The sequence below is a fragment of the Miscanthus floridulus genome, chromosome 4, assembly GCF_019320115.1.
Source record: "Miscanthus floridulus cultivar M001 chromosome 4, ASM1932011v1, whole genome shotgun sequence".
Classification (NCBI taxonomy): domain Eukaryota; kingdom Viridiplantae; phylum Streptophyta; class Magnoliopsida; order Poales; family Poaceae; genus Miscanthus; species Miscanthus floridulus.
In genome coordinates, this window is record NC_089583.1 from 75,532,952 (window position 1) to 75,605,040 (window position 72,089).

Sequence of the window (72,089 nt, forward strand, 5' to 3'; positions counted from 1 at the left end):
AGCAACCACTTTTGAGATATGGTAGGTGATGTTTGATCGCTTATATTGCATTCTCCTCCTCATGATCACTTAAATTTAATCCTGCCTTTTGGGTACACGCATGTACTATGTGATAAACAGAGTAATAAGCACTTAAATTTAAACTTTAGCCAACTAAAAAGTTCTCCCAGCTAAATTTTAGCTGAGGTGTTCGTGGATCCTCTAGCTAATAGTCTAAGCTAAACCTTAGCTATGTTTAGTTGAAGTAGTTAAACTCAGCTAAACCTTAGCTGATCTTTTAGATGTGTTGTTTGGATCCCTGACAGCTAAATTTAGACAACTTAAGTTTAGTTTGCGGATCCAAAGAGACCGCATATACGTCATGTTACGAGTGCCGTGCCCGTGCAATGCAGACGTGGTGGAGAGGCTGATACCGGATCGGTATAGACTCGAGTTGCTCTCACATGTGGCGATAATTTGTATTTCATCGAGAAAGAACACCCAAACTGGTTGCAACTACTCGTACGTGGCACCTGCCAGCTCTGTTAAAGAAAAATAATACTACGTGGCACCATGGTTAAACTGAAGATATATGAAGACGGCGGGCCTATGGTCAACGAGTGTCAGTGATGCTGACTACTGAAGATGTGAATGCTCATGCTAGTAGTGCGAGTCGATTCTAATGACCTCAATCAAACCTTATTTTCTCTGTGTAGTGTTGCTGCTCTTGTAATTTTGAGTAGTCGTGTGTGTTAACGTATTATTAAGATGCTGGAATACAATTCTTTTTTTTTCAAACAAAAAGAAGAGAATAAAAAATATGGTACACGATGGTCTGTGGTGCAAAAACAAATCAGTCTTTTTTGTAAGCAGACTTAATCTCCTTTCAGAAAGGGTTCACATTTTCCATAAAATAGAAAAAAAATCACGAAACAAAGACTAAAGGAACTTTTTTTTTTGAGAAGCGTTGGACTGAAAAACTTTACATTTGGGCTGGATTCTTGCGCAACAAGTAATGGCCCGTTCCTCAAAGGAAGAAGAAAAGGCCACCAGCCTATTAGAAACAGCTTCAAGACCAGCAACATCTAACTAGGCCTGAAACAACGGGTCGGAGCGGTGATGGGTTGAATCGGTTCCCCTTGGCAGGGTGGGCTGACTAACAACAGGCCTCTTTCCGTTTTATTTTTCTTTTCATAAAAAAGGCCTCCTCGAAGCAGCCCAGCAGGACGACGAAGGTCGTGCGGATCTGGAGGTGGGCCGATTCGTCGCAGCACCAGGCTCGAAGACGAAAAAGGCCGTGCGTGCAAGCACGGCGGCAGCGCAAAAGCAGTGAGGCAGGGACCCATCATCTCCTTATTATCTCCAACAGACACAACGACGGCCGATGCATACGGCAAGAGCAACTAAGCAAAGCACATGTACAAAGCAGAAGCCTCAGGTGTTGCCGGCCGCCCGGCCCTAATCCCCTCCGTCCCTCAGATCACATTTAGACAAGTATAGCCAGTCAATCACATATCATCTACGTTCTAGTTTCGATTATCTCAAGTCACAATTGTTCACGAAGAGCGTTGTGGCTTCTTGAATCTTGGTACATGTATTTTATTTGTGAAATTGTTCGAGTTGTTATATGGAAGTTTCAAACTTAATTTTAATTTAAACCTTATCACATTATGTAGTGTTTAAACGTTGAATCAGAGTGCAAACATATCCTTAAGTAAAATCCTAGGTCCAGCACGGATGATGGAACTTACTACGTACAACAACGAACTCAGGGCCTTATGACAAGGCTGCAACCAACTGGCCGCTCGTGGCTCTGTTCGGTAGGACTTATTGCTGCTGCGGCTGATTTGTATGGCTTATTTGTTGTGAGAGAAAAACATTGTTCTATGGCTGAAAAAGTAGGGCTGATTCTGGCTTATAAGCTCAAGCGAACAGAGCCCGCGTCTATGCGTGCCCTCGATCGATCGCTTCATCAAATTAGTAAAGCGCGACTTGGTGAAGGCTAGGTATTTTCTTTTCTATTCTTATCCAATCTTTGTAATATTGCTAACTGGTTAGGGTTCTTTACTCATGTATGTACACATATTTGTATCATAATTAAGCTCCTGGACACTATTGATCTCATTGTCGTCTTAACTGATATATGCTTTAAGAAGTAAGGAATAGATATTCATGGAGTTTGAATAAGCTAATGATTTAGTCTTTCTGCGTAATATTTATTGTGCAAAGATGTTTTTGATAAACACGTACGTGTCACACATACATATTTGCTATATATATATATATATATATATATATATATATATAGACACACACATATAGATGTTGACAGTAGAATTCAATTTTCGCGGCAACAAGAGACAGCCCTGAACATGCATGGTGCCACCAACATGAGTTATACTCCCTCCGTTCCTAAATAATTATCGCCGTTTGTGTATATGCCGTAAGTTTGACTTGATTTGTAGAAAATACGTGCAATATTTATATCTCCAAATAAATTTATTAAAAAACTAAATTAAAGATTTTTTTCAATAATACTAGTTATGTACTATAAATATTAATATACATTTAGTCAAAGTTGTTTTTTTGAGAAGCAACAAATATTTAGGGACAAAGCGAGTGTCATGGATTTTGTGTCACACGAACTGCGGTCGCGTCCGTCGTAGCTAGCTGTAGTCGACGTCGTGAGCAGCGTCGGTCTCGAGGACAAACCTGCCGCTGCGCGCACATTCGTACGTCGTCAGGGCCGGGTACAACACACGTACCTGACCTCTGTGGCCTTGCACAGCTGCCTGTCTGCCTTTCGACGGCTTTTCTTTTGCGCTGTCTAGCGCCCATTCACCTGCTGGTAGTTGCTGGCCGCTCCACTCGCCAATTTGCAGAGATTTGCCGGGGCTAGAGTACACTTTCACTGTACTCGACACTCGACCGATCAAATCGTACGAGGATTCAGCAGGTAACGTTTCTGGGGTCGCATGGGACGTTATACGAGGTATCTAAAGTTTCGGTAGTCACATGACATGTTACATGAGATGTCATACGAGGTTTTCGTATACTAATAAAAAAATAAATTATAGAATTTATAAGTAAACACGACATAAGTTTATTAAGTCTAATTAATCTGTCATTAGCATATGTGTATTGTAGCATTTTATTGTCAAATTATGGTCTAATTAGGCTTAAAAGATTCATCTCTCAAATTAGTCGTAAACTGTGTAATTAGTTGTTTTTTAGTCTATATTTAATACTTCATGCATGTGTCCAAATATTCGATGTGACAGGATGTAAAGTTTTGAGTGGAAACTAAGGGCTCAATGATCTATACATGTTTTTTTTTTCTTTTTTTTTTTTTTTTTTTTGCTTCAGCTGCTTGTACTCGAGATTTCATGCACGCACGCATGCATTATTGTCACTAGCTGGATATCTCTATCTAGTGAATAGTGATCGATCGACCTTGAGGCTTGCAATATGCATCCACCTTTGCCTGGGTACGGGGGAGAAGTCAATGCATTAACGGCTTGTTCTAGTCAAGAGCTAATCATGTAGGAGGTGATTAGTTGAAACCAAATCGATCTTGGATAGATCTGGAAACTTGGATCATGCTAGCTCACTATAATGATCCACATAATTAGTAACTTAGAAACCACAAATGCGGCTCAAAAGCATTGTAGAGGGTATCTAAATACGTGTATGTAAGCATCTATGTACCTTACATACGTAAATCACACTAGCCCTTCTATCTCAACATGCAAGCAATTCACATCATCTCTCACTAAATGCCAAGCCGTCACCACTAACTTTCAACCTCTTAATACATGCTATCAATTTCACCTTCACTATAAGTCAAATTACTATTTTCAATGTCGATGTCGTAAACAATTGTGGCTAGTGGTGGAGGGCGACGATGTTGTTGATGATGGTAGCGAAGACAGGTCGAAGCAGCTGACGATGGAGACAACGGTACACAACACTGTATGACTTAGATGGAAGATGAGCTTGTGGAGGTAGCGAGGTGTCACGCGAAAGCGATTCTCAAAAATCTTATTCGCCCTATCCCAATGCAGGATCACAAGAATAAATTGTTCCGGAGACGTGCTGAACCGATCATCGTTACGGTGCACATAGACGCTCGGAACGGAGAAGCTATGAAATGGCGCTGTAGCAGCGGAAGGAGACAAAATCTTAGTTTCAATATATGTGTTTCTGGCGTTGACCAATAGATTGTTTATATATAGGAAAGTCGCACACGATCTCAGTGTCACTTTGGAGTGCAAAACTAAATCTCACATCTATACTAAACTTTAAATTTGAGGGGTGTCACATCGCATCACTGTTTATCCAGGGCGCCCACAGACCCATTCCCTGTAGATGAACAGTAACGGATCGCGCTGAACAGCACTCGATCCGATAAGGAACAGTACCGACCTTCTTCCTTTTTTTTCTCTCCCTCTCCACCGTTCACCGTTGCCCGCGCGAAGCGCAGGGTTACCTACTAGTAATAAATTAAATGTGAGCTGCAAAATTCTTATTCAAATTCTGTAGGCAGGACTCAGGCTCGAGACTCTCTAGCACCTAGTCTCTCCGCTTGAGAGAATACAAGAGAGGCATTTTATTTTAGCCCATCTTCAATAAAACTATTGTATCTTTAGGGTCGGCTAATACACCTCCCAACTTCATGATATATTTGAAATTTGTTAGCTAAAAAAGTGGTTTCGACTCTTCCAAACATGCATGTCTCCAAAGGCGGACATCTGCCAAACATGTCCTATTAGCAACAAAAACCAATATAGTATGATAGCGTTTTCAAATATGTTCTGATGTTTATACATTCATCCAAAGATACTTAATTATATTTAACTAAATATTGGTCATGGACTCATAGTACTGTAGTATGTAAAGTTTGAATTTTGGAAAATATAAAGCATGCGGTGTCTTGTATTTTTAAACGGAACTTTATGCACCAACCAACATATACGGTCCGCGCCCCACTAATTTATGCCAGCTAATTAATTATTGTAATAGGGAAAGCAAGGATATATGCACTCATGATTAGATTTTACCTTTTCGTTTTGCACTATATGTACTACAATATTTTTTTGTAGGGTAAAACATACAACCAAAGTAACGTACAAATCCAAATGAACTAGCGATAGATAGGGTGTGATTATTATTGTGCTGTGCGTAGTACTCATTCCATTCATTTTTTATGGACGTAGTTTAATTTGACTGTGTGCAAATCAATCTTTAATGGTCACTTTTTAATATTTAACTAACATTTACACATCATAATGATTAGCAAGTGCTTCCAAATATGAATCTAACCGCGATAATTTTATTGCACAACACATATATACATGTTATCGGACTAACTGTTGGTGAAGCGTAAACGTGGGCACTCAAATTACGTCTTGTAAAAAATGGAGGGAGTAGCAATAGATTTACTTACAGATACCAAGGGATTTTGTTTAGTAAGACAGCTAGCAACGTTGAAAGATTGCAACAATTGCATTGTGGAAATATAGCTAGGTTGAGAGGGGGTATTGGGGACCCTCAAGAATAAAGTCAACTTGCAAGCTCATATGAACTTAAACTAGTATATACTAGCACAAAAATGATTTTAGGAGACATTGTAGTTTTAATTTTAGAGGCGACACTTTTCTTGTCTATCTCCGTAAATGATTTTAGGAGACCGGAGATAGGAGGCGCCAAAAAAAAGCCCATCTTTGAAAATTCATTTTTGGAGGCGGCCCACTTAAGAGAGGCCTGCCTCCGAAAATCAATTTTCAGAGATGGGCTTCTTATATGAGCCGTGGAAATGAAAAGACCAATAAAAAACCCTAAACATCCATGCCTTAATTTGGCCTCAACCCTAAGTCCCTCATCCGCCTCCTGTGCTAGTGATAGAAAATATGTAAGTATAGATACATAAATCATAGTGAAGTGTGTGAGCTTAGTTCTTCATGAAGAAGTACCTTATCATTCTCTCTCCTTATTAAATAAAATATTCAATGAGCTAGTTGTTTTAACACTTTGGAGTTGTCCATAGGAGAATTCACGCGTTTACATTTTGTTGCCTGCTAGGATAATAATAATAATAACATATTTGCAGTGCTACTATATACATTTTGTTGCCTGCTAGGAATACAATGCAGCTAGTTCCAATCCCTTAGAGTTAGTTGTTAAGACAGCAGCTCTATCGCTGTGAAAAAATATCAACTATATATATCTCAAATCACAACTTTGACTCGCACTAAGCTGTGGGGGTGACATGCTTTTTATCTTAAAGCGCTAGTGTCCTGTTAGTTAGTCCCATAACACGTACCAAGTTACGCCTAATAAAATGCGCATGTAGATCAGTGACCTGTTCACTAAACCGGAACTCCTGTCCGGCGCTTTTGCCTAACTCCTATCGATCTAATACCTGTACCCCTCTCTACGTGCATCTATCTGCATGGACAAGCCGTGTACATGGCCTGATGCTACTAATGTTTATAGGTACATATATGTATCATATAGGGTAGTGAAGCTACACATATCATCATATACAGCACATCGTAGAACCAGCAGACACTGATTTATTTGCTTGTTGTAAAAAAGCAAGTTCGCTCCTGAATTCTAGCCAGAGCCATTCAGGACTTGGATCTCGTTATTAATTTTTTTGCTCTCCTTTTCGGTCTTGCCATTTCTCTTTTCTTTTGAACCGCCTCTAAATGTTACATTTCGGAGAATCCTTTCAAAACTAGCTGTCTTCCTCTTGGGTGAAGCTAACTAGCTAGGGAGCTTTCTTATAAGCTTTGGAGCACATATTCATGGCCAGAGATCACTGAACAATGTAATCCATGTACTATCTCTCCCTCTCTCTGTAGCCTGCTGTGGACGACAAAAGATCATGTGCAAATTCTAGAGCTGAGTAGTGACTTTGAGCAGTACTCTATCTTTTTCTTTCGTCTATGCCTAGACAAACACAAGTCGCAAAATACAAAGCTAGTTTCTTTGCCCATCTAGTCATGGGGCATGATCAGGCAATTCGTCGATCAAGTAGTTACTATGAGTTTCAAGTGCTGGCCATATTCTCTGTGCTTGATTCTACAATTGGCATGCACGACCGCGCGCGTGGTGCTCCTGGACTCGGACAAGACAATTGCGGCTGATAGATTTGATGCTGATCCAGCGCATAGCTAGCAGTGTAGCTATAGATTGTGTTCCTCGGATCAAATATAAGCTAGGGCAGCCTCACTTTTGTGCCTTGACCCTTCTTGGGAGAGAAACCAAACTCCATGATTAATGTAATCATGCAAGTTAGAGCAATTCCAAGAAACTCTCTAAATCCTTTCTAAATGTTAGGAATAGAGATTTTGATGGAAAACTGCCATCCAACAACTTATCTATATGGTTATCTAAATATAACCATCTTCTATTTCGGATTTCTCGATAGCCAAAAATAGAAGACGAGAATGACTCTCTAGAGTGCGCACGAGATATAGAAAATCTGTTGGAGAGTGAAAAGATATAGAAAATGAATTTTATGCAAATAACTCTCTAAATAATGATTTGGAGAGTGAGATTTGGAAAGTCTCTTGAAAATGCTTGTGTTCTGTATAGTGTCCTTTTTTTCTTCTTCTTTTTTGCGAATCCAATGGTGTCTTTTTTCCATCCTGTTATGTCTCTTTGTGAGAGAAAAATAGGGAGTTTTACAATATTTTAGTTGTCTAAACACTCTTAGGCAACCAACTAGTATAATTAAAAGGACAACTCATAAAAGATAATTTATATTTTTCCATAGTCAAACAGTGACAGAATCGCATGTTGTTTGAACAACAAAGCAAAAAAATCGTGCACTTGAAATATAGAAGTAAAAAAACATATTTAGAGTCGCGTACTTGTTTCTTTCGTTGTTTCATAGTTTTTTTCTAGCCCGCATACCTTGGCAACATATATCTTTTTATTGATTCGTAATAGATTCTCTAAAATTCTAAAATAATTGATTCGTTGTTGGATGGATAAAAAGCTCCTCTATCTGATATGACCCATAATAATAATAATCTAATTGTGTAAAAGTTACTTTACAGCCTTCTAGGCATTGCGAAGTCTCCTACTTGTGTGTTCTGGAAAAACAAATTTTGAAATGGTTTGTAACAGTATATCGAGTGAAGTGCTTATACTGGTCGTTCCTAAACTTAAACTAAGAGCATTCTGTTATTTCCTACAGTTATTTACCATCATTGACCGACAATTTATATCTTTACAGTTGTTATCTTTACCGTTCGCCTCCAATTGCAGCCGGAGGTTGAAGATAAAATCTTTTGGAAATGGACAGTAGATGGACAATATAGCTCCAAAACAGTTTATACAACACAGTTTTTGGGAATCTACGGACGATACAAAACAAACTCTATTTGTAGGGCGCATGCGGAAAATAGGTGCAAACTATTCGTATGGATCCTCACTCAACAAGACCCTCACGGCAGATAATCTCAAGCTTGAGGCTGGCCACATCACCGCTCTTGTGCATTGTGCAATGGCCCATGGAGACCAGTTACCACCACTGGTAGAGAACAGACCTTTGATCCTCGGCTAAAATGGGCTCTAGTCCCAGAATTTTTTGCCCCCGGACTAGAAATACCTTTAGTCCCGGTTGGTGGCTCCAACCGGGACTAAAGGTCCCTGCCCAACGGCTACTGCGCCAGACAGAGGTGGCAGGGACCTTTAGTCCCGGTTGGAGCCACCAACCGGGACTAAAGGTATACTTTTACTCCCGGTTGGTGGCTCCAACCGGGAGTAAAGGTCTACTCCTGGGCCATGGCTGCGCCCGGGGTTGGAAAGTTACCTTTAGTCCCGGTTGGAGCCACCAACCGGGACTAAATGTTCTCCCTTTATATATCGGCCGTCTCCTTCTTCCTCCCCGAGCCCGAGCTCAGCACATTTTGAAGCTCACTGCACTAGTGTTCTTGCTTCCTCCCTCCCTCCATTGTTCCTCCATCCATTTTTCGATTCCTCCGTCGATTTCTTCGATTCCACCGTCGATTCTTCAGTTGTAAAGGTTATCAATCCCATACTCTCATTTTTTACCATTGTCTTATGCCATTTTGTTCACTATATATATATGGTTCTTTATTGCGTTTTTTTTCATTTGTAAGCAATTTGAGCTCAAAATCACTTCAAGCTTGCATATTTACATGAAAGAAGGTTAAAGTATATATAAATATAAACTTAGAAAATAGTTAGAAAATTATAGCAAATCCGTACTAGTTGAACTTGCGGACCGTGTTCAGCTCGGCGAGCATGTTCTCTGCCGAGCGGTAACGGACGTCAAGGAGGAGCTTTGATTCTACGAGGGAGAGCGGCAACGGTCGTGGAAGACCGTGTTCCCTTCCTCATAGAATCGGAGCTCTTCCGTGGCCAAGTACGGTGCCGTCCGGTGGAAAAATGCTCGCCGAGATGATCACGTAAGCAAGTTCAACTAGTACGGATGATTATTTATTCACATGTCCCGATATCATCACAGTAGTCTGTCAATCACCGTACCCAAACGTAGTATATATATAAATATAAACTTAGAAAATAGTTAGAAAATTATAGAAAATCCGTACTAGTTGAACTTGCGGACCGTGTTCATCTCGGCGAGCATGTTCTCTGCCGAACGGTAATGGATGTCAAGGAGGAGCTTTGATTCTACGAGGGAGAGCGACAACGGTCGTGGAAGATTGTGTTCCCTTCCTCGTAGAATCGGAGCTCTTCCTTGACGAAGTACGGTGCCGTCCGGTGGAGAAATGCTCGCCGAGATGATCACGTAAGCAAGGTCAACTAGTACGGATGGTTATTTATTCACATGTCCTGATATCGTCGCAGTAGTCTGTCAATCACCGTACCTAAACGTAGTATATATAAATATAAACTTAGAAAATAGTTAGAAAATTATAGAAAATCCGTACTAGTTGAACTTGCGGACCGTGTTTATCTCGGCGAGCATGTTCTCTGTCGAGCGGTAACGGATATCAAGGAGGAGCTTTAATTCTACGAGGGAGAGCGACAACGGTCGTGGAAGACCGTGTTCCCTTCCTCGTAGAATCGGAGCTCTTCCTTGACCAAGTACGGTGCCGTCCGGTGGAGAAATGCTCGCCGAGATGATCACGTAAGCAAGGTCAACTAGTACGGATGGTTATTTATTAAAACATGTTTTTGAGCTATAATGTATTAAAAAATGAGTATAGAGATCTAGATAATTTTATAGTTTCTTAATTTTATTTGTTTATAAAAAGAGAAATTTATAGTGTATTAAAAAATGAGTATAGAGAGTAGATGGCAACTGCTTCCGGGTCCTCGGCCTCTCATGGGTTTCCAAAGCGACTTAGGCCGGGCCTCCCTCTCATTCCATGCAGCAAGTGTCGTGATGAGACGAAGATTGTGATGGAGTACCGAGTGAAGAAGGAGGGTCCCAACAAGGATCGTATCTTCTACAAGTGTCCGGATCGCAATGTGAGTTATTTTATCGTATTTAATGATTATGGTTAGTTTATACCTATTTTCATGATGGTTGTGATTAAAGTTCTAATTTTTTGTTTTAATTTCAGTGGGATGGCAGTGGACGATGTCCAGGCTTCTACTGGGAGGAAGAGTATGTTGAACTCATGCAAAAATATCTTGCACAACAGGCAGATACGGCGGCTAATGAGGCAGTGATCCAGCCGAAGAAGCCTAAAGATGTTGCACAATCGGGAGATCTGTCTGTTTTAGTTGAGATTGGTCGCGAAATCCTTGTGCTCCTAAAATGTATTTTAGCTTTAGTTCTTTTAGTGGTAGTTGGGATTGTCTACATTATAGCGATGCTTTCATAAATTTGTATCTTTTGTGGTGGCACGCATGTTGTATAAATAATTAATTATGATCTAGGTTTTAATATGGTATTTATGTTATGTAATGCAGATGAGCCGTCATTGGATGTATAATGCTGATCGCTGCTCCCAAGAGTTCATTGACGGCGTGCATTCTTTGTTACGTGCGGCCGAGGCAAACAAACGCGACGGTTTCATGTGCTGCCCATGTGCTATATGTAAGAATACGGTAGAATATCCTTGCTCAAGGACTCTTCATTCACACTTGTTCAAGTCGGGTTTCATGTCAAACTATATTTGTTGGACAAAGCACGGAGAAACCGGTATTGTAATGGAAGAAGGTGAAGAAGAACAATGGGACAACAATGATATTATTCCCGATGGTGCGTGCTTCAATGATACTGCAATGGGAGAAGCTGAAGAAGAGGTAGCCGCAGAAGATGAGCCGGCTGATGATCTTTCTCAGGTCATTCGTGACGCACAAAGAGAATGTGAAAGTGAAAAGGAGAAGATCAAGTTCGAGCGGATGCTAGAAGATCATAAGAAATTGTTGTACCCAACTTGTGATGCAGGGCAGAAAAAGTTGGGAACCACACTAGAATTGCTGCAATGGAAGGCAAAGAATGGTGTATCTGACAAGGGATTTGGAGAGTTACTAAAAATCCAAAAGAAGATGCTTCCAAAGGACAATGAATTGCCCGCCACTACCTACGAAGCAAAACAAGTTGTCTGTCCTATAGGGCTAGAAATAGAGAAGATACATGCATGTCCTAATGACTGCATCCTATACCGTGGCAAAGAGTACGAGAAATTGGATGCATGCCCGGTATGCCATGCGTCGCGGTATAAGATCAGGCGAGATGACCCTGGTGATGTTGAGGGCGAATATCCATAGAAGAAAATCCCTACCAAGGTTATGTGGTATGCTCCTATAATACCACGCTTGAAACGTCTGTTCAGAAACAAAGAACATGCAAAATTGTTGCGATGGCACAAAGAAGACCATAAGGTAGACAATATGTTGAGACACCCTGCTGATGGGTCCCAGTGGAGAGCAATCGACAGAGAATTCCTAGAGTTTGCAAATGACGCAAGAAACTTAAGGTTTGCTTTAAGTACAGATGGTATCAATCCTTTTGGAGAGCAGAACAGTAGTCATAGCACTTGGCCTATTACTCTAAGTATCTACAACATTCCTCCTTGGTTATGCATGAAGTGGAAGTTCATTATGATGCCTGTGCTCATCCAAGGCCCGAAGCAACCTGGCAATGACATCGATGTGTACCTAAGACCACTTATTGACGAACTTCTCATTTTATGGAATAAAGAAAGTGTACGTGTGTGGGATGAGTACAAACAGGAACACTTTGATCTGCGAGCATTGTTGTTCGTAACAATCAATGATTGGCCTGCTCTAAGTAATCTTTCAGGACAGTCAAACAAGGGATATAATGCATGCACACACTACTTCGGTGATATTAGAGGTGTATTCTTGAAAAAATATCGAAAGGTCGTGTACCTTGGCCATCGTCGATTTCTTCCTGCAAATCACCCCGTAAGAAAGAAAGGCAAGCATTTTAAAGGGAAGGCAGACCACCTGACCAAGCCTCGCAACCGAACCGGTGAGAATGTACTCGATATGGTCAATGATGTGAAAGTCGTCTTTGGAAAAGGACATGGAAGCCAACCTGTTCCGAACGACGTAACGGTCACGCACCCATGTGGAAGAAGAAGTCCATATTTTGGGACCTACCCTATTGGCAAGTCCTAGAGGTCCGCAGCTCGATCGACGTGATGCACCTGACAAAGAATCTTTGTGTGAACCTGCTAGGCTTTATGGGTGTGTATGGAAAGCCTAAGGACACATTTGAAGCACGACAGGACCTGCGTTGTTTGAGAGAAAGAGACAACCTGCATCGAGAGAAGACAGATGATGGACGCCATTACTTATGTCCTGCTAGCTACACTCTAAGCAAAGAGGAGAAGGAAATCATGTTTGAATGCTTAAACAACATCAAGGTACCATCTGGATTCTCCTCGAATATAAAAGGTATTATAAATGTGCCAGAAAAGAAATTCTGTAACTTAAAGTCTCATGATTGTCACGTTCTCATGACGCAATTACTTCCAGTTGCATTAAGAGGAATTCTACCTCCAAATATACGTCTAGCCACCATAAAGCTATGTGCATTCCTCAATGCAATTTCTCAGAAGGCAATTGATCCAACTGATCTAGCTAAACTATAGAATGATGTGGTTCAATGTCTCGTCAGCTTTGAGTTGGTGTTCCCTCCTTCCTTCTTTGATATTATGACACACCTCCTAGTTCACCTAGTTAAGGAGATTTTCACTCTCGGTCCTGTGTTCCTACACAACATGTTCCCCTTAGAGAGATTTATGGGAGTCTTGAAGAAATATGTTCACAACCATGTTCGCCCAGAAGGAAGCATCGCCAAGGGCTATGGAATAGAAGAGGTCATTGAGTTCTGTGTTGACTTTATTCCCGACCTTGACTCGATTGGTGTTCCTAAATCGAGACATGAGGGGAGACTAAGCGGAAAGGGGACACTAGGGAGGAAAACATATATTGGTACGGATGATGATTATTTCAATAAAGCGCACTACACACTTCTACAGAACTCCTCTTTAGTAGATCCATATATTGAGACACACAAGGATCTCTTACGATCCAAGTTTCCAGAGAAGACTGAAGCTTGGATTACGCGTAAGCACATGGAAACTTTTGGAGGTTGGTTGCAAAAAAATGTCAAGGTGATGAGAGCATCCATGAGCAACTGTATTTATTGGCTATGCAACCATCATGGCATATCATCACATACAAAGGGTACGAGATAAATGAGAACATATTCTACACAGTAGCCCAAGATAAAAGGAGTACCAACCAAAATAGTGGTGTCCGCATAGATGCCACAGACCCGAATGGGAATAAGCAGACATATTATGGACGCATAGATGAAATATGGGAACTAGAATATGCACCTACTTTGAAGATCCCATTGTTCAAGTGCCAATGGGTCAAGGTGACCGGAGGCGGGGTAACAGTAGATAATGAGTATGGAATGACAACAGTAAACCTTAGTAATATTGGGTACAAAGACGAACCATTCGTCCTTGCCAAGGATGTGAATCAGGTGTTCTATGTCAATGATATGTCTACCAAACCAAAAAGAGGGAAAAACGATAATGACTCAACCAAAGAGCCAAAGCGCCACATAGTTCTTTCAGGGAAAAGAGTCATCGTGGGAATTGAGGACAAGTCGGACATGTCAGAAGATTATGAAAAGGATGACCGAATTCCGCCCTTCAAAGTGAACAAAGACCCTAGCATCTTGGTAAATGATGAGGACACTCCATGGTTACGACGCAATCATAACCAAGGGACATACGTAAAGAAGAAGTACACTACATTTTTGCATTAACGAAATAATAAATATTAGTTACATTATGTTTTATAATTGTAACAAAAAATAAAAAAAGTTAGGTTATAGATTTTTCCTATGTGCAATAAAGAAAAAGAAAATCCATATTTTTAACAAAATAATTTTATGCCTTTTATTTAATTTACTATGTATTTAACAAAAACTATTGCATTCTATTGTATTTAACAAGACTATTGCTGAAAACAGGCGGAAAACGAAACTGCAGGCCACCTTTACTTCTGGGTGGGAAGCCCACCCGGGAGTAAAGGTGGGCTGCAGTTTTGTGGCCCGCCAAAAAAAACCCTTTACTCCCGGTGCGTGTTACCAACCGGGAGTAAAGGTATACCTTTACTCCCGGTTGGTAACTCTCACCGGGAGTAAATACTCTTTACTCCCGGTTGGTGGCTGGCACCGGGAGTAATTCTCTCTGGTATATAGCCGCCAGCGTCTGGCGCAGATCGATCTGCTCGTCTTCTTCCTCGTTGAACACCGCCGCCCTCTTCTTCCTCGCGCCGCCGTCCGTTCGCCTTCCGTGACACCGCCGCCCTCTTCTTCCTTGTGCGGCCTCTACCGCGCGCGCCCGTGCCCTTCCTCCGCGCGCGCCCATGGCCCTCCACCACACCCTCCTCCACGCGCGTCCGAGGCCCTCCACTGCCGAGCTCAAGGTGATCAGTTCGTCTCTTCGTACATTCTCAGACGGTGGCCGAAAAACTTCAAAAAATGTTATATTTTGCTGTGATACCGAATAGATCTGAAACGTAGAAATTTGTTCTCCTGAACTGAAAACATTTCTCTTTTGAAAGTAGAACATTGTTTCATAAATCTAGAACATTGCCTTTGCTCAATAGAAGAATTTTTTCTATCTTCATAGATCAATGTTTGTTAACAAAATTTTATCCAAATATATTCATGTAGGGTCTTTTTTTTGAAGGATTTGTTGTAGGATATATAATGGTCAAATAGGAACTCAATTTGGATACACAGTTTGTAAACTAAGCGTTTTTTAGTTTATAAAAAATATCACATGTGATGATGTAAGCAGTTTTGGTTGGACTTGCATGCATGGCTACACACAATTTGGGCCACAAGAAAGAAAAGTCCAAAAAGAAGATTACTCAAGCCGAGATGATGGGGTCAGCACAATACTCTAGTTCGATCGGTCGTCTATTTAGCCATCCTTCGCTTTAGAGACTACAATGAATAATGTCTTTCTGCAATAGAGGGACCTTTTCAACATTGTTTCTAATTTTCCCCTAAATAATTGCACTAGTTTTTGTTCCTTATATCACTATTACATCGAGCCTTTTAGAGGCGCATGTAGATGCTCTATATAGGCGGAACTTAGACCATCTTCTAGAGTTTTTGTAAAGCTCACTCTTTATATCATCATTAGAGGGCTATTTGGATAAAAATATTTTCTATATCTTTTTGCTGCCTAAAATTTTTTTATAGATGTTCTAAAGTAAATTACAAATGTCCTAGATTTATATACGCAAATATCATATAAAAATGAAGGAAAACTTCAACGTTTCTTCATTTGTGAACTTTGAATATACAGATATAATATATTAATGTTGCTAAAGTAATATGAGCATTACATATTTTTTCCAGGAAGACTATCTTCAAACTTTATATCATAGCATCAGAGACGAAGTACTGTGCCTGTAGAAGAAAAAAATAAATTCTTATCATTTTAGAAATAGTAATGGTTATATTAGCAATAAGACACATATACTTACATTTCATAATGACTTATACTTACATTATCAGCATAGAATTTTCTCATATGATGAATGACTACATAGTTCACATGGTACATAGGATCACAACATCACGCACCGACACCGCCCCGGCCCGCCTCACGTCGTCGTCGTCAGCACGCCGGCCAGCCTCACGTCGTCATCATCAGCACACCGGCCACCGCGCCGACACGTATATATACGTCATTTGTATTCATATGCATGTATATATACGTCGCGGAGCACCGCCACCCTCGTTCGCCCATGTGTTTCTATGTATACGGCAGAGCACCGCCGCCCTCGTTCACCCATGTGTACAGACATATATACGGTGGAGTGGAGCACCGCCACTCTTGTCACACCGCCCTCTCTCGTGGCCTAGTTGATCAACATTCGTATTATCGTTATCGTTAATGCTAAACAATCACACCAGGGCGAACCGCGCTGTTGATGTCACCGACGTGGTTCGCCCTAGTCACCGACACAATTTGCCCTCGGCCGTTTATGTATAGCCCTAATTCGCCCTAGTACCGACGTAGTTCGCCCTAGTGTGGCGAATTGCGTCCATGACTGAGGGGCAAGATTTAATAATGCATATTGTTCATAGATTTTACGCATGTAAGCAAAGATTTGACGTACTATATATTGGTTTTGTTTTTTGAAGCTAGATGGCCGACCCGAGAAACATGGATGAGGAGGAGTTGATGATGAATTTGATGAACACTGGCACTCAAGTTGCCGGCGATGATGGTGCTAAAAATAACATGCAAGAGGATGCAGATGACGGGAGTCAGTACTTAGCTCTTGAACAAAATGAGCAACAACATATTGGCCAAGTATATATTTTTTATTATTAGCTATATATATTATCATATGTCTTATGTGTGCTCATGACATTAAAAATAATGTTTATGTTTTGTAGCCCTCTGGATCGACATCAACAACTACAACGAAGAGTAAAAATGTTCGAGGTCCCAAAAAGCCATTGGAGGGCCGCTTCATCATCTCGGAGTTCAATGTGGATACAGGAGAACCGGGGGGGGGGGGGCGAATAAAATGAAATTTGTGCACCACTGTGGTTACCTTGTACGGGACCGGCTCCCGATTAGTACCCGTGAATGGAAGAAGAAGACCAATGCTCCTCATATCAGTTTTGTCTCCGATCATGACAAGACGTTAATTTAGAAAGATGTCTTGATACATTTCACGCTCCAAACAGATGGTTATGATGATATAATAGATGGTGATGAATTGAAGGAGCGAGTTAGGGATTGGGCAATGAAGAAGATGGCCACCCAGTTTTAGACTTGGAAGAAACACCTATACACGACGTATGTCAAGAAGAACATAGCACCAGATTTTACTGTCCCAAGCCCGATCTCAAAGCAGAGGCCCTATTGGGATGAGTTTGTACAGTATAAGACTTCGGAAGAGGGTGTGAGTCAGGTGATAAAGAACCAACGTAATGCCCAACAGAAGACATACCACCATAACTTGGGATCAGGTGGCTACCCGACTGCCATTAAGAAGTGGAACAAAATGGAAGCAGACCTTCTTGCCAAGGGTATCAGACTAGAATCACTCGAGTGGGGAGAACGTGCAAAGAATTGGTTTTTTCGCTCATGGGGGAACACTAGACCAGAGACAGGGAAGTGCATTTATGGCGCAAGACTGCAAGAAGTAGGAGAAAGATTGTTTTATGCTCAGAGAGCTACTGCTAGTGGTGCGTTCAGGCCCAACAGAGAGAAGGATGAGCTGACATACGCCATTGGGACTATTGAACATGGTGGCCGAACTAGAGGCAAAGGAAGTGTCTCGTGGGAGCATGGATTCCCTCAGGACAAACCTTCCTACAGAAGCCGCCAGAGAAAGAAGGAAGAAGAGGCACAACGGCTCTAGAGGTTGGAGGAAGCGATGCGTGAAGCACAGGAGCGGGAAAAAAACCTTGAAGCAAGAATGCAGGAGGAAATCAGAAGGCAAGTGCAAATAGCAGTGAGTGCAAGCAAGCAGGCATCAAAGCCAGGAATCAACATTAGCCAATCTGTTTAGTTGAAAAGCAGTTGCGCTTCCACGGAGATACCAAATCAAGGGGACACAGGACTGCGCTTCCCTGTGGATGACGTCACTGAACCTTGGACAACGTGTGAGCTACACATTCCGAAGGGGAATTCCACAATCAAGGTGGCTATCGGTCTTGTTAATCCTATCGACCGAACCAAGACACCAAGGATTCATGAGAATATAATCCAAGAAGGATATGCTACCATCTCGGTAGATAAAGCTGAAAAAGGTTTTAGTGATTTGCCTCTTGACATTCCTGGAGGTGATGGCGAGAAGACTCTAGGAGAAACGAAGAAGACATTCATTCTATGGCACAAGCGCTACATCATCATTCTAGGGATGTCGGCTCCACCTCCTCCTAAACTACCTCACCATAGGTACGTGTGGATGAAAACACTACATCATTAATTTATATTGGCTTAAATAATTAACAATCTGCTCATAATAATATGTCATTCCTTTTTTTTGTAGCAGATCCTCCCCCAACCTAAATCCAATTGTTCAATCGCTAGATTATCATAGTGCTCTGTACGATGACATTGTGTTGGAGGGCGAGGCTGCATCCACACCATCTCCAAGGAGGTCTCCAACGCCGCAGCCGCCACCTCCAAGGAGGTCTCCAACGCCGCTGCCAACACCTCCAAGGAGGTCTCCAACGCCTCCCCCGCCCCCGCCTACCAAGAAGCCTAGCAAGAGGCCAGCCCCTCAAACTGAAGAACCAGTCCCCGCCTGCAAAGAAAGCCACCGTGAAACCAAGGGCTATTCCCAAAATAATATCTGAAGAGAAGGAAGAAGGAACTGATGCATATAAAAAAGATATGTCTAGATTCTATGACAAACTTAAAAAAATTCAAGAAGCATGGAGAAACCCGGAGAAACCGTACTTCTTCGTAGCTCTAGATATTCTAAGAAAAAGGGTGGCTTCTTACCAGCAACAACAGCGGGAATCTCGTAAGCCGTCCAAATCAACGTTATCGGACTATGACCGCACTCTCACCAAGTCAATTGAGGCGGCACAGAAAAAGAAGCGGGCAGGGAAAGGAGTTGCCCAACTCGGACAACAAGCGCACCAATCAGTCCCCCCGCTAGTTGTTGGTAATGAATATGGTTTGAATTTAAGATTAATGCATCAGGCAAACATACCTCCGGATGTCGATTTGGATCACCTTGGTGAATTTATTGATGAGACTGGTCTCGACCTTTACCAGATGTTTGGTGATGGAAACATTGAGAGTGCGGTGGAGGTTGATATTTGGAAGAAAAAATTTGTACTAGGCCAGAGTCTATACAACCCTCAAGCCTTATCTGATCTAGGGACGCAAATGTACCTGCTAAACAAGTGGTACATGCAAGCGTCTACCGGTGGAGACTTCTGCGTTGGTGTCAGAATTAGAGACGAACATTGGTTCTGTGGCGATGATGTTATGTATGTTGACTTTGCAGAATTTCATCAACTATGCCACCTGACCTCTCTGGATAAAGTTATCATTAGCTGCTATTGCCTATAAGTAATAATTCTTTTGATCTATTATTAAACTCATCATATGTGTGTATATGCATATAAATTATCCTAACAAGTACTATATATATGTAGATTTACAATGACAGAGCTCAGAAAGGAAGGCTGCAATGAAATTGGTTTTGTTGATCCCCATATAGTATTCAAAGACCCAATTACTCCAAAGACTAATTGGAAGTCTGAGTCAGAGAGTAACCTCATGAACTTCTTAGTGAACCAACGCCACAAGAAGGATATACTCTTTCCCTATAACTTCAAGTGAGTGTTAATAATGTCGATCATCCTTAATGGCTCATATGTTGATTCTAGTTAATTAATGAGTGTTATGCGTTATATCCTATAAACACATGCAGCAATCACTGGATATTGATGGACATCGATCTGGTGAAAAGTCACTTGATAATCTATGACTCGATGAGAAAACCACAACAAGACTACCAAGATATGATAGATATTATCCAGAGGTAATTTCGGGATCTCTAGCAACTATATATACACACAAACATGATGATTAACTATATTTGATGACGTGGCAAATTTTTTATTGGGCAGTGTTTGGAAAACCTTTATTGAGAAGCAACACATGGAAAAATGCAAAGCGCCACTGAATGTAATCCCTTTGAAAGTAAGTCCCCTGAATCACATCATCTTTATTAATTAAACATATAGCTTTCACTGGATCACCAGATTGGATGACAAATCTTTTTCTCGTAAAGTGGTGTCTGAGGCAGGAACAGGGGAACAACTACTGTGGTTACTATGTTTGCAAGTTTATCAAGGTGGTCTCCCAAAGAACTCCTACAGAGAGACTCAAAGTACGTTAAAAATACACTATATATTCATTTAATTATTATTATTGATTGTGTTACTATGTCTTTATATATATATATATGTACATATATTAATTTATTTTCCTTTAATTCAAACCTGTAGACTCGATGGTTGGAGGAAAAGGTCATACGGCAAGACCAAATCAAAGCAATTCAAGAGTCTATAGCCGGATTTTTTAATGAGCAGGTCATCGATTCCAAGGGCGAGTTCTACTTTGACCCAACACTGCCATGGAAGCCAAGCTAGAGGATGAGATGAAACTTGTTATATCACAACAACTATAATGCAATCTTTTTGTAATATATGCACATGAAATAATATAATGTAAAATACACATATGCATGCATGCATGTAAATATATATATGATGCATGCATATATATATATATATATATATATATATATATATATATATATATATATATATATATATATATATATATATATATATATATATATATATATATATATATATATTTCTATGCTTGAATTGTGTGATTTAATACGTTCATTGTGCTTGAACCAAAACATACTATATGCGCGTATAAATATATAATTAGCAGCGTACAATACGACTTCGAAAACCTATTTTGAAAAGAAAAGAAAAAAGGAATAAAACCTTTAGTCCCGGTTCGTATTACCAACCGGGACTAACGGTGCCGGCCATCGTGGCATGTCAGGAGGCACCTTTAGTCCCGGTTGATAATACGAACCGGGACTAAAGGTTCTCCTTTAGTCCCGGTTCCTGACTCAGGACTAAAGGACCCCCCTTTAGTCCCAGATGCTTGCTCCCGGGTGGGAACCGGGACTAGAGGAGGTTCCCCACCGGGAGTAAAGCTCTGTTCTCTACCAGTGCACCTTTGTTTGGCTTGCCCCTTTGCCCAGGCGGTCTGGAGTCTTGTTACCTCTTGGGAGCACTTTGGCACTATTGATGTGGCACAACATGCAAACTTCAACAGCCTGCCAGACTGGAGGGAGCACTCCCTCTCCTCGATCCCCAAAGATCACAAACGAGCTTTCAAAATGGTCTAGCTATCTACACAATGTGGAACGTTTAGAAAGAGCGAAACTGCAGGGATTTTTTAGTATACTCCCGCTACGGCCCTCCAAGTCACGGGAAGGATCAAAGAAAGCGTGAAAAACCACAAAAGGGCACACTGTCTACAAAATCAATAGTGACCACGCTTAGTTTTCTTATTGTTTGGGCTCTCGACCATTTGTAACCCCTACTATGAACTTTTAGGCATGCTTATTTGGCTCTCTATCCTTGTATATAAAACTTTTTCTCTTAATTGATAGGCAGAGCTCCTGTCATTTGCATTAACAAAAATCTTCCAAAAGTAGTATACGTAATACATAGTTTATGGGGGTGTTTGGTTTGTAGAATGAGATAGTCCATCAGCATCTCACTCTTTAATTTTTTTGTTCGGTTTGCAGAATGAAATGAGTTGATGCATCACCATCTCATTCCTCTCTATCTCATAATTAGTACTAATACGAGGAATGGAGTCTTTCCACTAAATTAGAGATGAACTTATGATGTATCACCTTATTTAGAATGGATTGATCTCGGAATCAAATGCTCTTATTTCTCCCAAGAGCTTTTAACAAAACCCACCAACACAATTTCCAACAAACTTATTATTTCACACAATTTTTAGATACTTCATCAGAGATAGTACGTGTCGGTGTTTTGAGTTGCCACCGACTAGTAAATTTCTAATAATGCGCGTCTGGCTCGGATGGTGTGCTAAGACGATACGAGGTTTATACTGGTTCGGGCAGAATGTCCCTACATCCAGTTCGTTGTTGTTACTCATGTTACTAGCACTAAAAGTTCATAGTAGGGGTTACAAATGGTCGAGAGAGGGACAGTTCCCAAGTCTCTGGTGAGGGGAGCGAACGGGTGCCGAGAGCTCGGTCGCTTCCCGGCTGTATGCTTATGTGTTCTGATTGATTCGGGGTTCAATGGGTTCCAATCCAAATTGATGGGATGTGTTACGATGCCTCTTATGGGGCGTCCTGCTTTTTCTTTTATAGGCCAAGGGAAAGCACGGGTTACAGTGGAGGGAAAAGAGGAGAAGGAGGAGAAGGAGAAGAAGTCTTCCAGGATCACTGGGTCCTTTTTCTTCATGCGGGTCCCGTCGACCCTGTAGACATCAACAGGGATAGCTCCACGTCGTGGCCCTGACCGTCACTAGCGTCATGCACAGGCGTTGTCTCCCGATCGTGGCGCTCCACTCCGTCCTGGCAGATGTCGTGGTGAACTGATATGAACCACACACACCTCACTCTCTAGTAGTAGAGATAGACGAAGCACCGCCTAAGCTCCTGTATAAATAGAGGGGTACCCCCCCTCTCAACACACTCACCTTGAGCATCACCTCACACACCTCACTCTCTAGTAGTAGTAGCTTTACTTTTTAGTAGCTTTAGAGCAAGGTAAAGCTATCTTGGAGAGCTTGACTCCTTAGAAGAAGAGACCTTTGGGTATGAATAGAAATATGAGTTCTTCCAAAGCTATGCTCTCATAAGAGATTTATAATCATACTTATGAACTAGAGTATAGTTATTGTATTATAATCTTGATATATGAACTAGTCTATAGTTTGTATGTCATGAAAGTAGCACACATGACTTTATACTTAAATGCTCATATAACTTATATAATCAGAATTATGGCTAAGTTGAGATGGCGGTTCATCGTGCCGTTCGGTGTGCCCAAGTTTTTTACCTGTCGATCTGTAGGGTCGGGGACCTAGGGGGATTTGGGTAGTTTCGGTATACGCAAGCGTGGTGCTTGGGTATGGAGAAATAGGTGAATGCATTGTCCCTTTCCACGGTTGAGGGGTAGGCGGCAAGTGGTGACAGCCATGTCCGTCCCTTGCAATCCCCCACGTTCGACTTGGGTGTAGGAGTCTAAATTATCACATGAGGTTGCTGGCAGACAAGTACTCGCTGGCCTCCCAACCTGCTTCACACTTAGTCCTAAGACTAATTATGTAATTTGTATTATCATTAACTAATCTTTGTATGACTATACTAGACCAATGCCTGCTCGGCTTAGAATTATTTTTTATACTTTCTCTTTATTTTATCCTTTGAGGAATGCTTAGTGTGTGCTCACTATCTTGAAATCATCGTTTTTACCCCTGCTATAAACATTGGTGTACTTGCAAGCATTATTATTCAAGTTCATATTCATACTAGACTCTTAATCAAATACCTTTTTTTGGAAAAATATAAATAACGATACCCTGAATACTTCCGGGTGAAATCCTACAATGATAGCTCTGTCCGCTTGCGGATAAACATCTAAAATTGTTAAGGAACTATCAAGGCTATTACTTAGTGGCATTGCTAATTATTAGTGATGATGCTAAGAAATATCAACAAGCACTTCTGGCGTCGTTGCTAGGGATACAAACCTAGTAGCTACGCTAAGAAGCGCCGACAGCGGATCTGGCGACGGTGGCGCATGGGGAGGCCAAATCTGACCCCGGTACGGGCGGATCTGGCAGTGGCGGCACATCTCTCTCCCTCTCCCTCGAGCTCAGCCAGTGCATGGGGAGGCCAGATCTAGCTACGGCATGAGCGGATCTGGCGGTGGCGATGCATCCCTCTCCCTTCCCTTGAGCTCGAGCTTGACCGGCGCACGGGGAGGCCAGATCCGACAGGCAGAGCTCCTCCCCTCGTGGCATGGCGGCTAGAGGCGCAGATCTGGTGGTCGGAGATCCTCGCCTCGCGGCATGGCGGCTGGAGGCACAGATCTGGCAGTCAGAGCTCCTCCCCTCACAGTTGTAGGCGTAGATCCGGTGGTCCAGCGAGGATGCAGCACCAGCGGGTGGCGGCGGCAGCGACGCGTGGATGGGCTCAACGCCAGGCCCTGGATGGGCTCGTCCTTTTTTTATTATTTTATTTTCATTAACCGAGGTTGCCAACTGGTCTGCCTTGGTAAATCAATGATTTACCGTGACCTTTCCGTCGAGGCGGACGGGTTGCCTGCCTCGGTAAACCATTTTTGCCCATCTCGATAAAATTTATCGTAGTAGAGCATTTATTTTAAAAATAAGAAAATGTGGGGTCCTTGCGTCAGCGACAGGGAGAGAGAGGTTGTCGTGGACCAAGGGGAATACATGCAGATACGGGAATATAAAGCCTGCAAGTGGACCTGATGTCGTAGACCCGGGGCAATACATGCAGATACGGGAATATGAAGCCTGCAAGTGGACCTAGGTACATGCCAGACGTAGAAGAGGCTATGGATGTGGGAGAAGCAGAATTGTAATGGCAAGTTTCTAATAATAAGGTGAATTGTAATGGTGTATTTCAAAAGTTAGAAAATTGTAGTGGCGAGAATAAAAAAATGTAGAGTAAAATGCACTGGAGGTCCATTAAGTTTTTTTGGGGTGTCATCTAAGTCCATCAACTTTGAAACTGCATTTTTTGGTCCATGAACTTTTAAAATGGTTCACTGCAGATCCATGCCATTTATTTAACCTTAAATCCAAAGTACATTTGCGGAAAACCCCCTACCTTTCTTTATCTTCTACGCGGTCACCGTCAGCGCACCTCATCAAGCGGTTGCGCCAGCATGAGGCGCTGCAGCGCCGGTGCGGCCCCGGCACCAAGGCGTACAGGGCCACGGCCGCACGGCTTAGGTCCTGGCACCGCAACGGCACCAAGGACGGCGTCTACAGCACCCAAGGGGACGCGGCCCGGCCACCCACGGCCGCTAGCCCGCGCACGCGTCGGTGGCTACGGACATGCGCTGCAGAGCCACTAGCTGGCGGCAAGCAGAAGGACAATGATGACAACGTGTCGTTGGCCACGCCGCACAATGACCTCCTCTCGTGCTTCATGCGCAAGGGGACCTACTCTGACGAGTCGCTGCAACACGTTGCGCTCAACTTCATCCTCGCCGGTCGCGACACCTGACACCTCCTCGGTGGTGATCTCCTGGTTCTTCTGGCTGGTCTCCACGCACCCCGCCGTGGAGCGTAGGATCGTGCACGAGCTGTGCGCCATCCTAGCCGCATCCCACGGCGTCGAGGACCCGGCATTGTGGCTCGCCGCACCCTTCGACTTTGAGGAGCTCGATCGCCTCGTCTACCTCAAGGCGGCGCTCTCAGATACGCTCCGCTTGTAGCCCTTTACCCTTCGGTGCCCGAGGACTCCAAGCACATCGTCGCGCCGACGACGTCCTGGACGACACGTTCGTTCCCGCGGGCTAGTCGGTGACCTACTCCATCTACTCGACGGGGCGCATGAAGACGGTGTGACGGGAAGACTTCCTCGAGTTCTGCCCCGAGAGGGGGCTGTCCAACGACAGCACAAGGTTCGAGCCTCACAACTCGTACAGGTTCATGGCGTTCAACGCCGGCCCGAGGATATGCCTAGGCAAGGACCTAGCGTACCTGCAGATGAACAACATCGACGGGAGCGTGCTCCTCCGCCACCGCCTCGCCATCGCACCGGGCCACTGCATGGAGCAGAAGATGTCACTCACGCTGTTCATGAAGCACGGGCTCTGGATGGAGGTGCGCCAGCGCGACCTCAGCGCTGGGGAGTTCGACATGGCGACCAGAGCCACCGCGGCCTCCGCCTAGAGGTTCGTGCATGTCCCTAAGTCTACGTCCGTGCGCCTGCGTCTGCGTGCGTGCGGCGTGGGAGCTCCTCATCATTCGTCGGCTTCGTTCGTCGTTCGTCGTCGTCGTTAGTGTCCAGCTCGCTGCAGACCTCGATGGTCTCGTCGCGGCAGCTGCTGTCCGAGGCCGAAGCTGTGCATCACGGCACAGGCTATCGTCCCTGGTCGCCCTCGCGTGCTAGCGTCGCGCACGCCGCCCTGGCAGCCGGGGATACGGCCAGGGCGGCCGCCGTGACAAGTTTCCAGGCACTGAGGTCACTGCTATGGAGGTGCTTCATCCATGTGTGGCGCACGTCGCCAGAGCAGGAGGTGGTGTTCCACGCGTCCGCCAACAACCACGCGCCGAAGAGGGCCCGACGCCATGGACCTCCTCGAGGAGATGATGCGCGGGGCGTGCTCCCGGACCTGCAGACCTTCTCCGGCCTGATGGAGCACCTGGCCAGTGCCGCCGACCTCAAGGGCGTGCACGAGGTACCTGCAGACGCCGTCCTTGGTGCCGTTGCGGCGCCAGGACCTGAGCCGCGCGGCCGCGGCCCTGTACGCCTCGGTGCCTGGGCCGCACCGGCGCTGCAGCGCCTCGTGCTGGCGCAGCCGCTTGATGAGGTGCGCGGACGGCGACCGCGTCAGAAGATAAAGAAAGATATGGGGTTTTCTGTAAATGTACTTTGAATTTAAGGTTAAATAAATGGCATGGGCCTGCAGTGAACGATTTTAAAAGTTCATGAATCAAAAAATCTAAAAATGCAGTTTCAAAGTTGATGGACCTAGATGACATACCAAAGAATGTTAATGGACCTCCGGTGCATTTTACTTAAAAAAATGTATATATGGCCTATAAATGCGGATTGCAGTCAGCACTTATTTAAACTAATAAAACATTAGCACCGCGCGCGAGATCCCATTAGCTTCATTTTTCCACAAAAAAGGAAGAAAAAACAGTAGTCCGAGTATTACTGTTAGCCATGTCCATGTCTAGAACGAACAACCTTTTTGGGTCGTAAGAGGGAATACTAAATTAAATCAAACTATAAAATATGGGATCATATTATGCTAGTTACAAAGATGGACCACTTTACACACTACAAACAAAGCTTATCAATCCAACATACATAGTGTGATGCATGGTCCACAGAGCAGGATAGGATGTAAAGAAGAAATAGACTGGTTGGAGTTGGAGGGTTAATTTAGTTTAACTAACCCGTGGATAGCAGCTGGTAAGATAAGGTTCTCTCTCTACTGAGTTAGTGCTTGGGCTTTGATAGATATATGTACTCATATATATTCCGCCATAGCATTCCCTGACCCTGCCGATATGTTAATTAAATGGCGCGCGCACACTAGCCGGTAACGCATCGATGCCTTGTTTTCTTTTAGAGCAAGAGAATGGCTAAAAACACTTTCCAAATTTTCTAATTTAACTATTCTGTAAAATAGAAATGTCTAAAAAAAAGTTAGACTACTCCAACATGCTCTCTAAAAAAATAGCTATCTCAACATTCGACCCGCCACGTCACTGAGCAACAGGCTCTACCGATTGGCACATTTCGTCGAACAGGCGACAAGCACTGACCGCCAGTGGCGGACCCAGGATTTGAAACCAGAGTAGTCTTAGTCAAAAAAATTTATGTACAACATGACAAAATTCAAAGAAAAAGTTCGATAAAATAGCTATAAATTAACCAAATTGAGATAATACAATTGAAAGGTTCAAAACTTATAGATTATACATAAGATAAGGTCTTACATAAATAAGAGATTACAATACAAGTTCTAGTTCAAGGCTTTTGCTTTGCGCTTTCTCATTGCCATGAAAGCCTGAACTATGCCATCCTCGCTTACAGTGGAGAATATATCACGCTCAATAAAGGTAACCAAATAATCATTCAATAACCTATCACTCATACTATTTCTCACCTTATTCTTCACTAAACACAATGCAGAGAATACTCTTTCAACACTTGCTGTCGCCACTGGTAAGATCAATGCTAATTTAAGGACTAAGTACACCAAACCATATAATTCATGTTTCTTAGTGTCAACAAGCTTGTTAGAGAGCGCACCGAGGTTGTTCAGTCCTTCAAATCTATCATCCATTCTCACATCTTCAATATATGTGCCAAGTTGAATTTCAAGTGTCCTCAAAGCAGAACTTGGAAAATCTTTGGGATAAAAAGTTGCAAGCTTAAGGATTTTCTGAGCATCAAATGAGACAAATGAATTGGAGGGATTCAATGCTGACATACAAATAAGCAACTCCCTACTAACCTCATCAAACCGATTCTCAAGCTCTTGATGAATTCTATCAATAATACCAATATACACTTCTCTTCTATAGTGATCATCAATTGTTTGTACAGGATAAAAGCGATGGGATCTTCCATGAGGCTCATATTTGCTATCCATTGCAGGAACATCAATAGAATATTCGATGCAAAATGATTTAACCTTTTCTAAGAAATCTTCCCACCCATCAGACCTCAATTGTTGGAACCTTCTCTTTGCCATACCAACCAGTGCCATTGCATTAACAATATCTTGGTCTCTCTTTTGCAAAGATTGAGACAACTCATTTGTGTACCCAAGAATCACAAGCATCAAGTGGACATTGAAAACAAACTCAAATGACTCTAAAGTCAGAATCATAGCATGTATGTTTGGCCAATCATCTCTTTGTGTGGGATCCTTTCCAAGAGTTATGAGTACTTCCCGAATGGTAGAATACATGTCAATGATATGCAAAACAGTTCTATAATGATATACAAGTTGCAACTTTTTTTGCCTCATGCTTCTGAAAAAGAAATGCTATATTTGATTTCTTCATGCCTCAACTTCCTGAAAAATTACAACAATTTTCATTCAATTCTAGGCTCACAGATGATAGATCTACAATCCCTAAGCCTTCTGAAAAATGACAAGAAATTTAATCCAATGAATTCTATGCTCTGATTTCATTCACAAGAACAAATCCCTAACCAAATTCACAAGAACTCACCGGCAGTGCGTACAGGAGACCAGGACAGATAGACACAAACTGACAGAGGTGTTGTAGGGGACCGGGGAAGGGCGGACGGTCGCTGCCGCGCTGGCGTAGCCAGCAGCCTGCAGTGCAGTGCTGGACTGCTGGCCGGCGTTGGCTGGCGGCCTGGCGCTGCCGCGCTAGAATGCTGGCCAGCGAGACCACCAGGGATCTGGCGCTGCCGCGCTGGACGCCTAGAGCTGGGAGCCCTGGACGGCCGCTGGGCGCTGGCAAGGCGGGCCGGCGGGGTGGGGCGCCGGGGCGGCGCCGCGGTGGCTCCGCGGCCGGCTCCTCGGTGGCTCGGTCGCGTCACTACTGGCCAGCGCCCGGCGAGGCCACCACGGATCTGGCTGGTTGCGAAGGCGGAGCGGAGTGGCTGGCGCTGCCACGCTGGATGGCGCTAGCAGGGCAGGCCGGCGGGGTGGGGGCACCGTGGCGGCGCCGTGGTGACTCCGTAGCTGGCTCCTCGATCGCGCGCGCGGGCACACGGCGCGCCTGACTCGCGAGCGTCGGCCTTCGGGAGGGAAGGGAGCGGAGTCGTGAACGCACAGATGGCTTCGCTCAGCCGCTCGCGGTCTTGACCAGGAAAGAGGAGCAATGGGCCAAAATTTCATGGGCTGCGCGAAGTACTAAAAATTTTTTGGGCCAAATTCCAGGGTAGTCCTAGGCCTACCTGGACTACCCATTGGGCCCGCCACTGCTGACTGCACCTTGGCAGCTACTCTCATCCGTCTCATACTTGAGTTGATTCCCTCCAGCTGCTCGCACGCACACACACCAAGCTAAGCTAACTACTTCCTACATGGCTCAACTTAGCTAGCTCACACAATGCCGAAGTCGTGGAGCCCGGTGCTCAGCTTGCATCGGCCACCAAGTGCCGCGCAGCAAAGGACACCGTGGTGGCCTCCGACAGCATTGCATAGTCCTGGCCGCAGCAGTGAAGCTCTTGCGCCGGCTCGTGTCCTTGAGCTGCCTCTTGTCCCTCGTCAACAGCCTGGTGTCAGACACCATAGCTGACAAAGATGGCAGCATAAAAGCCAGCGATAGGGAGACGGCGCGACCGCTGCAGCTGCACTCGTTCGGCCTCAGCGAGCTCCGTGGCGCTGCTACGGGGCCTCAGTTGCACGTCCTGCACGTGTTCACGGACGCTGACGTGGAGCTCTGACCGTGCGACACCCAGGAGAGGAGGCCGCCTAGAGGTGGAGATAGCATGACTCGGGGCGTAGGAAGGACGAGCGCTGCACGGGAATCACGCGGGGAGGCAGCAGATGGCAAGCCAGGGAGGCTCGCTTTCTTTAGCCGCCGAGAAGGATGGAATGGCTAGTTAGCTAATTTGGAATCCCAGGTAGAATAGCTGTTGGAGGCGAATTTCTTTCACAAAAACTCTAAATTACCCTTCAAAGTGTTTGAATAAGTCCTGAGCCCGCTAATCTTAGTATGTAGAAGGCAGTTGGCACCATTAGCGGCTGTGCTAAGAATGCGGCATGTCCTAGGGTGTTGGGATGGCAACAACCGATCATGAGCATGCCGTGATTATCTCAGTCATTTGTTACCATGTAATCCTGCATGTACTTCGTTTATTTAGTAAGAAACAATCAACAGAAAAGCTGCCGCTTTGTAGCACCAAAACTGTGTGTCCACTTGTGTTCGCGTGCGTTCATCGTTCTCTCGCTGAGATCGGAATTCTGACAATTGGCATCAGAGCCTGGGTTCCACCGTCGCCATGTAGCAGTCGCCATCCAAGAAGCTGCTGACAGGTGATGGCTCCGACAAGAAGAAGAAGCCACAGCCGTCGAATTCATCACCACGTCGCCGTGGTCGCTCCCACAGCCATCGCTCGCGCACCCGGGACGTCGGGTCATGCGTTGTAGAGCACATCGTCGAGCGGCCGTCGGCGAACATTGTGTGGCCGATGTTGACCCGGACTAACTATCGGGAGTGGGCCCTGGTGATGGAGGTGAACTTCTAGACTCTCCACATCTGGGACGCCATCCACCTTGGCATCAACGACGATCCTGATGATGACGAGTACCACGACGACAGACAAGCAATGGCCGGACTCCTGCAGTCGATGCCGTCTGAGCTCTGGAGCACTCTCGCCAGGAAGGGCACCATGAAGGAAGCATGGGATGCGATCAAGAACCTATGGATCAGCAACGAGCGCGCCTACGATGCCAGCGCACAGCAGCTCCATCGAGAATTTGGTGGTCTCTCCTTCAAGGAAGGGGAGACCATCAATGAGTTCGGCGTCCGCATCACCACGCTCGCCTCCAATCTTCACTCCCTCAGTGACAACATCACCAACGTAGAGGTAGTGAAGAAATTGCTACAGGTGGTCCCGGACAGGCTAAGTCAGGCCATTGTCTCCCTCGAGATGTTCCTTGACCTGAACAAGGTCACCATCGAGGAGGTGATCGGGTGGCTGCGCATGTTCGAGGAGCGCACCAAGCCCAAGGAGATCACGGACGCCATGGGGCGCCTGATGCTCTATGAGGAGGACTGGGAAGCCTGCCGCAAAGCATGTCGTGAGGAGAACTCCAACGGTAGCGCGGGATCCAGCTGATGCGGAAAGTGTCGAGGGCGTGGTCACGGCCGTGGGGGCATAGGCACCTCATCGCATGCTGGCCACGATGGCCAGAAGACGGGCGCTGGGAACCCTAGTGGCGGGAAGCCACCACCCGGTGATCGCTGCAACAACTACGGCAAAACTGGCCACTGGGCTAAGGATTGTCACGGTAGGAAGAAGGCCGCGACCCATGTCATGTAGGCTAAAGAAGAAGAAGAAGCACTGATGTACGTCATGGCAGAATCCGAGGTAGTCACATCGCATAGATCTGCTTTATCTTCAAGGCCGTCGCTGCCTATTGTCAAACCACAGACCAGTGTCAACCTCGTCGAATGTAAGGTCCTCCTACACCTCAACAGCGAGGAGGAGAAGGAGGCCATGGGACCTCACTGTTGGGTGCTCGACACCGGCATGACAAACCACATGACAGGGTCATGGAACGTCTTCGCTGAGCTGGACACCGGCGTCACCGAAACTGTCAAGTTTGGTGACGGGTCGGTGGTCAACATCGAGGGCAAGGGCACTGTCCTCTTCGCCTACAAGTCCAGGGGGAACATTGTTGCCTTGATGGGGTCTACTACATCCCGTGCCTCACCACCAACATCGTCAACCTCAGGCAGATGGATGAGGATGGGTTCAAGGTCGACATCGAGTCTGGCATCCTGCGACTCTTTGATCTATGGCGACAACTCCTCGTGAAGGTGTACTGCACACCGAGTCAGCTCTACTACCTCGACATGAACATCACCACCCCGGTGTGTCTCACAGCTCATGGCGGCGACGTCGCATGGCAGTGGCATGAATGGTACAGGCACCTCAACTTCCAGTTGATGTGGAAGCTGGGACATGAGGACATGGTGCACGGTCTACCCTCCATCGACCACGTCGAATAGGTCTGTGAAGACTGTGTCTTGGTGAAGCAGAAGCGTACGCCATTTCCCCAGGCGATGAAGTACCGCGCTCAGGAGGAGCTCGAACTGGTCCATGGAGACCTCTACGGGTCGATCTCGCCATCAACTCCAGCCAGGAACGTCTACTTCCTTCTACTCATTGATGACATGAGCCATTTTATGTGGCTCACGCTTTTGCGCATGAAGGCGGATGCACCGGTGGCGATCATGGCGTTCCAGGCTCGTGCCGAGCGTGAGACTAGCAAGAAACTGAAGGTGCTTCACACTGACAATGGTGGTGAGTTCACTTCGGTTGAGTTTGGTGAGCACTATGCAGGAGAAGGGATCCAACACCATCACTCGGTGCCATACTCGCCATAGCAAAATGGCGTCATAGAGCGCTAGAATCAAATGATCATAGGGATGGCCAGGAGCATCCTACGCATCCGCGGCATGCCTGGGCACTTCTGGGGAGAGGCGGTGCACACCGCTGTCTACCTGCTCAACTGGGCGCTGATGAGTGCGCTCGATGGGATAACACCATACCAAGCGTGGTACAGGAAGAAGCCACCTGTACACTTCCTCAAAGTGTTCGGGTGCATGGCCTACATCAAGCGGCTCTGCCCACACATGAGCAAGCTCGATGATCGCAGGCAAAAGGTCATCTTCATCGGCTACGAAGATAGGTCGAAGGTGTACCGCTTCTACGACCCCAGCACAGAGCGTGTCCACATCTCGCGCGATGTCATCTTTGATAAGGGCGCACGCTGGGAGTGGGGTGAGTCATCAGCAAGCCCCGAGCTGGAGCCATTCACCGTCGAGTGTGAGTACCAGCTTAGGTGGGAACATCTAGAGCTTCGGTCCATGAGTTCATCTTCACCTGTGCCAGCATCCCCACGCACGCCGGAGGTACAGCCTGCGTCACCACCTCCAACTACTCCCAGCGCCTCCGTAGAGGTGCAGGTCGAGTTCGTGACGCTGCTCACCACCGATAACAACCTCGACGCTGATGATGATGAGGACATGGAGCACCGATATAGAATGCTCGACAACGTTCTCGGCACAAACGTCGTGCCTAGGCTGGCTGACCATGAGGTCGGGGAAGTTGAGCTGCACAATGTTAGTGTGGAGGAGCCCAAGTCCCTGAAGGATGCAGGCGATGATCCAAACTAGACTACCACGATGGAGGAGGACATGAAGTCGATCCATGACAACAACAGTTGGTCGCTGGTGGAGCTCCTGCACGGACATCACGCCATCAGTTTGAAGTGGGTGTACAAAGTCAAGCGCGACGAGGGAGCATCATCAAGTACAAAGCCCACCTTGTCGCCAAGGGCTACATGCAGCATCCCAGCATTGACTTCGAACAGGTGTTCGCTCCCGTCGCTCGACTGGAGTCAGTGTGCCTGCTCCTCACCATCACGGCGCACTATGGCTGGGGCGTTCATCATATGGACATCAAATCAGCATTCCTAAATGGGGGAGCTCCAGAAGGAGGTGTACATTCAACAACCCCCTAGGTTCATCGACGGGAAGCACAAGCACAAGGTGCTTGGACTCCACAAAGCACTATATGGACTCCGTTAGGCTCCATGGGCTTGGAACCAGAAGCTTGATGCCTTGCTGATGGGGCTCGGCTTCACCCGCTGCATCAACAAACATGGGATGTATACCCATGGAAAAGGAGCAGCGCGCCTGATCGTGGGTGTGTACATTGATGATCTAATCATCACTAGAGGTGATGCAGGTGCAGTGAGCAGGTTCAAGGCACAGATGATGAACACCTTCTGCATGAGCGACCTTGGGCATCTCTCCTACTATCTCGGCCTAGAGGTGACGTAGGGAGCCCTTGGGATTAGGCTCCATCAAGGTGCCTACGCCATCAAGATCCTCGAGAAGGTGGGGCTAGCGGCTTGCAATCCAAGTACTATGCCCATGGAGATGAAGCTGAAGCTGCTGAAGGAAGGGTCGACGCTGAGTGTGGATGCTACTGAGTACCGTAGCCTCATCGGGAGCCTTAGGTACCTGTGCAACTCTAGACCCGACTTGGTGTATGCTGTGGGTTATCTTAGTCGCTTCATGGAGGCACCACATCAAGAGCACCTCGCCGCTGTCAAGCGCGTCCTACGCTATGTGGCAGGGACGTTGCATTGGGGCCTACACTACCATCTTGGAAGAAAGAATGAAGGCACTCCGAAGCTGGTGGGTTACTCCGATAGTGACCTGGCTGGAGACATCAATGACCGGAAGAGCACCAGCGGCCTCATCTTCTTCCTTGTAGGTGGGCCGATTGTGTGGCAGTCGGTGCTGTCTTCCTACGAAGCAGAATACATCGCGGCTGCAGGAGCTGTGTGCGAGGCAGTTTGGCTACCACGCTTGCTGGCTGAGCTCATTGGAGGAGCAGTCCTCGAGTCCAAGCTCAAGGTTGACAACAAGTCCACCATCGCATTGATCAAGAACCCTATGTATCATGACTGGAGTAAGCATATTGATGTGAAGTGCCACTTCATCCGGGAGTGCTGCGATAGGAAGCTGATCGACATCGAGTTCGTTGGCGCTGAACTGTAGCTAGGTGGCATCCTCACTAAAGCGCTCGGGCGTGTTCAGTTTCAGGAGCTTTGAGGTGAGATCAGCATGAAGAATTTAGTTTAGTTTCTCTAGGACTTAGGAGATTGTTTGAATAAGTCCTGAGACCGCTAATCTTAGTATGTAGAAGGCAGTTGGCGCCATTAGCGACTGTGCTAAGAATGCGGCATGTCCTAGGGTGTTGAGATGGCAACAACCGATCACGAGCATGCCGTGATTATCTCAGTCATTTGTTACCATGTAATCCTGAATGTACTTCGTTTATTTAGTAAGAAACAATCAACAGAAAAGTTGTTGCTTTGCAGCACCAAAACTATGTGTCCACTTGTGTTCACGTGCGTTCATCGTTCTCTCGCCAAGATCAGAATTCTAACACAAAGTAGAAATAGCAACTCTCTTGGAGTTGCTCTTAAGCTGCACGCTTAGCTTGTCCCCCTGATTAGCACGATCCGTCAGAGAGATGTGTGTGGGTTGTGGCAGTACGGACACACGCGCATGCAGGTACTCCTGGCTAGAAATAGATCAGCATGGCACATGTGTGGGGGCGCGGCCGTCTCTAATGGATTGTCTTTTCAGGACTACGTTTAGCCCTTGACATTATGGTCATCCAAGGGGTTGTTTAGTGGTCCTAGGTAAACAGTGCCACTTTGGCACAGTGTGGATGTGCGTGGCTCCACCCCAAATAGCACACTTCTCGCCTTTAGAAATATGACCTAAAATCTAGAAGTTTTCAGGCAATTTACCAGGAGAGGGACAATAAAGTTGGATTCGGTAGCAGTAACATTGTCAAGGATAGAAAGAAACAAGCAATAGGTAGGAGAGCACAAGATTGGGGAGTCATAATCTTAAGCTTTTGAGTTCAGTTCGGGTGACCAAACTATTGTTCAACGAGGGATGAGGCTGTGACGGGCGATGCAAGGGTGACCCTCCGCCTCCCCCATGTCGCTCCCTATCCTCTCCACTCACCTCATGGCTTCTGCCTCTTCGTTCGTCGTTGCCATTGCAACCACTTCATTTGACACGGTCCAACTCCCTGGATCTCCACCCTTAGTGTGCCCATTTCTACCTGTGGCCACCACCTCTCCTCCACTCTCCATTGTCGTGGATGACAGAGTCATTGGGTTCCCATGTGGATCCAGATCTAGAGGTGTCATCCTCTCAACCACTCCTAGGTGCTCGCAGAACAAAGCTCTCATCCCTATTGCAGCTAGTCACACATCCTCATTCGCTGACTCCGCTGGCCACTGTGGTCTATCGTGGTGTTGCTTGCTTCCATCTCCAGCACGACCACAGAGAGTAGTTGTTGCCCTATTTGATATGTGGTGGAAACCTCTCCCCCATCACCTGCAAGGTAAATAGCGATGAGCCACTCTAAGATTCAACTGGAGATTGTCATGGAGGTTTTCTTCCGCCTCTAAGTCAAACAAGAAAGTAGGTCACTTTCGGTTGCCAAAGCCCAACTCCAACAAGAGATTGCCATGGAGATTGTCTTCCGCCAAAATATCATACAAGAAAGCAGGTCACTTTTGGTTGCCAAAGTCCAACTCCGCTAGGTGCTAATTGCCTTCTTGGACATGGCCATGGGTGCACAAGATGATGTAACTTCATGCCCTACTGAGAAGGTTCCCGTTAGTCTTTTGCACTCCATAGCCTATGGTAATTGCTGCCTTCAACGTCATCTAGGATGTCCTCAACTCCACTACATCGTCTAGTCAGTCGAGATTGGGGTTATTGTGTTTTGGGGACAAACCCACAATTCCAAACAAGCGCAATAGGTCACTTTATCCTTTGGACATCGTCAGTCCTGGTTCAACTGCGCGGATGTTAATGTTAGATGATCTCCAACCATGACCAATTGGACCCTTGGATCCGCACCCTGATCGGGAGGCCCACCAACCGACCTCGGGTGCGGCAGGGAGAGAGGGCTAGATCTAGGGTTAAGGACAAGCCCACTGCAGCATGTATGGGGGATGAGGGCACCGTCGCCTAGATCGCTTGACGGTGGCGCACTTAGCCTATGGCGAGCGCGCGCTCCAGCGAGGGGACCGGTGGTTGCGCCGCTGCGTTGCCCTCTCTCTCTCTTCTGGCTGCGTTGAGAAGAGGAGACGAGGGATGCAAGAATGATTTAGGGTTAGGGCACCCACACCTCGGTGGGGTTTTTTGTTCTCGCACAAACATCGCCCGGCCATTCGATCATGATCAACGGCTAAAATTCACTTGACCTAGATTAGGCCCAGGCGGGCGGGGGAATTCCCGGCCCAGGCCTAGGTTACGGCCTGGGTGCAGGGAAGCGAGCGCGCGAGCCAGGTTTGGGCCGTGAGCGCGGGCACGCGGGTGGTATTTCGTCGCTGGGCCGAGCACTATTTAAACAGGCTAGCCAAATGAATAGTAGAAAGTGAGTTATTGTTTTATTCATTTTAGAAGCAAATTTTGATTATTTTTTGTCTAGTTTCAATCTCTGTCAAAATTTGAACCAGCGGGATAATTTTTTTAGAGAGTAGATTAGTATAGTTAAACGTTTCTGAAAAGTAGATAAATAATTTTTTCATGTTTCTGCTCCAATGTAAAAGTTTATTATCTTCTAATTAAATTTGAACCAACAGGAGAATTTAATTTGAAGAGTAGGAATTTTTAGTCAGTAAATTATAATATTATTATTTTTCTGACCAACATTGATAATAGCAATATTATAATGTTTATTCATAAGTTTTTCATGCATTAATTATATTTCTGCCCAACGGTGATATAGAATTAGTGTATAAGAATGTTGTATGTTTTAATTTTGACCAACCTTAAATTAAGGCATGCAATTATTATGTCTTATTTTTCTCACTATCTCTGACGGCATTTTTTAGTACTCAACCCAATGGCTTTTATCTCGCACATACCGCCTCTTGAAGGGGCAACTACAGGGTATGGCAAGAGAAGTATGAACTAGCACTTGCGCTGTCTAAAAATGACCTAGCGCTTACCTTCTCATGTCCGACTAAGCCAGTGGACCCGGTGAGGGAAGATAATGAGACTGATGCCGATTTCACAGCTCGGCAGCGAGATCATATAGAAGTGCGGATGAAGTATGATCTCGAACGCAAGAAATGGGACATTTCAAATCACAAGTGCTTGATGGTGGCTAAGTCCATAATTTCAGATGCAATAAGAAGGTCTATCCCAGATTATGATACCACCACTGAGTATCTTAAGAAGGTGGAGAGTCAGTTCACTGGCTCTTCAAAGGATTATTCTAGTACTTTGATCAAGAAATTGTTCAATGAGAAGAATACTGGTGGCGGTATCAGAGAGCACATATTGAAGATGAGCAACACGGCTTTGAAGCTGAAGCCAATGGATTTGGGGCTCTAGGTTGAGTTCATGATTCATTTGGTTTTTGCTTCCTTGCCAAAGGAATATGAACCTTTTGTTGTTAATTACAACATGCAGTTTGATAAGTGGGATATAGAGAAGCTCATCGCAATGTGTATTCAAGAAGAGGAGAGGCTGAAATCCTTACAGGGTGACTCTGCTAACCTTATGAAGGACAATAAGAAGAAAACTTCAATAAGTGTCGGGGACCTAATACTGGAGTACCCAATGAGATGGAGCTAATAACCATCAAGCATTGATGCTCCCAAATAGGCAAGAACGCAACTACACATCTTGCCCTGCGCCTCGCCCGGCCCCTAAGGGTTGGCTCTGCCTCGCCTGACCCTGAGGGCTAGGCTCCGCCTCGCCCGATGGCTGAGGGCTGGCTCCACCTCGCCCGACGTCTGCACCCTGCCCCTTCATGATGACAAGCATAGGGTAAGACATGACACTCAGGTCAACCATAGTACCAAGGACCATACCCTGCACACCTATGAAAAGGTACCATCAGGATACGATGGGACGAGCACTTTAAGCCCTTCCAGGCATGGCAGAGCCCAAATAGTGTTGTAGGCACCGACTTTTGTCCTACAGTGTTGTAGGCGCCGCCATCAGCCCTCGGGCGTGGATACTAACATAGGCATACGACGACCACTAAAGTCCAAGAGAGAACTCACATCATCTATAGTGATGGACGTATGGTCACCTCTTTGTCTACTCCCCGCAAAGTCATGGCTTGGCACCCTGACACACCACACCAACCACCGGGGGAGGAGGGGACATGACCACTCGCTAAAACAAGGCTAGAGCCTGGCCCTATCAAGATCAGCGAACATGCTATCCCCGGCGTGGTCTGCCATGTCAGCAGGGTAGGCTCAAGGGAAAAGGAAGACCCGATGCCTTCGAAGGACCCTCTCTACTTCTGGTTTTTCCTCTTTCTCCCATCTGTAACCCCTACTCCCCCTTAGTCTATAAAAGGGAGGGCAGGACACCCCACTAAGGGGACAGATCGATTCCACACACAACACATAGCCAAGCAGCAATCGAGCTCTTGGCATCCTTTCGACCTTTCCATCATAGACTTGAGATTTGTTTCTCTCTCGACCGTTTGTACCCCCTACTATGAACCTTTTTTGGTACTAATAACACGAGCAGCAACAAACTGGATGTAGGGACATTCTGCCCAAACTAGTATAAACCTTGTGTCCTTTAGTACACCATCCGAGCCTAACGCGCAACAAATATAAATTTACTAGTTGGTGTTTGTTTGAAACACCAATAGTTGGTGCACCAGGTAGGGGCCTTTGCGCATACCAAATTAGGCCTCGGATGGCTAGCCACGCAATCAGCTAGGTCTTGGGCGCACACGTGCATTTCGGTGACCTGGACTTCATCGTCACGGTGGGAGGAGAGTTGGTGTTGGCCCATGCTGCCATCCAATCTCTCCCCTCCATTGGCTTAAACTACGGGAGGCTTGAGGGCTAGCTCGGCATCTCCCTTGGACCCTAGCCATCTAGGGAGGACCTATGCCACCTCACCCTCTCTCCAGAACACTCCGCATGGAGCACCCCGATGGCGCTTCCGTTCGGTCTCCGCAACGCCATGGCGACCTTTAGCCACCTTGTGGCACAACGCATGATCTCGTCCCTCGCAAACAACGAGTTCATGGGGATGATCAAAAGTGTCATGGAATCATTCCACAGCCTCCTCGCGAAATGGCCAGGCTCTAACTCTAGCAGGGGGAGCTATCACCCCTCCTAGGAATGTTTCAGGGCGGGTACCCTCGAGGGACACGGTGATAGCATCTCCATGGAGGAGGCTACCCCGGCAGGCAACCTCGGCGATAGAACCAAAGGGGAGACAACGGCCCCACCTCATGTAGGGGTGGAGCAGCTAAGAGCACAAAAGCAGGAGATCGAAGAGCCTAGAATCCAGCTTGTGTGGGAATGCGTGGAGGTCGAGAAGGAGATCGAATGCCATGGAGACGGTGGGCGCGCACGCCAGGGCCAGTGACGTGAACCAAAGGATCATCACCGACGATGAAGCCCTTCCTCACTTCGCCCAGGCAAGCCAAAACATTGCCGCCACAATGGCCTTGTTCCATGGCCTTCTAGAGGCCACGACGCCCGAGGATCATCAGGCCCACCATGAGATTCACACGCTACTCAAGTGTACAGCGGTGCAGTAGGCGGAAAGCTCGTTGTCATGGCGACGTGGCTTGACACTAGCCAACGTACACCCTCGGTACACCCCATCAGGGACGCATCAGTCCACCAGGCACCACAAGGCGGTAGACAGCGCGCTGTGATCCCGATACATCAATGTCTCGACCATAACCGCAACGCACGCAGCACTCTCGACACCCACAGACGCACCTACAGTGACCCGAAAGAAGGAGCCCACCATGGTTATCATCCTTGTCATAGCAGACGCTACAACAGTGGCAAGGACTGGAGCCTAAGCCCTGGCCTGCCAGGCCCTCAGGCCTTCAGCCGACACATCCTCAATGCTGCTTTCCCGCCAAGGTACCAACCACCTACCAATATCCCTAAGTACTCAGGGGAGACAAACCCTAGACTTTGGATCGAAGACGATCGGCTTGCCTGTCAAGCTAGTGGTGTGGATAATGATGACTTCATTATTCGCAACCTTCCACTGTTCTTGTCCGATTCGGCTTGAGCATGGTTGGAATACCTACCATCCAACGTAATGCAGAGTTGGGCAGATTTGAAGGAGATCTTTGTGGGAAACTTCTAGGGCACATACAAGTGCCCTAGGAACCCATGGGACCTCAAGAACTGCTGTTAGAAGGCTGGTGAGACCCTCCGTGGGTACATCCGGTGCTTCTCTCGATAGTGCAACGAGCTCCCTAACGTCGCCAACACCGACATGATAGGAGCCTTCCTGTCTGGGACGACCTACGAGTCCTTGGTTCATAAGTAGGGATGCAAGGGCCCATGGACCACCAAGGAACTCCTAGACATCACCACCAGCCACGCCTCTAGAGAAGAGGTGGTCAGAGTGATATTCGATTGCCTCGAGGGCAAGGCAAGGCGGGACGAGGGTGCCGGCGAAGGCACCTCCAATCATTCTGCCAAAAGGAAAAATAAGAAGCAACGGCATGAGGACTCGCTCATGGCCGCTGCTGACTGCAAGGATGGTCGGAAGCCTATGGAGGAGAAAGGTCCTAATGGCTAGAGGGGGGTGAATAGCCGATTAAAAATTCTACAACAACACTTAACAAACCAATTAGACAATTATGAGGCGAAGCAAGTGTTGCGCTAGCCTACTAAAAATGCAAGCCACCTACCACAATTCTAGTTTATGTAGTTTCTAACCACACAATGACTATGGCACTATACTAAGTTAGTGTGCTCTCAAAGGCTAACTAAAGAACCACACTAACCAAACTAACAAGCTCTCACAACTAGCTACACTAAAGAGCTTGATAACTAGTTTGCGGTAATGTAAAGAGAGAGCAAGATAGTTATACCGCCATGTCGAGGAGTGAACCAATCAATCACAAAAATGAATATCAATGAAGACCAATCACCTTGGAATCAAATAATGACACAATGATTTTTTACCGAGGTTCACTTGCTTGCCGGCAAGCTAGTCCTCGTTGTGGCAATTCACTCACTTGGAGGTTCACGTGCTAATTTGCATCACACGCCAAACCCTCAATACAGTGCCACACAACCAACACAAGATGAGGATCACATAAGCCACGAGCAATTTACTAAAGTACCTTTTGGCTCTCTGCCGGGGAAAGGTCAAGAACCCCTCACAATCACCACGATTGGAGCCGGAGACAATCACCAACCTCCGCTCGACAATCCTCACTGCTCCAAGCCATCTAGGTGGCGGCAACCACCAAGAGTAATAAGCGTATCCTATAGCAAAACACAAACACCAAGTGCCTCTAGATGCAAACACTCAAGCAATGCACTTGGATTCACTCCCAATCTCACAAAGATGATAAATCATTGATGGAGATGAGTGGGAGGGCTTTGGCTAAGCTCACAAGGTTGCTATGTCAATGCAAATGGCCAAGAGAGTGAGCTTGAGCCAGCCATGGGGCTTAAATAGAAGCCCCCATGAAATAGAGTCATTGTACCCCTTCACTGGGCACTGCTTAGGGTGACCGGACACTAGACCTCAGCATCCAGTCGCCCCGATGCTTGCCACGTGTCATCAACCTCAAACGCTCATCTGATCTCAACGGTCAAGTGATGACCGGATGCATTGCTCAAACTAACAGGACGCTCCAGCACCAGTGTTCGGTCGTTTCCATTAAGGTACCAGAAACGAAAAAACACGACCGGACGCATTCAGTCATGCTCGACCGGACTCACCCAGCGTTCGATCACTCAACGCCATGCCTAGAACCTTGGCTAGGAATGCATTCCGACAGGGCTTCTACTGGCCCACTGTAGTAGCCGACGCCGAGCAGATTGTATGCACATGCGAAGGGTGCCAGTACTACGCTCGGCAAACTCACCTCCCGGTCCAGGCACTCCAAATTATCCCCGTCATGTGGCCCTTCGCGGTCTGGGGGCTCGATCTAGTTGGGCCTCTCAAGAAGGCGCTCGGGGGCTACACCCGCTTACTTATCACCATAGACAAGTTTACAAAATGGATCGAAGCTCGGCAGATCTCTATAATCAAGTCCTAGCAAGTTGTGCTGTTCTTCCTCGACATCATCCATCGCTTTGGAGTATCAAACTCCATCATCATGGACAATAGCACATAGTTCACTGGCAAGAAATTCCTTCAATTCTATGAAGAACAACACATCTAGGTCAATTGGGCCACCGTCGCGCACCCCCAAACAAACAGGCAGGTCGAGCACATGAACGGCATGCTCCTACATGGCCTCAAGCCCAGGATCTTCAACCGGTTGAACAAGTTCGGCGCATGCTAGGTCACCGAGCTCCCTGTAGTGCTCTAGAGCCCAAGGACAACTCCCAGCCGAGCCACCGGCTACACGCCTTTCTTCATGGTCTACGGTTCTGAGGCCATCCTCCCAACCGACTTCGACTACGGAGCACCAAGGATCAGAGCATACAACAAACAGGGAGCCAAGGCATCCCATGAAGATGCCATGGACCAGCTAGATGAAGCCCGCGACATTGCCCTCCTCCGCTCAGCCAAGTACCAGTAGGCGTTACATTGGTACGACAGCCGATGGGTGCAGGACTGACCCTTCAACATCGAGGACCTCGTTCTCCACCTCGTGCAGAGCAACAAGGACTATCACAAGCTCTCCCCGCCCTAGGAGGGGCCATACATCGTCGTAGAAGTACTCCGACCAGGCGCCTACAAGTTGAAAACCATCGACGGCGAGGTCTTCACCAATGCCTAGAACATTGAGCAGCTATGCCATTTTTACTCTAAAATAAATGCATGCTTTTTCTTATTAGTTTTTGTCATCAAAATCCCTGACCTTTCATGACATCCGACCCCTACAAGTGCAAGGGGTTGGACCTCACTCGGGGGCTGATATAAGTATGTTTATCTTGCAAACACTCTATGTGTTATCTTTACAAACATTCTCTGTGTTTTCCCTCTTTTCTCTTGGTAAGTCCTAAGGGCTAGGATTTCAAGAACAAAATCTGAGTATAACTGGTAGGACTATGGGAAACCCATGCCCTAGTGACTATGGCCTCCTTGGTCACCAGCGTGATCAGAATTGGCTCGCCTGCACTCTGAGTTTTTTGCGACCTTAACTATGGGAAGGGTCAGAAGGCACTAAACCTCTTTTACAAAAAGAGGGAGAAGAGCTGAAAAGCTGTTTGCCGTAACGAAATTCAAAAACTTGTTTATTTTTCGCACAAATTCATCAATTAGAGAGTGATTTCATCACAAAAAGGACTGATGTATTCATAAATACAAAAGACTGTTCACACGAGGTCTCTCGCAACATATTTGATTACATTTTCTGAGCAGTTCTACTATAAGCACTACTACGGTCACTACGCCACGCTCTTCGTCGGCGACATCCTACCGCTCCATAGGATCCTCGATGGCGCCGTCGTCTGCAATGTCGAGCACCACATCGGTGATTGTGGTGCCTTCGCCAGGCCATCCAAGGGCTACACCATTGTGATCAGCCACAACCCTGACAATGGCACCTAGACGGGGGGGCGCTCCCCACCAACAAGGCTCACCTAGAGAAGATTCACCAGAAGAGGTCCCCGTATGGTGGACGACGACAAAGCCGACGACGCTCAACACCCTCTGGTGCGCCTCCTCCTTCGGCAGCAGCGGCCCCTTCTCAGCAAAGGCGGCCCTCGCCCTCTTGTCTATGTTGGATGACCTCTAGCTCGACATCACACTCTGGATTCATGAACGGATCTATGAGTTCTCCTCTCCCTCGCATTACCCTCTCTCACTTAGGAACCGCCATGACATGCGAACGAGCTCGGTGAGAAGGAGAAAGGAGGAGAGGTAACGGCTTAGGAAATAGGTGAAGGAATGGGACAAGAACTCCCCTCCCCCTCCCTATTTATGGAAGAGGCACAACAGCTGAGGAAAGGCAAAAGGTTAGGATGAAAAACTCTCTCCCTTCCCCTATTCAATGCAGATGGGAAATCGATGCTGACGGGAATTTGAGGGGACGAGCCTAAACCGATGGGACACGCTCTGATCGATGAGACATCGCCTGGTCAAACAAGACCCTACCTAGGCATGGCCCACCACTACCGCACACCGAGCGCGAGAATCAGGGTGCACCCGCATGCAGGTGACTCTCTACTTCCCGCTACACACCCATCAGAGGGAGCCCATCGGGCCTTCTAGGTCGATCGGACAGCCCTGGTAAGACACCGAACGAACAGCCACTGAAAGATAAGCACCTTTGTTTACTTACTTTGCGTGTTGATTCCATTACTGAGCCTCTGACCCTAGCAATAGCAGGGGCAAGGACATCGCTCGAGGGTTGCCAAGACTATCTACTTGTTTATACATCCTCTTTGCCTGCCCCTCCTTACATTTAAAACTAGAGGCATGGTGTGCGGGTGTAAAACTTTGAGTAAAACTAGACGAACCGCTAGACCCTATGCCCTGGCGGCTATGGTGTTTTTGTTCACCAAAATAATCGAATTCACAGTTCCCCACACCCCATTCTTTAGCATTCGCCTTCTCAGGAAGGGTTCGGAGGGGTCCACCTACAGAATCTCCTTCAGAGGAGAAGCTGTCAGGTCAACTAAAGTCAATCAAATGGCTCGGTTCATCGCTGAGAGACAGAAACAAAAAATTGTGATGCTCATGCAGGTCACATTGGCCCTATCGCAAACGCTGGACCCAAACCCCGCACGGACATGCCTGGTAAGAGCTTCTCATCACTCATGCCACCAAGGTAACATTACCGACCCCTGCTTTCGTTTCAATTAAGTCATACATTAATCCCATACATCCAAAATGTTGCATATGCAATTGTTGCATCTCAATGCTTCATGTCGCGTCATGAAGCGGTAGTTGCCTCATTCGATATGAGCGGCAACTAACTAGGGTTCAAAGGCCATCCCACAAAGGGCTCGAGGTCACCTCACGTCAAACAGAGCCAGGGGAGAAAAATCAAGATGAGCCCTAGCGGCCTTGCTCGACCCCGCTCAGAAGCGGATAGGGACATCTTGACCTTTCTCGTTCGATTCTAACCTCAAGCCAAACCCATAGAATCTCTATTGAGGAGAGGCAAACAAGCCACCTGAGCCCATCGAACAGCTCAGGCATCTACTGGGAGGCGGGTTAAGAAGTAGTGGAATGCCACATGAGGGCCCTACCGACCCCGTCAACAAATGACAGACCCAGATTCCACATGAACATGCCCGTTAATGAGCTCATTGAGCACGACACTCGAGCCGTCAAGGCAAGGGTCATCAACTTGGCCCCTCAGATTGCGGAAACTGAGGATGGGGTGACGCATGAAACACGACCGACCCTTATCAGACCCTAAGGGGCTTAGGGGCTCGAGCTGCTTGATCCAAGATTGAGGGACTGAGGTTCAAAGGCTGGCCCGTGAAGGGTCCGAGGCCGCCTCATGTCAAACAAGAGCCAGGGGAGAAAATGCATATGAGCCTCAGCGGCCTTTGCCCAACCCGCATTGAGGCGGATAGGGTCATCTCAACCTTCTAGTTCAATCCAGCCTCTAGTCAAGCCCATAGAATCCCCATTGAGGGGGAATCTGTTGGAAGGCGGGCTAAGGAGCAACGGAACGCCACCTGAGGGCTTTGCTGACCATGTCACAAAGCAACAGGATCAGATTCCGTTCGAACATCCCCGTTAGCGAGCTCATCAAGTGCGTCACTCAAGCCGTCGAGGCAAGTGACATTGCATCAACCCCTCCTATTGCGAAAACCACAGATGGGGCGACGGTCACAAAATGAGCCAACCCTTGACTGAATCCCCGCCATGCGTGGGGGCTCAGGGAAGGCCGGGCCAGCAACAGCGCCAAACGCACGGTCACGGAACGATCGCTAAAATCCTAAGTAAGGGGTACGTGCGAATATGAGAGTAAGTTCGCTACCCTCACTTCAGTCTCCAGTAACATCTGGCCCAAGCGGTCACAAGGGGTTGGATCTCACTCGGGGGCTAATAAAGGTATGAGTATCTCCTTTTTTGAAAGAGTTGTTACGTCAGACCTCTTCCTCACGTTAAGGTTAGTGGCAAGGTTTGTGGGAATAGACAAATGAGCATGCCTGGTAAGACTGCAAAAAACCCACGACCCAACAGCTATGGTAACTTTGCTCACCAACGTAATCAAAATTTCCCCCTTATACACCTCGGGCTCTATAGTCTTAATGAATGGAAGGATCGGATCGCATAAACCTTTTTTTCTTGAATGCAAAAGGGAAGAAAGTAAGTTCAGACAAACAAAACAAAATTACGAAATGAAATTACGAATATGTTTTCGGACACAGATTACAGATAAATATTTATTAGACTCATTCGACTAACTACTTCCTTGGAGGAAGAACTATGTCTTTTAGCCTGTCTGCTAGGTTCCACGCGATAGGAGTCACCGCCTTCCCAATCTCATCTAGCTCAGAGTTTTCATAGCTAGGCGCGAAGCCGAGGCTCATCGCCTCCAAGTTAATTTCCTGATCATAATGACAGCAAGCAACAACAAAGGCTTGGGTGATCCCAGCGTGAAAGGCATTCTCCTCAAGCTGGCGCACTCGTGTCATGATATCTACGACACGGGCCGCAAGTGAGCCAGTTTCCTCCAGCCACGCCACCCCCAGGTCATCGAAAACAACCCCGACGGCAGCGCGCATGAGATCATGCTCATCACTCTCAGCCTGAAGACTCCCCCCTACACCTCGACAAGCTCCATGCCCAGCCAGGTAGAGATGCTCTCGGCCTCCAGCTTTCGGGCCACCGTGGCTCCAAGATCCCCCCGGAGGAAGCTAACCCCTTGATGCGCCTCATCACACTCTCGGACGGCCTGGTCGCGCTCCTCGTGGGCCACACCGCGCTTCGAGCAGAGTCTTTCTGCTGTCTGGCGCAGCTCGTCTTGCTCTTGGCGTAGCCAGGCAATCACCTTGGCATCCAGATTAGCCCTCTGCTATAGGGCCACGGACCTTTCCTCGGCTTCTAACTTGAGATACTGCTCCCTCTCCAGCTTAGCCAGGAGGTCGATGACTCACTGGCAGGCCACTGCATCCTTCTAGAGCATCTCGTCCTGCTCCTTTCGGACCCTGGCGGCTGCCTCCTTGTCCTGTTGCACCCTCGCCGATAGATCTTGGAACATCCCATCGACCTCCTCCGTGTCTCGATGCGCCTTGGCTTCCTGCTGCTGGGCTGTGGCAAGCTAGGTGCTCACATCTTCGCGTAGCTGGCCCTCCTCGGTGAGGCGGTCTCATTCCACCTTCTGCTCATAGAGGAACCAGGATTTCTCCCGGCTACAGGCAATGAGGGACTGAAAAGAAGACTAGTGTCAAAAATACATGAAGAAAGAAGAAGGCGAGGAGGCAAAGTACGGAACCCTAGGGTGGACCCCTTGGTTTTATAGTGGCAATGGATGCAAGAAGAGCAATTGCCCACCTAGGTCTTCGAGCCTGCCATGATATGCCACCACGTCACGTCGCGGGATAGGCGCCCGTAATCCCTATCCTTTCCCACCAAAATCGTGCCAAACATTTTGCGTTCCTGAGCAAACTAGGACTCTTTCCAATAGAGGGAATATGGGTCAAAAAGCATTTCTCTGGCCTGCCTAGACCTAGGAGTTCGAGGGCTAGCCCAATAGTTTCAACGGTTGTCCCGACGAGGGATGGGCCCGTGAACGGTCAAAACTCAGGCGCACGAGCCTCAAAGGGGTCTCAATCCACAATCAAGTCTCAACCGGGCTGACCCTGGATGAATCCCCGTGAATGGGATACCAAGGTTCCCTTTAAACTGTCCAGTTGACAAAAATCAAATCTCACAGCCATACCCACGAAGGGTCCAAAAATTACCCCCTCGATGATTCTATCCGAATCACCCGTGGGCTCGAGGGCTACACCCATCGAGTGCGCTCGCGTGCACCCTCGGGCAAGTCAAATCACCCCCTGGGCGATTCTATCTGAATCATCCGAGGGCTCGGGGGCTACTATCGGGGACCTCATACTGGGGTACCCAATGAGATGGAGCTAATAACCATCAAGCGCTTATGCTCCTGAATAGGCAAGAACACAACTACACTTCTTGCCCTGCGCCTCGCTCGGTCCCTAAGGGTTGGCTCCACCTCGCCCGACCCCCGAGGGCTGGGCTCTGCCTTGCCCGATGTTCCTAGGCTGGCTTCGCCTCGCCCGACGTCTGCACCCTACCCCTTCATGATGGGGATCACAGGGTAAGACAGGACACTCAGGTCAACCGCAGTACCGAGGACCATGCCCTACGCACCTGCAAAAAGGTACTATCAGGATATGACGGGACGGGCGCTTTAAGCCCTCTCAGGCATGACAGAGCCCGAATAGTGTTGTAGGCGCCGACTTTTATCCTATAGTGTTGTAGGCATCACCATCAACCCTCGGGCGTGGATACTAACACATGCATACGACGACCACTATAGTCCAGGAGAGAACTCACATCATCTACAGTGATGGGTGTATGGTCACCTCCCCGTCTACTCCCCATAGAGTCATGGCTCGGCACCCTAACACACCGCACCGTCTGTTGGGGGAGGAGGGGACGTGACCACTCGCTAAAATGAGGCCAGAGCCCAGCCCTATTAGGATTAGCGAAAGTGCTATCCCTAGCGTGGTCTGCCAAGTCAGCAGGGCAGGCTCAAGGGAAAAGGAAGACCCAGCGCCTTCGAAGGACCCTCTCTACTTCTAGGTTTTTTTCCTCTTTCTCCTATCTGTAACCCTGCTCCCCCTTGGTCTATAAAAGGGAGGGCAGGACACCCCACTAAGGGGACAGATCAATTCCACACACAACACACAATCAAGCGGCAACCAAGCTCTTGGCATCCTTTCGACCTTTCCATCAGAGACTTAGGATTTGTCCCTCTCTCGGTTGTTTGTACCCCCTACTATGAACCTTTTTTGGTACTAATAACATGAGCAACAGTAAACTGAACGTAGGGACATTCTGCTCGAACTAGTATAAACCTTGTGTCCTTTAGTACACCATCCGAGCCTAACGCGCAACAAATATAAATTTACTAGTTGGTGTTTGTTCGAAACACTGACAATAAGAATGCCAAACCTCAAGGGAAAGCCCCTTAAAATTACCACCATCAGAAGAACAATAATGCTCAAATTGACAAGGATCAGTGTAAATGGTGCAAGAAGCATGGACATTACCAGAGGGACTGTACAGACTTCCTGAAGAGCCTTTTGAAGAGACGTGAGGATTTCATTACATTCATAGATGAATCCTTGTATTTAAGTTATGCAAAATCTACTTGGTGGATTGATTCAGGTGCAACTGTTCATGTTGCAAATTCATTACAGGGATTTCATATGAGGAGAACCCTGCAAAGAGGAGAAAGAAGGATTAAAGTTGCAAATGGAGTTGAGGCTGAAGTTGAAGCCATTGGAGATCTCTCTCTAGAATTAGATGATGGATTTAGACTTCAGCTTTCAGATATTCTTTATGTACCCTCTTTGCATAGAAACTTGATAAGTGTCTCACAACTTGATGATGATGGTTATGATTGCCACTTTGGTAATAGCAAATGTTGGATTGTGTATAATAATAAGTGTGTTGGTCTTGCCTTCTGACAAGACAAGCTTTTTTTATTATCACTTTTTGAGAATGTGAATGCTGTGAGCGCTGAGAATAAGAATGTTTCTTTGTCTATGAATGCAACAAATAAGCAGAAGAGAGTGCATGATGTATCTTTGAAATTATGGCACTATCGTTTAGGCCATATTTTGAGGGGGGAATAGAGCGATTGATTAAGAAATCAATTCTTCTGCCTTTAGAATTTTTAGATTTAGAACAATGCATAGATTGCATAAAAGGAAAGTACGTTAAGAAAATAAAGAAAGATACCAAACGAAGCGCAGGAATTTTAGAAATAGTTCACACAGATATATGTGGTCATTTTCCTATAAAGAGTGTGGATGGTTATGATTCATTTATAACATTCACAGATGATTATTCACATTTTGGCTATATTTATCTAATTAAGGAAAGATCGGAAGCATTGGATAAATTTAAGATATTTAAGGCTAAAGTAGAAAATCAGCACAACTTAAAGATTAAGGTAGTAAGGTCCGATCATGGGAGAGAGTACTACGGTTGACACACCCCATATGGCCAAGTTCCTAGACCCTTTGCAAGGTTCTTACAGAAAAATGGCATAGTAGCCTAGTATTCTACACCAGGCGAGCCTCAGCAGAATGGAGTAGTTGAAAGACACAACCGTACCTTAATGAATATGGTGAGAAGCATGATAAGTTACTCTTCTTTACCGATAAGTTTATGGATGGAGGCATTGAAAACCATCATTCATATTCTTAATCGAGTGCCAAGTAAGACGGTGTCCAAAACATCGTATGAGTTGTGGATAGGAAAAGAACCCTCTCTTAACTATTTACATGTGTGGGGTTGTCTAGCTGAGGCAAAAGTATTTAACCCAAACATAGGGAAGCTAGACTCCAAGACAGTCAGTTGTCATTTCATTGGCTATCCAGAAAAGTCAAAAGGTTATTGCTTCTATTGTCCTAATAGACAAACGAAGTTTGTAGAAACAAGACATGTTGTCTTCTTGGAGGATGATATGATCAGGGGGAGCATGGTAGCACAAGAAATTAGTTTTGAAGAGAAGTGGGTATACGTGCCCACTACTATGGTTCAGGAGTTATTCTTCACGCTACCTATTGTTGTTGTACCAACAGTACAAGACACTGTAGTAACAACACCTGTTGTTAGTTCTCCTGTGGCAACCATGAATTAACATGAAGAACCTGTCCTTCAGGATCCCCTAGAACCTGTTGTCACACATGAGGGAGAGCAACAACAGCCTCATATAGAACAAGCGTCATATAACGAGGCCCCTAGAAGGTCTTAAAGAGTCAGAAGATCAGTCATTCTTGATGACTATGAAGTTTATGAATTTGAGAAATTTCAAATGGAGGGTGATCCCACCTCATTTGAAGAAGCCATGAGAAGCGCTCACTCATCCAAGTGGCTTGAAGCCATGGAAGATGAAATGAAATCAATGAAAACCAACGGTGTTTGGAACTTAGAAACAATTTCTAAAGGAGCCAAGAAAGTAGGCTATAAATGTGTCTACAAAACCAAACATGACTCCAAAGGGAATATAGAAAGGTTTAAAGCACGACTTGTGGCGAAAGGTTTCACGCAAAGAGAAGGTATAGATTATAATGAGACATTTTCTCCAATCTCATGTAAGGATTCTTTTAGAATCATAATGGCGCTTGTAGCACATTATGATTTAGAATTACATCAGATGGATGTAAAGACGATGTTCCTAAATGGGGATTTGGAGGAAAATGTTTACATGGCACAATCGAAAGGTTTTGTTGTGGAAGGAAAAGAATGTATGGGATGCTGCCTGAAGAAATCCATTTACGGATTAAAACAAGCTTCAAGATAGTGGTATTTGAAGTTTGATAGTATAATAAGAAAGTTTAGGTTTTAAGAAAATATAGAGGACAATTGCGTTTATGCAAAGTTCAAGAATGGAAAATACATTTTTCCTAGTCTTGTTTGTGGATGACATCTTGCTTGCTAGCAATGATGTTAATCTACTACTAGAAACAAAGAAGTTCTTGTCCTCGAAGTTTGTTATGAAGGATCTCGGTGAAGCTTCATTCGTCCTAGGAATAGAGATTCACCGAGATAGAGAAAATAGGGTTTTAGGATTATCACAAAAGGCATACTTAGAAAAGATTCTAAAGAAATACAGTATGCAAAATTGTAAGTCTTCACCTGCTCCCATAGTCAAGGGCGACAGATATGGAGAATTTTAGTGTCCCAAGAACCAATATGAGATCGATAAAATGAAAGCGGTTCCATATAGTTCAGCTATCGAAAGTTTACGGTATGCTCAAGTGTGTACTCGCCCTGACTTAGCATTTGTCACCGGGTTACTTGGCAGATATCAGAGTAATCTAGGAATAGAACACTAAAAATTAGTAAAAAAGTTTTGCGTTACCTGCAAGGTATGAAGGGTCTCATGCTAACGTACAGAAGATCTGATTCCCTGCACAAAGAAGGGTATACAGATTCTGATTATGCATGCGGGAGATGACAGAAAATCCACGTCAGGATACATATTCACTCTCGCAGGAGGAGCTATATTGTGGAAAAGCTCAAAACAAACCGTCACTACATCGTTCACAATGTATGCTGAGTTTGTAGCATGTTATGAGGTCACAGGGCAGGTGAATTGGCTGAAGAAATTCATGCCCAGGTTGAAAGTGGTAGACGACATACATAAACCACTCAAGTTATACTGCGATAATAATCCAGTAGTATGTTATGCTCACAATAATAAGTCAAGTGATGCTGCCAAACACATTGACATAGAGTATTATGTTGTGAAAGACAAAGTCTGGGATCATATAATTAGTCTTGAGCATATAAGAACAGAAAAGATGCTCGCGGGTCCACTTACAAAAGGCTTACCACCCAGCGTGTTCAGAGAACACTTAGCCGGCATGGGTTTTAAGGGAAAGCCTATGATTCCTGGCCAATAAGGGCCTTGTTGAGAATTTGTTTCAAAATAGAGAGGTGCACTGTAGATGTTTAATCTAATGGCAACTGACCGTGACGATGAGGCACGCTCTATGCACTGATCTATGATGGAATAGGAACAAGATAAAGTAAGTAAGATGAGTTTAAGTCATAAGGTGAGATCAAGGGGGAGAATGTTAGGGGGCACCCAACCGTTCCATGGTTTAATAGAGCGATTGATTAAGAAAACAATTCTTCCGCCTTTAGAATTTTCAGATTTAGAACAATGGATATATTGCATAAAAGGAAAGTGCGTTAAAAAAATAAAGAAAGATGTCAAACGAAGCGCAGGAATTTTAGAAATAGTTCACACAGACATCTATGGTCCTTTTCCTGTGAATAGTGTGAATGGTTATGATTCATTTATAACATGCACAGATGATTATTCACGTTTTGACTATATTTATCCAATTAAGGAATTATCGAAAGCATTGGATAAATTTAAGATATTTAAGGCTGAAGTAGAAAATTAGCACAACTTAAAGATTAAGGTATCAAGGTGAGATCAAGGAGAAGAATGTTAGATGATCTCCAACCAATTGGGCCAACGACCAATTAGGCCCTTGGATCCACGCCCTGATCGGGGGTGTCCAACCGTTCCATGGTTGGTGGGCTCCCGTTGCACAGCGCCATAAAAAGAGAAGTGGATGCCGGGGCACAAGGCACGAGGTTCACCTGAGCCGCCAGACACCCCACCTACATCCTAACCCAGCCGATCTAGAGAGAGAGCGCTGCCAGCAACGGGAGGCCCACCAACCATAGAACGGTTGGACGCGCCCGATCAGGGCGCGGATCCGTGGACCGTTGGAGATCATCTAACAGTTAAGTGCTTACCATGCGAAACGGGCTCTAAAATTCACCCTTAAATTCTCCACACCCATCGAGTCCTAAATTGTTTTTGTAAATTGATAATTCTATGAGTTGCTTTTCTGAAGCCCCTTCTCTGTTAATATTTCCTCTATAAATCTCCCGCCGATTAAAAAAAAAAGTCACTCTCAGGCGTATAAGCTTTTTTGCATCACATGCACGTTAAGTTAGGAAGTAATAAGAAAAATTAAAGGCTCACAGACACAAAGTCTGCGGAATTCAAGGTGCGTCTTAGGCTGTAACCAAGCTATATTAGAAAGTAGCATGTGTCCTCTCTTCAGATAGCGCCCCTACGATGGTCAGCCCACATGCCTTTCTTCATCTGCCAGTAGTTCAGCAGTTTGTTCTTTGTTGGTTGTTTAGTTAGCATCCTCTTAATTAATAAATAAGTAAATGTGTACTTTACAGCTGTGGTACTGCTTAAGCCTGATGCCTTCAGTCCCCTGTAACCTGCATGATTCAGACAGTATAGTACCCATGTGCTAATCCTTTGTGATTAGTCAATGCAATTATGTCACTAATCGGCATACATATATGCTCTCTAAGTCGGTACCAAAAGCTCCACAAACCCTACACTTAACATAGTACGCAGTTTAGCACACTGCATCAGGTTATGGCGTCCCTACTAACTTGATCAACAGCTGACATGCCGATCTCACATGTCAGCGGCGCTACAGGGAACCAACAGGAGAGAACAAAACTTCAACCAGTCTCTGCAGCCGAGAAGGCGCCCACGGCCGGCCGGGGCACCAAACGAACAAAACAAATCTTGGGAGGAGGGGGGTATTCAGTCCTGTCGCTTACGGCCGCAGCGGCCGGAGGTGGACGGGCACGCCGTGCTTGGGGCGGAGGGTGAGCACGTTCACCGGCGCGTGGCGGTAGTCGTCGGAGATGGCGATGCGGAAGTGGGACAGCAGCATGGTGAGCACGACCTTGGCCTCGACGAGCGCGTACGCCTGGCCGACGCAGTTGCGCGGGCCCGACGCGAACGGCAGGAACGCCGGGCGCCGGCCCGCCGCGAACCGCTCCGGCCTGAACTCGTGCGCGTCGGGGCCCCAGATGGACTCGTCGTGGTGGATGGCCAGCACCGGGATCCACACCGACAGGCCGCGCGGCAGGTGGAGGCCGCCCGTGAGGTGGATGTCCTCGAACACCATCCGGGGCAGCAGCGTCGCCGGCGGGTACAGCCGCAGCGTCTCGTGGATGATCATCTGCAGCTGCAAGCAGAGCACGGACGGACGGGCGACGTCAGAACAACGCAATGCCAAACATCACCGGCTCACCGCGACGATCGATAGGACGGACGGACGTACCACGGTAAGCTTGGAGAGGTCGTCGTACGACGGCGGGTCGTCGCCGCAGACTCGGGCGACCTCGGCGCGGGCCCTGTCCTGCCACTCCGGGTGCGTGGCGAGCAGCATCAGCGCCCAGGTGAGCAGCAGCGCTGACGTGTCGTGCCCCGCGAAGAAGAACGTCTTGCACTCGTCGATCACCAGCTGCAGGTCGTAGCTGAACTGCTGCTCCGCCTGCTGTCCCGCCGCCGCCCCGTCCTGCTTCTTCTTCTCCATCTCGGCCAGCAGCATGGCCAGCAGGCCCCGGCCGTAGGCCGACATCGTGCGGCCCTCGTCGGCGATCTCCCTGCTCCGCCCGATGGACTCCGTCAGCACGGCCTCCAGCTCGCCGTTCAGCCGCGTGATCTCCCTCCTGTACTTGCTCGGGAAGTACCTGCACACACAGCGACGTGCCGACGTCCAGACAGTTTCAGACACGAAGTATGTCAACGCACCAGGTAGTGTGCATGTCCAAAAAGTTGTTTACTGATGACAGGCGTACGGCAATGGGAGTGTGCCGGTGACGATGGAATCGTTTCGAGTCGAGGCATCAGACAAGCCGATGCCTCGCAGACTCGGCCTCGGTTCAGTGTGCGTGCCATGCCAGCGTCCAAAAGTTCCCGGACAGGCGCTGGTAGTGGAATGGCACACTAGAGAATGCAAACGTATTGATTAATCGATCGCTTAAACATGATCAGCTAGCTTATTAAGGTTATTTGAGGTCGCAGGCCGGCATGATCGAGCAGATGCGGGCATGGGCAGGGACAGAGGTAGCGACAACGGCCAGGCAAGACAGTGAGCGTGTGCGTACCGCGTAGGTGCGCACGGTTTACGAGACAAAGATGAGCGACGGGCCGGCGGCCGGCGGCCGGCATCGAGGCGTGCCGAGGAGACGGGGTCACTCACTGGCTGCCGGGGATCCAGAGGTGGCGGCTGGAGCTCGCGGTGAGGCGCTGCAGGTCCTCGAGGAGACGGAAGATGAGCTTTCCGGTATCGTAGCTCGTGTCGAACTCGGTGCGCGAGATGATGTCGCCGGTGAGCCGAGTCATGTACCCGCCGATCTCCACCTCGCGACGGCGCCCGCCGCCGGGCGACGGCGCCGACGCTGCCTCCTGGAGCGCCCGAATCGTCTGCTTCGTGCACTCCACCATGTGACCCACGCGTCCCTGCAATACCCCCGGTGACGTCAGCGGCCACCACGACCAGTCCAGGAAAAAGAAACGAAAAAAAAAAGAAGAGAGAAAGAATGGAAATGACGGCGGTGGCGCGCTCGACGGACCTTCAGCTTGTCAGGCATGAACGCCGGCGCGACGACGTGGCGCTGGTGCGACCAGTGCGCGCCGTTGGACATGAGGAGCCCTCGGCCGATGAAGTGCCTGGTCCCCTGGCGCTGCAGCCACGACTTGCCGGTGCCGTTCGCCGCGTACTTGGACGACAGGAACTCTTTGATCTGCGCCGCGTCCGTCAGGCACAGGCGCGGCTCGCTCCCGTACCAGTAGACGAACAACTTGCCTGCAGCGCACGGAGGCACACACGCGTCACAAGAACATTCCACCGTCGTAAGGGACTAAAGGTACGCGATCAACGGCGCAATGCGGCGGCGGCCTCTGGCACATTCTAGCCATCGCAGACTCACCGTATGTCCTGGACCAGAGCACGTAGTGCGGCATGAGGCGGCCGACGATGTCGTGGCTCAGGGCCGGCATGTCGTCGGCGGTGGCCTGCGCCACGAGCACCGACACGTCGCGGAGGTTGCCGATGAGCGGGCGCGGCGGGGGGCCGTGGACGCCCTGCCGGGCCATGATCCGGCGGATTCTGAGAGGCGTCAGGAAGTAGCAGGACAGGGTGATCCATGCCGCCCTCAGGAGCAGTATCAGGACAGGGCACGCCAGCACCATGAGCGTCACGAACGCCATTGAAGGAGGAGAGGCGGAAAGATTTGGGGGGCGTTGATACCGTCCAGCTAGCGGCGGCGGCGGCGTCGGGCGGCAATGCGCAGATTGCTCTTGGGTCTGTGGGCTGTATATATAGGCACACCCGTCACGCTGGTCCGGAGGGGGTAGATTTGATACTATACAAGGACAAATCTCCCTCAGTTGTCCATATAATCAATGTTCCTTATTTATTTTTGGGGCTAGATTTGAAAGTATTTAATTCAGTCCATATTTCGTCAAATACCTTTTCGTACTTGGCTCCCTATTTAATTTCACTGCTAAAAGTTTGGTAAAACATTGAGCTTTTGCCAGTTTGGTTACCATTTTTTTTCTGAACAAGAAGAGCAATATAAACAGAGAAAAATAAAAGCGGGGTCTGCCCAGTTTAGGCATATTTGTGCTATATATACTCCCACCGTCCAGAGATATCTATATATCCCTCTATATCTACAAATATATATATCTATATCTATTTTTATATTTTTATATATACTCCATCCATCCGAATACAATACATTATCACCTTCAATTCTACAAAATTGGTACTGAATGTTCATACTCATATTTGACAGTTTATTAAAAAGAAAACCATGATTAAGGAGAGACTCCTTAATTATGTTTAATCTATGATACATGTGTCATTTGAGTATTCCCTTAAGTTATCTTATTTTTAATTTTTTTTACTATAGTACATGATAGGGAATATATATTATACACTCGTTGTTAAAGAGTGAAATGATGGTCCTATCTGCCTTTTTTAATTCCCACAATGCCCTAGTCTCCTCCTTGTCTCTTCTGCGATCCGAACTCACGATGCACGCTCGAATGAGTTAGAAATACATATTATGCGCCCATCAGTGGTATGCAGTCTGATTTCAATACATATTGGAACGAATAACATGACCGTTACATCTAGAATATAATGCATTATCACCTTCAAAATCTGTACTGAAATTGTTCATACTCAAATTTGACAGAGTTTATTAAAAACGAAACTATGATTTGAGAAGAAACTCCTTAATTGTGTTTAATCTATGGCACATGTGTCATTTGAGTATTCCCTTATACTTAAGTTATGTTAATTTTGTGAACTACTCATAGATCAGTTGGTTGGGTTTCTTGTGGTGGAACCAGCCCATTCGGGTTCAAGTTCTCGACTTGGCACGGGTGCTCGTATTTTTCTGGATTTATTTCAGGATTTAACGGCGCTATGCTTTCAGTGGTAGGCGACGTCCCCATCGATAACAAGACGTCTGTGGTGACTTCGTCAATCTCAAGATTTATCGGCTCAGTCCTTCAGAGGTGCTCATAGAGATAGAGTTTGCGTGCGTGTATTCATAGGGGGTGAGTGTGTGCCCGTGTTATGGGTGTCTAAGTTGTACTGTGTCATTCTAAAAAGTTATCTTAATTTTTTTTAAATCCGGTTGTATTACATGACAGGGAATATATATTAAATTTTTCGGAGGAACTGCAGTCAGTACTTAATTGCTAGGCTAAACTTTTAAAAATGGACATGCAAAGGTCAGTGCATACAAGATTTGTGGAAGGGGGAACTCTAGAGTTAAGGGCTATATTACATTCTCAAAAAAAAAACACTGCCCAAAATGAACGAAGAGAACACTGCAGAGTCGGGTTGCTAACCCGGTTCGACTAGAGCCGAAGATCGATCCAAAGCCGCATTCCTGAGGATCTGTCTAGCAGAGACATCATCATAGTCATTGAAGGTCTTAACATTCCTGCCCTTCCAGAGACTGCACAAAAGGATGGTAATCACGGTTGACTAAGCATTTCTAGGTGCTCCATTTAAGATCCAAGTCTCTCCCAAGTCCCACAGGTCTTCAACTCGGTCGATCAAGTGCAGCAAAGGATTTACCAAGGACCGTACCAATGTGGCCCTCTCGCAGGAGAAGAAAAAGGTGTGCTTGGTCTTGTTGGTAGGCAGCCACATGCTTCACAGGCATCGGAGACGGAGATGTTTATGTGGTAGAGAAACGCTCTGGTTGGTATTCTCTGTCGACTAGCACCAGAGCCCCATACAATGATCGATGTTGTGCACATTGCCATGGTTAACTAAGGATCCCCAATTCTGCCTCGGCAGCCACGGTGAGGCCTCAACCTCAGCCTGAGGTCGGTAAGGGAGTAAGAAGTTTTTAGGAACTTGCACGATTTTCATTGTGCAAAATTTATCTAAAAATATACAATATTTTTCTTCAATACAAAGAAAATTTTCCTTTGCATTTTGCCGACAAGCCTAGGCGACCGCCCGGGATCACCTGGCAGTGGCGATTTTTTTTTTTAATTTTAATATTTTTTGGAAACTAATTTTAAATTTAACACGGTCGGTTTTTTTAACTAACACTTTTGGCCGCGCCTATTTCCCTGGTGCGGCCAAATGCCTGTGCCGCGTCATGCATGGTGGCGCGACAGAGGGCTGACGTGGCGGCGACCGGGAGGGCTGACGTGGCGGCGACCGGAATCGCTGACCGCTGACGGGGTAGGGCCTGCTGCGCCATGATCCGTGGCGCGGCAGAGCCGAATAAAACCGACCATCGCTGCCCGCGTCCGCCAGTGGCCGAGCAGCGCAGCAAGGCCGCCTGGCCGCCGCGGCCGCGTCTGCTCGCGCCGGCCAGCCCGTCGCCGAGCACGGCACGGCCGCCGGCTTCCCGGTGCGGCCGTCGAGCCCCCACGCCGGCGCGCCACCCCCTCCGGCCACGCACGACGGCTGCCCGCCGAGGACTGCGCCCGTGCCTCCCGGCCCGATCTAGCGCGCTGCAGCGAGATACTCCCCTAATAGGTAGTAAAATTATTAAAGTATAGTTAGTAGAGTTAGTAAAGTTATTTAGTTTAGTTAGTATAGGTAATATACTAAGTTAGTATAGGTAGTAAAGTTAGGTAGTTTAGTTAGTACAGTTATTGAGTCTAGTTATACATTGGATTTAGTTTAATTAGTTGTTGTAGTTAGCCTTATATAGATGTTAATATTAGATTGGTTAGTACAGTTATAGTTATAATATGTATTAATATTACTATAAACATTACGTACGACGATTTCGACGACTTGATGAAGTTTCTTGAAATGTTTTTGCAGATGGATTGTTGTGTTAGAGTTTTGTATGGAGAAAGTGTTAGGAGAGAAGATGGTATGTTTAAGGATATGGAAGAAGAATTAGAATGGTTTGATGAACCTCCTAGCTTCAACGACCTTTGTGTCCGTTTGAATGTAAAGTTTGACGGTGATTTCACACTGAAGGAGAGGTTTGATACTGGGAAGACTAGGGCACACTATGTCCTCATGCCCTTGCGCGACCCTGCTCACTGGTCCCGCTACACTAGGGTTCTTCAAGGTTCCAATGTGCCCATGACTGAGGTGGTGGTGGAGAATGGGTACAGGATGCAGGGTGTTCAGGACGGCCTGTCCATTGACGGTGTTGGAGGCAATGAGCAAGAATTGAGGGTCGAAGGGAAAGCAACTCAGGGTAACATGGATTTGGATGGTCAGTTAACGCAGGAGCAGTTTTATTCAACTGCAGTAGGTTGTATAAGCAATGACTTTGATGTGAATGATTTCGAACGGGAAGAGGAGCAGGAGCAGGAGGACAAGATCAGTGATGTAGTTAGCAGTGATTCATACGATTCTGATGATGACCAAGGAGGTACAGATGCTACGCCAACATTGGTTGATGCCATGCCAGTACCGGTTCATACTATGCCATTACCAGTACCAATTGAGGTTTTGCATGGTGTCCAGGCTCAGGGTAGACTAGTCACAGATTTGGCTGCAGATGATACCCCCTATGATTCATGGGCCAGAATTAGCGAAGCGCAGCAGTATGTTCCACTACCACCTTACACAGCGACTGAGCTTGAGCAACTAAGGTCCAAGAACGTACCTTTCATGGGCGTTCCAAACTATAGGGATGTCAGCTTGACGGATATGGCAGTTTATGACACCGATCTCCAGTTGTGTAGGAATTCATTGTATAACCATGAGAAAGAAACCCTTAGGAAGGGGATGATATTCAACACAATATCAGAGATGAAACTCTTCCTTCAGGACTATGCTATGTACCACCATAGGTCGTACACCGTCACTCATTCGGACCAGGAGTTGAGGTACCACGTGATATACAAAAACAGTTGTATGTGGAGGTTAAATGCACGAAAGAGACAAAGTGATGGCAAGTGGAGGATAACTAAAGTTGTCGAACCCCACACTTGCCTAGACAATAGGGGGAAGAAAAATCAGCAGCAGCTCACTATACGTTACCTTGTCCGTCATACATTGGGGCTCGTTGATGATGATAATAACGACATCTCGGTGTCTTCTTTACAACAGTCTATATCTGGATTCGTTAGGTACGATGTGACATACGGAAAGGCTTGGCGTGCTAAGCAAATTGCTCTGACAATTCGATGGGGTACTTGAGAGGAAGCGTACAACAGGGTGCCCCATATCTTATGTGCAATGCATTACTACAACCCTGACTTGAAATAATTTGTGGACACCGGAGGGATGTTTTTTCGGGACCCATTGAGGCATGTCCTCCATCATGTGTTCTGGTCGTTCGTGCAAACAGAACATGCATTCCAGTTTTATCGGCCAGTCGTACTTATTGATGGCACTTTCCTAATAGAAAAGTACAGGGGCACCTTGATGATGGCTGCTGCTGTTGATCCTGAGCACCAGATAGTACCCATGGCTTTTGCTTTGGTAGAGAGAGAGAACAATGAATCATGGTCATAGTTCATGCGGCTTCTACGTGTGCAAGTGCTTGGCCCAACTCGTACTATATGTTTGATCTCAGACCGTCACGCAGGGCTTCTTAATGTTGCAGCTGAGCATATAGATGGGTTCCCGCCTCTAGTACATAGATGGTGCATGAGACACTTTGTTGCTAATTTCTGGTGGCGTCAGTGGAAGCAGGAGGTATGTGACAAGGTAAAGACTCTATGTTGTGTACGTATAGAGCACCAGTTCAAGGAGACAAAGAGAGAACTAGACAAGATGGTAAATGTAGCGGGAAAGGCCTGGTTAGAGGCGCAGATGGAACAGAAGGCTCAGTGGGCGTTAGCATATGACGAGGGGGCTTTCAGGTATGGCATCATGACCACTAACTCCTCGAAGTCCTTCAACCGTGTATTCATCGGAGTTCGATCGTTGCTTGTGTTTGGAATTGTTGAGTTCTCGTTTCATAAGTGCAATGAATATTTTGTGAAGAGGTGAGAACTTGCGTAGAGGAATATAGCTGAGCAGAGGCGTTTTGGAGAGGCTGGAGCTGAACATTTGAAGGAGGCTGAGAAATTGGCCAAGCAACACACCACCGAGCCGTATGGACCCCACCGCCATATCTTTAGTGTACGGGGCAAGGGTGGCACAAGCTTGGGCGGTGAACGTTATGGTGGACGAAACTACCGAGTTGATCTTGAAAAGGTAGAGTGCAGTTGCAACGTTCCTCAGATCATGAATGCCCCTTGCTCTCATATGATCATGGCATGTAGGGTTCGCGGATGCAACTATGAGGATCTACCATATATGTCACCCTTGTATCTCCGTTCGAACACCGTTAGTATTTTAGAGATGAGCTTCGAGCCATACCTTGACCCGACACAGTGGCCACCTTATAATGGTTATGACTACGTGCCACATTCGAATCAAATGAAGGTAGGGAAGGGTAGGAGGAAGAAGAAGCGAAGGGGGACATGGACGCTATGAGAGGGTACAGCGAAGACATGTACGACGGGAGAGACTTCAATGAGACCCGTGGTAGGAATCTTTGCTCCATTTGCAAACAATCTGGTCACAAGGTTAGCCGGCATAGAAGACGAGGGCAGCAGGTGATTTCATATTGTGTTCATACTGCATAACAAGTAGTTCAAATTTTGCAATGCTACATAATGTTAATCTGAATATTGTTAATTTGAATACTCTAACCCTTTTTTATCAATTTGTAACAGGATGACCCCTCCCACACCGCACCAGCTGTATCCCCTTCTTGAGGTGGAGTACAACGACCCCCTTCTTCCACCGAACGACGAGGTTTCCAAGAGGCGTTCGAGGGATCCTTATATTCTAGGGACTTAGTTCATTACGTCGAACGAATATTGTTGTCGAAAACATACAAACTCATAAACCAATGAAAATGTTATGTGGCAACTTGTCGTCCATTTATTTGCTTCATGTTCATTTCAATTTGCACACGGTCATGGCACCACTTGTAGTTTTATACAGCACCAACAATAACTCAATTGAAGCTGGATGTTGTCTGTCCGCGTCACTGCCGCGCCGTCGTCTATGGCGCGACACTGACGCGCCATGGACTCTGGCGCGATAGAACCTGGGCTCGCCGAACCAGTGGGCTACGGCGCGGCCGAACTAGTGGGCTACGGCATTGTATTCGAGATAATTTCACCCAATTATGTTCATTTTAAAAAATTTGAACGCATGATACAAACATATGTGATCACTTAAGATCGATCATGGGTAATCCGAGTACATGACACATGGGTACAATACATCAGTAGTTCAAATGGAATATAAGACAACATAATAGAATTTCTACTACATAGCTACATTGATCATTAATAAAGCATGGAACTAATGGTCGGCCCAATTAAAAACCCTCAGTCAGAAACATATTGAGTAAGCAACTCGTCGTCCGAGTACCAATCCTCAACCACAACCCTGTTGTTGTGGCTAGGCTCACCTGTATTGCCCTGATCTATCTTTTGCCTGTAGTAAGCGCCCTTCGCTTCATCTGCGGCCTCTACGGCCTGAGTGAAGAACGTGTCGTCATCCTCCTCCGCCTGCAAGCCCGCCTCTGTTAGAGCGATGAGCTCGCTTAGTCTGTCAGTGTCGTCCTCAGCCTCCTCCACCTGAAAGCCCACCTCTGCTAGAGCGATGAGCTCGCTGAGTCTGGCAGTGTCATCCTCATCCTCGTCCCCTTCATCAGACAACACAATCGGTGATTCAACGGTACGACCAGCTTGCTTTCTATGCTCATCTAACTTCTTTTCTTCGTACCTTGCATGAGCCACCTCTGCAATATGGTCCTCGCTGCATCCAATCCCTTCATGTATAAAATGCAATCAGTTAGCAACGCGACTATATTACATTTAAAATCAGGCAACGGAAAAAAAAAAGGTTTCGAAGTACTCACTGGCACATAATGAAACAACATGCTCATTTAAGACTTGCATCTATACTCTTGTCTCCTCCCTTGCCTCCTTCGTTGCCCTCTCCTCCTCTAATGTCATCCGTCTCTTCAATCCCCATTTGACAAGGCCAACGTCGATCAGGTTACAAATACCGCGCTGTCTAGCAAACTCACACATCTTGTCTTTGTGATGTTTAACGAAAAGGTTGACGTAGTCAGGTCCATATCCCCTCTTTTGTGCAATTACTTGCTTCCCCTTCAGTTCATCCAAGAACTTAGCTTGACCATCATAACATTCCCATCTGTATTTCCTAGTGCTCTGTTCAAATGATAAATTATATCATATATGTCTTAGCAAAAGAAACAAAATACGATTCTATGGTTACCACAAAAATTACCAACCTCATCATAGTCAATCATATGGCCGCAATAATGGCCTATTCCAAGCTCCGACGGGACTAAACCGTAGTTGGATTTAACACCACATTCGCACTTGATTGGCGGTGCTTTGTAAATTAACCTTTATTTCTTTTTTGCTTTGCTTTTGAAGGTTCTTTGGGCCATTTGTTTTTAGGACCATATAACCACTCCTTGAAACGACACTTCGCCATTGAATACACCTAAATAACGTGATATTAGTACATGACACATATAGCTCAATATTTCAACACATACACTTTGCACTTACTTCATACTTGTTTGGACACACAAACTCCAACGTATTGTCAGGGTTTATCACGGCTTGGTCTTCGTAATGGCACAGAGGAGGTTCCTCGAGTCGTCTAACTGCGGCTAATCGCTTCTCCTTAGCCATCATTGGAGGGGGTTAGGGGGAGGTGGAACCCACCACTCGAAGTGCTCTCGTGGATGTCGCCCTCTCCACCAATCGTCGAAAAGGATGTACCTGGGGTCAAACTTGTCTGCATCGTCGATCCACTGAAAGAAAAAGCACCTCTCATGGGCCTACACAACAAAATTCCAACAAAATATTAGTAACCTAGTAATACAAATGAAGAAGAAAAACATACTGAAACAATTACTTACATTAAAACGACTGCACGTGTAGAAGCAACGAGCCGCTGTGTCCGGATGTCTCGATTGAAACACGTCGGCCGGACGACCACAGTCACAGTTAGGGACAGGGGGTTCGGGAGGGACGGGAGCATCTTTGCTAGACTCATCGGGGTACAATTCTCTAGTACGACCCCGTTTTCGCCATAACTGCTCCCGAAACATGTCTTCCATCTAATAAAACGGTTCAAATTAAACATCAATCAAAACAACACAAATTAATGTAAAATATAATCATTTGCAATGCAACTAAAATAATATAACCAACAATTATAGCAACAAAAATATACATGGTAAACATACTTCTAACTAAATAATTAACCTTAACATTGACAAAATCAAACTAATATATTCCTTCAAACCGTAGACCATAATTTCCAAACATAATTTTTTCTCCTAAACTTAGCTCTCATTCATAATATACTATCCACCATTTAAACGAAAATAAAATATGCGTCATTACCTTGCACGAGGACGAGGAGGGAGGGAGGCGGCCAAGGAATGGAAGGGAAGAGAGGCGGCAATGGAGGGCCGGCGCGGGGGCCGGGACTTACCACGGGGGTTTTATTCGGCTCTGCCGCGCCATGGATCAGGGCGCGGCAGTGCCGCGCCAAGATCGGTGGCGCGGCAGGCCTTGCCCCGTCAGCGGTCAGCGATTCCGGTCGCCGCCACGTCAGTTCTCTGCCGCGTCACTATGCATGGCGTGGCACAGGCATTTGGCCGCGCCAGGATAATAGACGCGGCCAAAAGTGTTAGTTTTAAAAAAAATCGACCGTGTTTGATTTAAAATTAGTTTCCAAAAAAAGTTAAAATTAAAAAAAAAATCGCAGTGGCTCCGCCAGTGGCTGAGGTGAAAAGGACGGTGCAAACATAGGACTAAAATCCAATCACAGTTGTGTGCTTCGCTCCCACTGCGACTGATGGCGAATGTAGAAGTATAGATATTCGGTTAGGTATAGCAGAGTTGTATAGAAACTCTAGAGATAAAATAGGAGATGTTTAGGCCTAGTTTTTATTCTAAATAGACTTAAAGTCCTACTAAGACATATATCAATTGTGCCGACTATATAATAAACATAGCCGGCAGCCTAAAAGCAACAAGCTAAGCCGTTCCAATTTATATGCTATATATCGACGAAGTGTATGTAGATGAAGTATATCATTATAGTAGATCATCTAGTTTACTATGTATGACAAGTATATATGTATACTTAGAGTATATGGTTAAACTTATTTTATATGCTACTATATTATATAATATATTAAAAAATATGTGCTCTTTTGAAAAAAAATCACATAGTAAATATCTAGAGTATCTTAATATTAGTATGTCAACGTACTCAAACTGATAAATGAGTATGTACATATACGCAACGTGATTTATTGATTATATATATAAGTATATTCAGGAGCCAGCTATAAAATAAGTTATTCTGTAGCCACCTCCATTTACGATAATTTTATATACTAATTTACGATAATGTCAATACATATTTACGATAGTTGGGTTATTATAACACATGGAGATATTTACCATAACGTTATAGTAAACCACTTAGTAAGGAGTTACTATAATCTCGTAAATTAACATAATAATAATCGTAACTCAAAGTGGCTACAGAATAAGTTATTTTATAGCCAACTACATGGCAGTAATTATATATATATACTTGTAACATACAGCTTGAACCGAATAGCCATGGCTGACATAATAAGCAAACGCACTCATTAATTTAGTGCTAACTGATGTGGCCAAATGTATCTTGACACTATGGAAAAAGTAGCGGCGTATCACTTATAGAAGTCATTTATGTATTGATTGGCATAAAGATCTCTAAAATTGTACCATCTGTTGCAGCCATAGCCGAAATTCATTTTCAAGAAACCGCAGAGATCAGGTGCCAAGGTACTACAGAATTCATATGCCACATAAATGCATTTTGCCTGGTATATATGCCGTGCACAGTAGACATGATGCAATATATATATATATATATATATATATATATATATATATATATATATATATATATATATATATATTCCATTTTGTAAAGAAAGTACAGAGATGATAAATTATATAAAAAAAGAAAAAACTTCCTGTACGTATTGCCTACTGCATTGCAGAAGGGACAACTATATGGTACTACATGGACAAAGGGATGGACAAGTTCCAAAATCAGAGCACTAAGGACAGCACATTACCGAGATGGCACCAAATGTTCTAATTGTAAGGCTTAGATAGCAGCATGCAGGATTGCAGGCTTAGTTTAGAGTATCATTAGCGTGTCTATGGATTGGTCAATTGCGAGACCCAGCTCAATGGGCCAGTTGGGCCAGGCCAGACGCGAGTACTGTAGCATCACGAAAAGCACTGTAGCACCTGGATTAGTTCACCACAGAAGCTGAAGCTGAGCCGAACTGGCTTAAAGGGAGACAGTTTACTCCAGATTGATCCTTTTGCGCGAAGCGAGGACGAAAGCGCAAGCGAGTTAATTAGCAGGCGTGGTTCATTCAACGCGTAAAGTGGATCTTAGCCGTCATCCTGGGTCGGGGCGTTACATTAATCCCTTAATTAAACAATCTCATTCAGGGGGGGGGTGGGCTTTATTCTGTATTCCCTATCACCTGCCCTTTCACCACGGATGATTCTGAAACAAAGGTTTCTGATAAGAAGCATAGATTATTGCAGCGCAGGCGCGGCAAAAGGTTAACAAAAGGCAGAAAGATACAGGAATAGGGACAGAGGGGCGAGCAATTTTGTTTCCCTTCAGTAGCCTAGTTCTCTGCACCGGCAGCAACTTGGAGAAATAAAATCTGTGTGATGTAGGCTTTTGGTCTTTTGGAGAAGAATACAAAAGCTATGGCCTCTCATATACCCATTGTTTATTGAATCCGTGACATATATGTTCAGAAAAAATAAAAAAAGTTCAGTACGAACGGAACACAGCGTGGATGAGCTGTAGCCGATTGACGTGAGTTCTTTTCATTTTATTTTTTCTCTCTTAACTCGCAATCGAAGAAGTCGGTGCACCGGCAAATGCGACTGCTGGTTACAGCTTGATTAGCTTGAGATCAGGAAGTATTTTACATGCACAGATGCAAAGAGCCAGTAGAGCTTTTGTGTTGGCTTACGTGAGCATTTGTGAATTCAGGACGGTGAATAGTATACTAAGCTAAACTGTCTGAACGTTTTGGAATTCATCAGGAGGGTTAGTGCTTTCTGAATCATCTGATCTGAAAGTTTCTGAACAAAAAGTTCAGCATGATGAGTTGGTAGTGCCAGAACAAGAAACGCTGCTCTTTTGTTGCATCTGAATTCTGTGACGGGATATCGTATTAAAATGCCGTGCACGACAAACAGGAAAATCATTCTCATGAAGCTTGCCACCATGATTGAAAACGCGAAGCTTTCCATTCTTGGGCTCGCAAGAGCTGCGGGGCATGGGGCAAGGGACTCTGTCTGAGTTTTCTGTATCTGCAGCTCTGCATGGTGTGCGATCTCCTGAAAGTGAAAGCTGATGATGGCTCAACTGCTCTACCAGCTCTCTGAAAACATCACTGACAATGCCGTATCTGAATCCCAACAGAATGAATCGTAATTTATATATCCTCCATCAGTAATATGCCTGCGACTGCGAGTAATACTGAAAGCTTAAACTGTCGAGGAAAGACGAACCATCGTGCAGCTTTCTGGCAGGTATAAGAGTAAAGACGCGGCTGTTCTTGAGAAACCGACGGCTCGACAGCTCTCTGGTCCCGTAGTCAAACTAGACGACTCCAGATTTTCCTGACGGAACCATGCATGGTTTTTACTGCACCGTGGTGCACGAGTGTGACACACACGACGTCGGTGAAATGCGCGACAGCGTGGAAGGCTCAGAACGAAAGAGCAACGCTGTCGGCGATTCAAGGTTAGAATGGCATGAGTGACCGGTGGTCACTGGTCAGGTCACCCACGCACGCGGTTTCCTCCCTGACGTGCAGCCTCGATGCATGCATTTTCCGGTCTCACCGTCGTCCGGCGACCGGCGCGGCGTCCCCTTCCATTTTTCGTCGGTCAGCGCTGCTCCGCGATCACCGAGCTCCCGTCCGGAGGAAACGCGCGCCGTCTAGTCTAGTGTGTGCCGTCGCTGCTGTCACACGTACAGGCAGCTGGTGCCATAAACTCGTGCCATTTCCATACCCATTTTTTCCTCATTTTTTGTAATCACGCTAATCGTACTTTTATAATTTTTTTCCCTGCGTCGTTCGTTCTTAGATCCGACGGCCGCTGGAGAAGCTACTAGCCGGCGCTGGCAGTTGGCAGCAGGATACATCATACGCCACCCGTGAGATGATCTGCAGATACGCTACTGAAACTGAACTGAGTCAGTCAACCTATAGAATTTCCATGGGAACAACAACAACGAACCTGATCCATACACACAGAAAGAAAGATCCCACACGCTGCGCACGCGATCCCAAAAGAAATCCTCGTGCCAGGGTTTTATAAAATCCGCTGCGTTTTCAAATGAAATCTTCCACTCTCCAGTTCGCAAAAAAAAAAAAAAAAAAAAAAAAAAAAAAAAAAAAAAAAAAAAAAAATCTTCCACTCTCCTTCCAGCTCGACCACGAGGTGAAATTTGGTCGGCAGCTGGCCGGTAGTGTGAAACGGTCATCCATCATCACTGGCCACTGGGAGCTCAATTGCATAGATTTAATTAACGATGCCATATATATAATCCGCTCTGACTAGTGAATAACGAGAAATCACAAGTATAAATGGGCACATCAGATGGATTTGAGAATCTCGATCGACAGGGCCTAAGGACGAATGCAGGGCTCTGACCTGCGCAGCAGATTTGCTTTCCTTTCCCGTCTGGGTCTTGACAGCTATCAGCCAATCTTTGTCTGCGTAATCATGGAGAAAACTAGCGACTAGGCTGTATCAGCATGATTTCCCCAAGGACTTTTATTTAAAAGAGGATTAAAAGGGGAGCTCGCGAAAAGCGCGCAAACTTTGATATGAATTTCTCTCAGCAAGTTGCGCCATTATCTGCAAGAACCTGTCCGCCATTAAGTCCTCGGCAATTAGCCAGGATCATTAGGTCTCCGCCGCACTTGCTTAGTCGCGCCATCTTTGATCGTTTTGAAGAAGAAAAAGAAATCTTGTGAGATAAATACAGAAAGTCACCTTTATATGGAACAAACAGGAATTGAATCACAGTAGAAACGGACCCTGACTCCCTGAGGGAAGGAACGGTGTGATGTCTTTTCTTTTCGTCTCATAGAAGCTGGAATTTTCTTGACAGCTGATGGGTTTTTTTTCCTTCCTTTTTGGTCCTCGTGTTGGAGGTTGATGGGCTCATCATGGCCCAATAGGCCAAATGTTTATGGGCTTGCATCCCAAATACAGTACGGTACTTAGTAGAAAGTGATGAACTGTGACAGGACGAAGAGAAAGGGATGGCGTGCGGCGGCCGAAAAGAATCCCGGCCCAGCGCAGAAAGCCGGCATGTCGCAGAGGGATCGATTGCGGACGCGACACTGTGCTCGTGCCCTCTGGTGGTTCAACCTGCGCGTGACTGCAAACGCGGCGAGTTCCGGTTTGTTGCGCATGGTGCAAAAGTGGCCAGTGTACGTGTTAGGATAAGCAATAGAGGCGGAAAGAATCCCCGGAATAATACGCCGCCTTCTGATGCTTTGTATTGTGCGCGTACACCCCTACCTTGTCTGCATTTGTCTGTTCAAGGCTTGTCCAACTTGAGAGTCCAAGTATCATCATCCTTTCATTAAGGTACTGTTTGATCCTAAAGAATTCTCACAGGACCAAAAGTTAACCATGTGACTAGTGAACCCTAATTAAGGTGTTGAACAACTTTCATTAAGGTTTCAAACCTTAATTATGTATATAAAGGGACGAAAAGGCAACAAAAACCCTAGTTTCTATCAATAGCTTAATAGCCTTTTGGTGAGCCATTTAACTAATTATTTTATTAAATAATTCAAATTTGGCTAATATGAAAGTGTAGTATAGGTCATGAGCCTTGATGTAGTGCAAAGCATCGATGAAGATTTGGTGTTTTGATA

The 72,089-nt window shown here is 46.3% G+C and overlaps 3 protein-coding genes and 1 pseudogene across 3 annotated transcripts; 2 read left to right on the top strand and 2 right to left on the bottom strand.

Annotated features, from left to right (window-relative positions):
- The first annotated feature begins 24,665 nt into the window (after positions 1-24,665).
- On the top strand, positions 24,666-26,009 carry LOC136548660 (cytochrome P450 86A2-like; annotated as a pseudogene).
- A 1,808-nt stretch (positions 26,010-27,817) lies between these two features.
- On the bottom strand, positions 27,818-28,567 carry LOC136548661 (uncharacterized). The gene has a single exon (XM_066540104.1). The coding sequence runs from the start codon at positions 28,565-28,567 to the stop codon at positions 27,818-27,820; it is 750 nt and encodes a 249-aa protein (XP_066396201.1).
- A 5,887-nt stretch (positions 28,568-34,454) lies between these two features.
- On the top strand, positions 34,455-35,087 carry LOC136548662 (secreted RxLR effector protein 161-like). Its single transcript, XM_066540105.1, has one exon. It carries the CDS (start codon positions 34,455-34,457, stop codon positions 35,085-35,087), a length of 633 nt encoding a protein of 210 aa, XP_066396202.1.
- Positions 35,088-55,031: 19,944 nt separating this feature from the next.
- On the bottom strand, positions 55,032-57,784 carry LOC136551748 (cytokinin hydroxylase-like). The gene is made up of 5 exons (XM_066543287.1): positions 57,495-57,784; positions 57,138-57,370; positions 56,765-57,024; positions 55,841-56,252; positions 55,032-55,744 (listed from the first exon to the last, which is right to left on the bottom strand). The coding sequence occupies exons 1-5, from the start codon at positions 57,772-57,774 to the stop codon at positions 55,328-55,330; spliced, it is 1,602 nt and encodes a 533-aa protein (XP_066399384.1). The 5' UTR covers positions 57,775-57,784; the 3' UTR covers positions 55,032-55,327.
- Between the last annotated feature and the right edge of the window lie 14,305 nt (positions 57,785-72,089).

Bases quoted from the DNA above. Each gene is read 5' to 3' on its own strand.
- LOC136548661 (XM_066540104.1), bottom strand. From the start codon at position 28,567: ATGGCACTGGTTGGTATGGCAAAGAGAAGGTTCCAACAATTGAGGTCT.
- LOC136548662 (XM_066540105.1), top strand. From the start codon at position 34,455: ATGGAGATGAAGCTGAAGCTGCTGAAGGAAGGGTCGACGCTGAGTGTG.
- LOC136551748 (XM_066543287.1), bottom strand. From the start codon at position 57,774: ATGGCGTTCGTGACGCTCATGGTGCTGGCGTGCCCTGTCCTGATACTG. The intron at 56,253-56,764 runs GTGAGTGACCCC...CTGTGTGTGCAG, and splicing joins CTCTGGATCCCCGGCAGCCA to GTACTTCCCGAGCAAGTACA. The intron at 55,745-55,840 runs GTACGTCCGTCC...CTCTGCTTGCAG, and splicing joins ACCTCTCCAAGCTTACCGTG to CTGCAGATGATCATCCACGA.